The sequence below is a fragment of the Hydractinia symbiolongicarpus genome, chromosome 3 (assembly GCF_029227915.1).
Source record: "Hydractinia symbiolongicarpus strain clone_291-10 chromosome 3, HSymV2.1, whole genome shotgun sequence".
NCBI lineage: Eukaryota > Metazoa > Cnidaria > Hydrozoa > Anthoathecata > Hydractiniidae > Hydractinia > Hydractinia symbiolongicarpus.
The window spans coordinates 23,547,178-23,619,266 of NC_079877.1; the positions used below are offsets into that span (position 1 = coordinate 23,547,178).

Sequence of the window (72,089 nt, forward strand, 5' to 3'; positions counted from 1 at the left end):
TAAGGTAAGAGCCCAAGGAGTCCCGTACAAGATTGTACAAAAAGAGGATAATTCTGATGATATCGAGATGATGCCCTTACTTGAGAATATCCTGGATGAGACGGGGAGATTCATCGAAAAAATTTCATTTGATGTCGACGAAGTACTCATTGAACGTGAAAGAAGGGGGCTCAACCTGGAACTGTTGACCTTACAGGGTAATTTAAAAAACTTGAAAAACAAGATGATTTTTACGACAGCGAGATTGTTAAAGCGTAAGCCAAGATGAAAAGGCTTCAAGCGAAGAAAGATGCTGCAGGTGCATCTGAAGTGGAGTAAAATATCTGGAACAAAGATATTAGGAATGTTGAGAAAGAGATTGAAAATCTGATTGATCAAAAAGGGGCCGTGATGGCAGTGCACAGACTCTTATTCTCTAAAATCTATAGTCAGTTGAAAGTCATTAAGAAAACCCTCACGAAGATTGCTGGAGATGACACGTCCTTCCCCGAAAAACTTAAGATTTTGTTCAAGGAGCAGGAGCTTACGATAGCCAGCATCGTCTCGGCTATTGGGCTACTCATAAGCCCAATCGTGCTAGCTGATACAGTAGGGGGGGAAGTGCTAGAGTTGCTGCAGGTGCTGCATGAAAAGGGTTTGTAGAGAAGCAAAGGCTTGGATAAGGCTTGGATAATTCCTTAAATACCTGGCAGCTAACTTAGGTGCAGCATTGCCCGGGATTATTGGTACCGTAGTCTCGTTTTTTCTTAGAGTGGCCGCGAAAATTGTCAAATATGGAGCTAAGCACCTGTACATAGTAATAGCTGCCGCCGTAGCGTTTGTTGCAGCGTACATTGGAAATAACAAATAACCTCACTTTAGCCATATGTAGGCAATGATGACTCCTACCTTTACTGTGATCAACACTGTTTTTGTATCCTCATATAAATCTGCCTTGTCCCCCATGTTAGTTCAAGGTGTTGTATGCCCTGGCGCATTTTGCATAGTTTGTTCCACCTCCCTGTGTGCTGTTGGCCTGATAGCCTGCCTAGGACGTGTTGTATGCCTAGTGGCATGCTTCACAATTGGCTTGTGCACATCAACCTGGACCCCAACACTGACATTTGCGGGCGCGATCAAGATGTCGTTGTTGTACCCTTATACTTTACCCATACGCAGGTTCATAACAAAAGGCAACATGTACACGTTGGGCAAAACCACGAGGATTTCCGGGCTTCTCGCATACTGCTGCACCTTCTGAAATTGGGTGATATCAATTCCTACATTTTCCTCAAGTCGTATCATACTTTTAAATTTATGCAGTAACATGTGCTTCTGAGGCGTCTCCAGTCCGGGGTAGGCAGGCCTTTGTAGCGCCTTCTATACAATCACATAGACTTTTGTACGCACTATCAAACACATTTCGCTCCTCCACGTAGGCCAAGCAGCACGCATCTCCATCTTTCTGTTCGGCTTTATGAGTTGCTATTTTTTCTTTGACATGAAAAAAGCCCAGAATTTGTTGAATGATTTGTACTCTCCCATGGGAGGTTGTATCTCTTGGGGCACCTGACACCTATTGTGTTGCCCAGTTCTACGGAGCACCAGTAACAGCGTATTTGCTATTGATAATAGCCTCCTTTTACACGAGACCAATCGGGTCGCGTCTTTTACCTAGAAGCCCCACAACTTTTTAAATCTGACCTTTCATCCTCTGAAAAGCACGATTCCACAGCCTTGTCGGGATGTCAGGCCATCAGAAGTACCTTCTTCTTAATTCTAACTTTCTAGACCTTCCTCTGTCGCACATGTCCTGAGTAACAAACCAGTTTGGAAGATAATCGAACATCTGGAAATTCTTTTCGACGGCCTTGTTACACATGTCCTGCGTTTTCAGCTTGTCCGGTACACATCCGGACAGGTTTGATATCCTGCGTCTTGAATTCATCTGGCATGTACACGAATATCTCGGAATCTTTTTCAAAGGCACAACTTAAATTCAAGAATACTGCTCCGATAAGTTTTTATCATTGATTTAATTTTGAATATGGCGCACGAGAATAAAATCTGCAGATTCAGTTGAACGGTTCTTTCTTTCAAATTTTAAGCACTCAAAATGGCAGGTACGCTCCTTAGTAAACCTTAGGTGCGATGAAGTATTTTTAAAGTGGTATTACAGCTGGTTGTAAACAGTGTTGTTATTTTAGCTAAAGTTGTGGTAGAGTTAAATTTTTTGTGCGCTTTACTCAATTAAAGACATTAGGCATAACTTTGTTGTTGGCTCTTATTGCGTCCTCCACCGAGTGTTAAAACACAGGTCGCTCAGTTACTTGCAGCTTACCTGGCTTTGTGACGGCGGGTCTCACTATCTGTTACCTTAAAAGATTTCAACGCACTCTTAAACCTTAAAAGAGTTGAGATTTGTTTTACACAGGCTTAATTTCCTTTTTCCATCTAAAAAATACATTACATTGTAAGTCACTTGAATAATAATTAACAGCACTGCCTAACCATAGCTTTGCTTTCGGTGAATACGTCTAGTGAGACAGATTTAGCGGCAAATGTTGGATTCTTCCACCGTAAGTTCGCCTATGTGGTCGAACTCATCTCCCATGAATTTGTGGACGTCGATGATTCTATTGTTTGTGGATTCTATGCTCGCCAACGAGTAGTTCGGCAAGGACGTAGACTTCTTCATAGCTTGTAAGAATGTAAACGAAATCATGGATCTTTAAGAAGAATTGTGAACGATAAAGTTAAAGCAAGCTTCACTTAGTACATATGATACATACTTCTTACGAAGAAAGAATAAATGTCACTAAATTCACAAAAACACATTTTTAACCTTTCTGACCATTGTCTTGTTCTGCTACGTCGCTGTCTTTTTTTTTCCGAATCATCATCACCTACAATAATTTCGAACTTAAAAAGTGGAATTATTTTTAGATGTACAATGACCACTCCTAGTTTCTACTTTTACGTGAATCCGCTAAATCTTTATTCTCGCCGTCCGCATCGAACAGTGTGCTACTTTAATCTCAAACGTCAGAGTTTTTATTCTCATCGTCACTATGTGATGAAGTGTTACTTTCATCCAAATCCTCAGAGTTTTTATTCTCATCATCAAAATATGAAAAGCTTTTACCTTCATCTAAATCCGTATAGCCTTCATCGTCATTGTTAGCATCTGCTATATTGTCCATCTGAAAAACTAATTATTCAGTCGCATCTTCTTTGATATTTATCCTTCTTCCCAATAGTTAAAATATATTAGTAAAATTCTTTCCATTAGTCTTGCACATAATATATGAGGAAAACTTCATGTAAAAATATGTGAATTTAGAGTCATTTTTTATTACCTGTAACTAAACTTGCCACAAAGACCAGTAACAACAACAAATAAAGGAGCTTCATCTGACATAAAAAGTAAGTTGTAAGTGACATGGTCATTATCGTTAGTTTTCTCATTTAATCACACAAAAAAACCTTGTTCGCTTGATTTCGTTAATGGAAAAAAGAGATTACTATTTATAGAGAAGGTGTCATTTTTATGAGCAAAACACCGTAAAATCTTTTAAATTTGTTAAGTTGAAAGCATGTTTTTAGCTTTTGCCAACAAGTATTTGCTAAATAAGCTAAAACATCTCACTAGGAATATAATACTGTTGACAAGTAAGTACAAATACAACACATTGTAAGTTGTGTGTAATTTAAAATCGAATGGAATGTGCACGTGGCAAACGTAATGTCTGCTACGGGAAAAAAATGCAAAAAGAATTTAAAATGAAGAACTGTAAAGTAATGTAAGAATATAATGCAAAAATTAGCATTTCTTAAAAAATTAGCATTTCTTAAGAATATTATATCTATAATACTTTGATAGATTTATACGGATCTTCTCTTTTCTGTGCAATTTAGGGCTATTTCATGTTAGAGAGAAACTAATTTGCCTCCCCTGAATTTCAATTCCTATAACTGTTGCTTATTAAACATAGGAAATTTTTAGTACAGCGTCACATCTGTTTTATGGTGACTCATTAATTCTTAAAATATCTTTATCAGTATTAATATATTTTTAAGTTTTATGGAGTAATCGTTGCGTTTATATTGTTTTTCTTATTTTACAGTTTATTTTCCATAATTTAAGCAACTTTTGGTTTCGTGAAAAATGTGTACAGACTAACATTACAAGCAAAAAATGCTGCATTTCTTTTGTTTTTGTGCTTCGCATGGGCAAAATCCCATAGATTTTATGAAAACATTTTAACTCCTAGATCTTGTATTATGCGGAATTTTCGTGGCAGAAAGAGTTAAATATCGACATGCAGTTCATTGACCGTAACTCATGATCAATCAACTTTAAGATATTAAGTTAAAAGCCAATATAAAAGGGAAATATATTTTCCCTCTGGAAGTACACTGGCCGATCATGGTCAAGATAGCTGATAGAGAGAAATCCTGATAAAACTCAAAAGAATTGGAAATTTCGAAGGTGTAGACACACAAAAAGTTATGATTAATTTAAAATAGAAGGGTCAAAACACCTATCTCAATTAGAGTTTAATGTAAAAAAAGTAATAATATGCTACACACCAAAAGCTAGTGCAAATAACATTTATCTTCTTTTTTCTGTTTGTATGGAGTTCTAAAGCCATATAAATAAATCATATGTTGAAATATAAAGAAATTGAAAGAGCTGTTAGTAGGTTAATGTAAATCTTTTGTCATGATGTTTTTTGATGCTCTTTTTTTTGAGAAAACGTTGAAAATTTTCCTATCATTATAAAGACACTTTGTTAGAGTTGATACTTGGTTGAAGGTCAAATTTGATAGATTGCGTGCTCGATCTCCTACAACACTGTGACAAGCTGATCATATGTGACAATGGCTGTTCGTAAAGTTTTCCTTAACCATAGCTTTAAAGAACCCACCTATCTGTCACAAAATTCACCCCACCGTAGCAAAGCAGGATATCAATGGACAAAAGTCACAGAGCAAGGCAGTAATTTTAGATCTGCTGTCAACTTTAAATGGATTGTCTGCTTGTAGCGCAAGTTGGTACCAAAACATACACATTTAATGCTTTGTCTTCTTTTCTGATCTTCGCAAGCAACGTAACCGCGTAGTTTAAACCAGTGTATAGAAAACGTCTTCCCGCCTGGATCGGAAGTACAATACGTGTCGGTAAGTTGGCTTCACGCGGTGCGGTTACGGGGTTTTCTTACAACAATTATTCTTTAAATTCGTTAACCTTGTTCTTTTATTAATGCTTGTCAGTGTGGGTGGATAAATAACAGACACGTATGCCTGTATGGAGCTGTATCAAAAATCGTAAAATTTTATGGATATATTGTTCTCTTTGATTTCCTGAAAGACGTAGGAAGGAAAATGAACGCCTCGGAAATCAATAAGTTAAAACACCTGCCGCAAGTCTTAACCCTATTCGGTCCGGAGTTTTTCGAACATACTATGACCGGGGGGCAGATTCCGCCCCCCTCAATAACTTTTCATAGAATTATTCAAATTGAATCGAACTCGGCTCCCTTATAGTACGTCATAAAATGAACAAAATGGCGGCAATAAATTTTTGCTTGCTCAGCATATTTTGTGTAACGTCATTAGAAGCCTGGAGATTGTTAAAAATGCCACTATCTGCTTAAAATTTAATTACTTTTGTTCTAGAGCGAATTTTTACATTCTGTTTAAAGTTTCTGAAAGCTAAATAAAAGTTATTTAAAATATCTTCCGGTTTTTACATAGATCGGATAAAAAATTGCCAAAAATTGCCCGAAAATCGGGTTTTTTTCCATTTTCGAGTAAAATCCGACAAAATTGTGAAATCGGATTAGTCACGTATCCAAATTATTCAAATTGATTTTTCTTGATAAAACAAAGTTGTGTTGCAAGTTTCAAGTTCTAAGGATAATCCTGACAGGAGTTATTATATTTTCCCCAATAAAAGGATTTCATAGAGATTTTTAGGGGTAGTTTCGAGTAATGACCAATGTCAAATCCTCTGAAAGGTAAGGGACCTAAAAATTCAGCATGCAGGTGTCTAGTAAAATAATATTGAAACTCAGTAAGTATCATAGCCATATAACAAAGAAATCAGGAATTATTAATAAAAACCGTCAGGGGGCGGAATCCCCCCCCCCCGGACTGATTAGGGTTAATGTTTTCGGGAATTTCTTTTTCCAATCTCTCTTATCTTTACATAGGAGCTGGAAAAGAGTTTTGACTATTTTTTATGTATATAATTTAACGCTAATGCATAAAATGAAAATTCATTTCATGAAAAGTTGTGAAAATGTCAGTACTAAGGTTATTTTTGTCTTTTTCTAAATTTTCCGTTTCATGATGAAGATGCTTTAATTTATGAAGCAGAAACTAATGGAAATATAGATTATTTTGTTTCAATGGATAATAATAAAAATTTGGTGAGAGATAATGGTATGTATCAGAATTGAACTATACACCAACTTCTTTTGATTATAATATATGCATGATCTATGTATACTTTTTTTCCTTTAGCTAAACTTAATTCTGTGCATGAATGTTTACAAACGTTAAAGAGACTTCTTCCTGCCCTGAAAAAGCGTCATAGAAAGTCATGGTTTCACTCGTCCAGTGATTAAGGATGTAGTGCTATGTAGGGAAGTCCCAAAAGGTGTTTGCAACAAATGTCAGGAGCGAGAAGTAGTTATCAAATGCAACATGTGTTTAGAAAGTTTCCTTTGTTACGTATGTGATGATATTATTCACACATCAAATCCTGTGCATGAGAGATCATTTATAAGGTTATTTAGGTTATTTAGAATTTTTTAATTTTTTTTATGCACATAATTGGTTGTGTGGTGGAATTCACATTTTAATTTATTGCAAAGAATGAAATGAAACAAGTTATTAGATATACACATTTTAAGAGTACGCCAAAATGTCTATAATTCCTGAATTTTTGGCATATTAAAATTATTCATATTTCTGCTCTAACTGTTTTATAACATGTTTATAATTCTAGACAGATTTCCATAAATAAAGTGTTCTAGTTGTTCCAGTTGTGGCAGTAAAATCCTGATAAAAAGATGCAGTAGAGATATGTGTGCAGTGATCACTATGCATGGTACACATCAGTCTTTCTAATTCAATGTATATATTTCTCGCTTAACATGACAGATTGCACACTCTAAAACATTTAAGTCATAAGAAATTTTTTAGAGCAAAACTTCCAGTTATTACCTGCAATTTAAGAAAACTTTGTGTGAATAAAAAGTTGCAACTGGAATCAGAAATTTCTATGAGTAATTAAAGAGACTCCTTATTCAATTTCAGTAAGGTTTGATTTATTCAAGTTTTCACAATTCTGTGAAGATTGCCGAAATATCATGGATCCGTTTGATATTGAGTACCTTCTCAAATGTGGTTACTGGCCTGGAACAGCTCTGTCATCATTAAACTATATCATTGATGAGAATGTATTCATTGTCTGGGATGCTTTTCGAAAACACATGCTAGGAAGTTCTGAAAAATCTTTCTTCATGTATTTATCTGACCTATCAGAAGAAAATGGTCGGGTGAGAAAATTATAACAGTATTGATTACAACATTTATTTACGTATTTCGACTCCTTCGTTTTGTTTTAGTTAAGAGTGGGGAAAATTTCCTTACTATATATGTACAGAGTGGTGTCATTAGCCAAATCACTTTTTCAATGTGTTGCAAAGAGTGAAACTTTTGGTGTTATGAAAGCGATAATAATCAAGGCAAAAACTGGCTTGAGTGTCCATCTTATGAAGTGAGTAAACATAGCTCCCATGTTAATGGCAATGAAAAATTATACATATAAGTCTTCTGGCAGGTAATATGCAGAAAATATTGGTTGTAAATAGTTCTTAAGTTTCTGACATAACTAACTATTCTTAAATGATTTGCAGCATTCTGTATTTACAGAAAGAAAAGACCAACGTTCTACGTGAATGGATGGTTCTCATCTAATGACAAAGTTGAGAAGTACATAAGAAAAATATATGGTGAAAAAAGAGGCACAAATAAGGTAATTTTGGTTCACATTTTCAGTGTTAAGGTTATTTCATGGGCATAAAAATTGATTTCAAAATATTTTTTAAATTTTCTTGGTTCTTATATTGTGATAGATTGAAACTGATTATCATTGTGGTGATTCGAATGCAGCAGAAAATGCGAAAAAGAACAAAAACTCTCTTGACGAAACAGGTATTGAACTGGCTTCGTGTCGTCACAGAATTGCGCAAAAAGCTTTGAACATGGAAGAACTTTTTGGTTACCCGCTGTATTCAATGAAAACATTTATGGCTGAAAAAAATGTGAAGTTCTGTTTTGCTGATGCAAAATGCAAGTTATGGAAATTTGTGAAACAATATGAGCCATCTCTTCCGTCTTTGTTAAGACCAGTCTTATCAGTTATGCATGCGAAGGGTCATGCCCTAAACCGCCAGGTAATTTTTAATAAAAATTTATGTTTTTAATTTACTACTGTTATGTTAAAATATAGTTGGCAGTAACAATGCTATAATGATCAGTTGTGAAGTTAAATTACAAATAATCTGTAAATAGATGTTGTGGAGTGGTAAATGGTAAATTTTTCGAACATACTATGAGCGGGGGGGGGGGGGGGGGGGGGGAGGATTCCGCCCCCCCCCCCCCCCTCAATAACTTTTCATAGGATTGTTCAAATTGAATCAAACTTGGTACACTTGGTACACGTCTTGCGTCAGCACATTTTCTGTGACGTCATCAGAAGCTTGAAAATTGTTAAAAATGCCACTATCTGCTTAAAATATAACTACTTTTGTTCTAGAGCGAATTTTTACATTCTGTTTGAAGTTTCTGAAAGCTAAATAAATTTTTTTTTAACATATCTTCCGGTTTTTACATGGATCCGTTTTTTTCCGATTTTCGGGTAAAATCCGACAAAATCGGGAAATCGGATTAGTCACGTGTCAAAATTATTCAAAATGATTCTTATTCATGAAACAAAGTTGTGTTGCAAGTTTCAAGTTCTAAGGATAATCCTAACAGGAGTTATTATATTTTCCCCATTATAAGGATTTCATAGAGATTTTAGGGGTAGTTTCGAGTAATGGCCAATATCAAAGCCTCTGAAAGGTATGGGACCTAAATATTTAGCATGCAGGTGTCTAATAGATAAATGTTGAAACTCAGTAAGTATCATAGCCATATAAGAAAGCAATCAGGAGTTACTAAAAAAAAACCGTCAGGGGGGGGGGGGGCGGAATCCGCCCCCCCCCCCGGCCGAATAGGGTTAAAGGTAAAAGAAAATAATAGCAATTGTAAACCTAAAATATTCTCGGCCAGACTAAATCTGAATTTTTTCCTGAGCAACTTTGCCAAGATATAAAAAAATGTTACTTTTAACAATATTATATTTTTTTACAGCTGTTTTCACTAATTAATCATATTGTACAATGTTGTTTTAGTACTTATTATATTTAGTGCAAACATGACATAGTCAATGCCGACGATGCTCTTAAAAAACTGAAACAAGACACTGGGTTACATGAAATGGAAAAAGAAGCGGATAGATGGATCAATGACATGAAAGTATCAGCTTCTGGTAACGTACTTTTATATGGCGTAAATCAAGCTGGTCGGTTTCCTTCAGAGAGTTAAACTGAGTTATTTCTTTTAGGGTTCTATTAAATGCAATTAACAGAAAACTAACCTCCTACGAAAAGATTGTTTGTTGTCCTCATTTCTTGTACTTCTTGATGGTTTGCATTCTCCGAAGACCATCAAAAAGGATGTTATTATCAATTCCTTGAGTTTGGGCTGGAAGAAAAGCAACATGAACTTAAAAGGCTTCTAAATATGCCAGCTTGTATAGAATCCATTCTGGAATCATATTCACTGCTTAAAAATGATATATGGAAGCCGATATATCAAAGAGAAATTGATAAAGCTTTCATGGTGAAAGTGTCTTGGGGAATGCAGATCAAAAAATCGCAGGTTAATTGAACATATTTATTGTTAGTTTTATGTACATAAAAGTTAGTGGATTTTTCTATGAAATGGGGAAGCTCTTGTTTATAATAAGAACCCCGGGGCTCTCTATTTAAAGTGACATACTAATTAATATTTAGACACAAGTAAAATATAGTAAGGCATTGAAGGAATAAATCGTTGATTACTGCCGTGTTTATTTAATAGAGAACGTTGAAGAGGTATTTAGATATTGTGAGACTGGAGAATTTCCTTGGATTGGTATCTCATCCAGAGGCAAACCTTCAGGTATTATCTATTAAACTCAATTAAAGTCAATTGACTTTTGGGTAACAATGCCATTATAGCTGGCCTAATCGTACATTTTCACTACTGATTGCCAACTGTGTGCTGAACTGACACACAAAAAAACATGTCGTCTTGTGGAAGAACGTGAATTACTTTCGACAGATATGAAAAGTTGCATGAAGGATTATTATTTAAAAGTCGAGACTTTAAGCAGTCGTATTAAAGACTTTGGTAACTTCTCCTCAGCGATGCTGCCAATTTTGCTTTACTTGCAAAAAACAAAGGACTTCGAACGCCCTCCGTCCATGGACAATTTTTTAAAATACTTCACTCGCATGAGAACTAAGTTTAATTATTTTATCAATTTCTTTATCCGGAAAAACAAACCTCAGCATTAACAAGCATCAATGATGAAGAGGATGCGCATAATTCCGAAAATGTAAAGTTCTTACTCTTTCCACTATTCATTTCGGAAAAGTGTAACGTCAAGTTATCACAATTTTTTTATTATTTAGAGTGAAGCTCTATTTGGCGAATTAATGTTAATGAGAAAGGGTCTACTTTTCTATCAAAATTGTCTTCAAAAGGCTGTGTCCGTCTTTCAAAACTGCATTAATCTTGGTAATGTCAAATCATTACAAAATTCAGAAACCGAAGACAATACAGGCGAATGCGATTCTGAGGACGACCACGCACGCGACAACGATTTTGACATGTTGGATAAAGAAAGTACTTCAGACGTAGAAGAAGTTTATTTTTTGAATAACGAGATCACAGCGAATTTGTACTGGCCGTTGGAATAGAACTTGCGCAAGGCTACAAGAAAGACCCCTTAGTTGTAAAGGAAGATAGTCACACAAAAATATGCATGTGTCCGTTATCTTTGTGTCAAAGTCTTTTAAATAACGCGAACGGGAGTAACGCTTGTGTAGTATTTCTTTAATTATGGACTACATGCTTACTAAAAACCCGACAGTGTTTTCGATTCTTTAAGTAAATTATGATTCGTCTTGTTTTTTGTCTATTTTTTGTGGAGTTATCGAAGTTGGGAATTACTTGTACACAAAAAACTCGATGGAAGGATTTCTCACCATTGTTGATTGGATATTCTGCCTGAATATTTCAATTTAACATTTCAGGAGGAATTTAATTGTAACATGGACGAAAATGATAATTCGTTCCTGAAATACCTAGGACAGATACAAGTTACTGACAGTAATAACCGTTATTGTATAATTATAATAGCCACGGTAAATCCATGTGTTGGACAATAACGAAAGATTTATTGTTTGCTTTTAAGAAGCATTATTTATTAACAGAACGTGATAACGTGTGATTAGAAAAAGCTGATTGTGTTGTAATTTACTGAAACAAGAAGACAACCTAGGCTCAATTTTGCTGGCTATCTTTTATATTTTATAAGTCTAGTATCTCTTTGGGAAAAGCGTAAGTCTTAGATTGTGGCATGTAGCTAGTTATATATTCAATAAGGAAATAAAACCGAAGCTAGCTAGCTAAGTAAAAAACATGTTTTTAACGTCTTTTAAATGTTAACTGAATAATGATTTAATAGCAACCCAATTGATAAGAGTAGGTTTAAAATTGGGTCAAAAATTACGCATCTTGCTCAGCAAACTTCAATCCTTATATCCACGCTAGGATCCCTTTCTTTCCTCCAGCTAGGCACTTTTCCAGTTAAACTGTGGTAACAATTTTCAGAAGCAATATATACTGTGATTAAACAGCAATGTAATGTGTATTTAGCTTAATAAATTCACTACTAATGAACACGATCCAAAGGTCAAGGGATATCGGACCAATCCATTTTTTACTTTTTCTTTTTTTTTTTTTGCATTTCTGTAGCGATAACAATTTCTTCTGTATTCAGTGATAACGACTTGTTCCGTTTCGCACAGACGTTCATATTTCAACAAGGCGTACATGTAATTTCGTAGCCTTTCCGATGCTAGACAACTCGTCTCCATTTTTACGCTTTCGCATTGCACTGCAATGAAATGAACATCAGAGAAATACACATCAGCAATGCTTGCACAAACAAGGCTGTACCGATATAACCATTTCACAAGTTGTTTTACCTGACCAATACTGGTGCTGTACACTCTTTGGAGTTTTTTTTGATGCTGTGTCATTAAGTAAACTGCATAACACTACGGCTTCGTCTTATAGTTCAAGATCGCATCTATCGTACCAAAACAGAGTCCTTATTTTGGCCCCGTAAGTAAGATGTTATGCGTTTCAATTTGTCCCTCATAGGTTTCACATGTTCGGTGAATTGGACAATACATAGTTATAAATAATTAAGTCTTCGATACCCGGGTTCCCGCGAGTCATAAATCCGGAACCACTAATTCTTAAGCTAAGTAATAAAACTTTTGGCACAGTTGTATAATGTCTTAGTACAAACTCAATACAGGCAAAAATAATTGATGACGTCATAGGGATCAAAAATGAAGTCATCTGTATATATAATTTTCCTGTCCTGCTAATACAAAAATTCTGGTCTGCATTATATACACGTTGAAAATTCTAAAAAGAGGTGTTAAAAATGGCGGGAAATTCGAAGAAATTAAAATTTCTTTACAAAAATTTTTTTTTGCCGGAAACAATAATAAAAGTTAGAAAAAATGACCAAATTTCAACATTCAATGGCATGCACAAAAATATATGCCCAATAGAAATTGTCGCAGGCACATTGTGCCCCCACCTTCACCCACCCCCAGGGTATAATAGGGTTAACTTGTTTTACTTACATTTGGATAAGGCTTAATGTTGCTTTCCTGTTGCTTTTTGATTATCTGCTTAAGAACCCCCAATGTATGTGTTTGTTTTTTCAGTTAGGCTGGTATGTACCAATCAAAATCAAATTTTGTTTACATTTGCCTGTCGTCGTGTATATAACATAGCATAAGAAAAGAATCGTAACCTATTGCTGTTTTTTGTAATCCCTGTTTTTGCCCTTTTTGTTTTAAACAACTCACTTGAAAATGATTTTTGTGCACAAAGTGCATTGGTTTTTTGAAGGTTATAGGCCTCGTTTTGCTGAAATAATGATCCTGATAAAAAGATAAGGGTATAGTGTTTAAGATCAAAAGAAAACCAAAAGCAAGGCTGATATTTTCCTTCTCGTAGAAATTTTCTGACACAATTTATTGTATTTTTTTACAGGTTATGTTTTTTATAATTTATTAAGGGAATTTTTTCTCTACAAGTTAAAATTATTTTTCTCTTATGATATGGTTCCACAATATGGAACCACGGCAGCCATACTTCTTTGATCTTGCTGCAAAAATATTGAAAACGCAGGGGTTCGATTTATTTTCATTTGGAATATTATAATTATAATAGCATTCTAATTATTATTATTTTAATATTTAATAATTAACATTTAATGATTTCTTACTATTATAATATTCATTTTATATTTAAAGAAAAAAGTTAGTTATGGTCAAATAAATGCATTATCAATAACCTAACACAAAAATTAAAAGTGTATAAATTCGACTAGTGAGTGATCGATAAGGCCCCACTCCAGTATAAACCCTCTCCCACAAGGCCTATTTTGACATATTATTCCTCACTCCACATTTGAATTCACAATAAGTTCAATATAGTTGATAGGGAGTGAGAAAATACTGCTATAAAAATATTCTTTAAATGGTATTTATTTCGCAGTTTAAGTGTTATTAACACTCGTGATTATACCGTCCAATTCAAAGTTAGGACGCTTTCCTTTTTCTACGACTGGTAAACCAGACGGAAGACAATCCATTTATCTCAGATTCCGAGGAAATGATTGATGCGGATTCTTTATAGACGATTGTACACGACGACAAAGAGGGTGGTAGTGATATTAAGATTGATTAGTGTTTGTTTTTATTACTTTTAGAAAGATATGTTGTGATTATTGACATCGGTGTTTTTATTTTTTGCACATTAGATTTTTGCATAATTTATAAGCCCATCACCTTAACCCCTTTCAAAAAAGTCCCTCCCTCTAAATTGATTTTGAAAAATTGGATCGCGGAAGCTTATTCGATCAATCACGGAAGGTTAATTTAAGATTACCCTCCGTACGCATTGTGACCCGTTTTTTATGCGTACGACCTGTTCTAGCAATTGCAGCATGCTTGGTAAAAGATCTAGCGCGGAAGCGGCCATTTTGAAGGAGATACTTCCCCTAAAAGTAAATCGATACAATTCATTTTACTGTTGTCAAAAGTGTGAAATTAAATTTAAGTATCTAATATAATCAGAATTCGTTTTCTCCTACTCTTGCTTTCTTCTTCTTTTAGATTAATTATTATTAGTCATTTCTAAACTGACATCATCAGAAGACTTATACATTATCTTAGTTTTTGAAGTATTGTGTTAACAGCAAAATAGAAGTCTGCTTGGGCAAGGACAAATTGGAAATCGAATAAATAGCCATTGGATCACAATGCTCTTATATGTTCTCATCTTGCTACATTTTTCACGATCTTTTGGGTGTGTGGAATATATACTAGAACTAAACAAAAACTTTACCCAACCATTCAGGAAGAAGAATTTAAGCTTTTGCGTCATGTAGTTTAAAAATAAGTAAAAATTGCTTTATTACATATTTGTGTACTTCGTATAGATAACACCATCACAGTGCGGGAAATGCTCAATTGTATAATAAAGTGTATATATATCAGTTGGCGGCTGCTCAAGAAGTCATTAATTTACGGCGGGTATATGCAAACAAACAAGTTTCACGCAGTTTGTGGAAATTAAAAAGTTAAATAAGTGACCCTTACTTATCCACTTTGAGGTACCTGAGCGGTTTTCCGCTTAGTAATTTTTAAAACAATGGTATGAAAATTTGACACTTTGTTGACAGTTGTGAAGCGGGTCAAATAAAATAAAGTGATATACATTTGTCAAAGTTATTTTCTACTAGTCACATCTAATATTGAAAAAACATTTCATAAGAAATATGAGGTTCAACTTTGTAAGTAACAACCCGCCTGAAGTTATTAAGAAAACACAGAAAATACAACAAACATACCGTTTTATATTCCTTATTAAACTAGCGTTGTACAAAATTTAAGTGTATTGTAAATATTGAAGATGTCAAAAAAGTAACTAATTAATTCAAAACAGGTAATTAAAGTTTAAATTATAGTTCACCAATTACAACACACGTAGATTAAGTATCGTGTTATCACGATTTACCTAATATCTACAAGTTTTTGCAGTCAGCAAACATGTCATCATGTGAATAAGTTGGAGGGTCCTAGGTAATTAGAAGTATTGAAGCAAACAAGAGAGAGGGCTGAGCATGAATAAATTCATCCTCAGTGCAGTAGGGCGTATGAAAAGAAAGGTAAATACGTCAAATTTTGTTATTATTTTTATGCTCGTTATTTTAATGCCTTTTTGAGTTGAATGTTTTTAGAATTTTTTGTTTTATTTATATTTTGTCCTGAACTTTAAAATTTTAAGTTTTAATTTAACCCTTTTCGGCCTTTGATTAATCTGAGTATTGATTTTTTTTGTTTTATAACGGATTTTCAAACAACTTTATTTACGTGAACTTAACTGGAAACAATGTTAAATAACATTTATTTGGCTGTTAGAAACTTTCAACAGAATTTAATAATTAGTTGCAGAACGTAAGTTACTGAAATACAAGCAGATGGTGGTGTAATTGACAATTTTCGAGCTTCCGATGACGTCACTGTAAAAAGACTGACATAGGCAAAAAAAAATTGCTGTGATTTTCTTGCTTTCATGACCGACTATAAGTGTGTCAAGTTTGACTAAATTTAGACATGTCTGTCAAAACTTACGGAGGAGTGGAAGTAATCCACCTCCCTCTCCCCGGTCTAATATTTTTGAAACACCCCTACTCGAATTGGTTTAATGCAATAAAAATAAGTTCTAGTTGAACTGAAAAAAATTGAGAACTATAACCCTCCACAAAAATGTTAAGACAACGCACTTTTCCTGGAATGTTACGGAGCTGCCAAAATGCCTGATGTCAATGTCTAAGAAAGTAACAATTTTAGGCACGCACAACTTTCTTATTATGCTTTTAACCGATTGTTATTTGTACAACTGCCGTAAGCCTTATGGACTTCCGTTTTTGAAGCTCATTTTACAGGCAACTAATAATTAGCTTTTCGAAAGTTAAACTGCGATTGCAAAATGACAGGTCTGGGTAGCCCAATTCAATATTCTTTCTAAAACATGCGGATCACTTTTTATGATAACCTATTTCTCAGGAGTTACGGTGCTCCAACTGTAGTTCTGTCTTTTAGCGGATATTACATGGTTGACAAAGTGTCAACAAGAGTAGCTAATTTTTTGCTTAACCTTTCAGTTAAGATAATTTTATGTTTACATTTTGCAAATCTAATTACGTCCCATTATTATTACGTGAATTATTAACGCACAATTAATGTTATTAATTAGTTAATCATGCAATTTAAGTACCAAGAGTGCAAATTTTTTTTTCTGAATAGTACTCACCTGTTATAAGACTTTGTTCACAACAATACTTTCTTTTCTAAAAGAAATTAACAAGAAAGACAAAATGTTACAGAGAAGGTGCCATTACGATCTCTTACTTTATGTTCATAAGTACCACAAAATGACGGACCACCTGTATGCTGTATTTTACCTATCTGATACGCATTCTCTTAAGCTTGATCTGCCGCCTCTCGCAGCATTTTAACCAGAAAAAATAATTATGTAGCAGCTAATATAGGTGACTGCAAAAAGAATTACACTGTGTTAAAAAGCTAGCCAGTTTTTTATCAGCTATGTACAACTAAGGAATGTTCTGGCCAGCTATAGTGTTATTCTTTTTACACTTCCCTGCTAGTATGTTTTTATCTTAATCACTTATTGATCTATAAGTGTAAATTTAGAGGGATGTTGTACACCAATTTAGCCGGAAATATATGTAAAATTAGGACCATCTTGCTGCCTGGTAGTTATAGTGCATAAAAGTTTATTAAAATTTCGAAAAAGCATTTTGTTATAGCCACCTTACCTACACTATAAATTTTTTACAGGTCATAGTTTTTTAGAAAAAAACAGGGCTCAAGTGTACTTATGAATAAACGAGTCTGTTGCCTTAAATCATTGTATTTCTTATAACACATTATGGTGTATATATACAACATGATGAAAAGCAAACTATGTACCTAATGTCATCAACCCAATGCAATTTGCAGATGTTTTAAAAAATAAAAAATATCCAATTCCCACGCTCATTTAAGCCGGGAACTTCAGAGATTTTGCTCGCGCAAGAAATTTGTAATTACGTGAGCGAAATTTCAAGATGGTAGTCGCGGCTGCCGCATCAAAGAATTGTTTCTTTTTGATTTGTATGCTTGATTGATTTTGAATAAAAGATCTATTGAATTGTGATTAAAGTATTTTTTTTGGCTTCGGAAAGTTTGACCACATGCTTGGGGATTTCAATCAAGCAGAAACAAGGAAGAAGGAACTTCGCAAGTATGTCGGTGGCTCTTCAGGGAAATATGGAATCATTTTTAAAGTTTCGTTTTGCCCATCCCAGGATAATGCTCAAATAATCGCGTTCAGCAGTTTTTCTGAACAAACTAATTGCATACTCGTATGGAGGAACACTTGGTTAACCTTCTAAAAAAACCGAATCTTACTTACATATTGTTTTTACGAGATGTGTGAGTCTAAAATTTGGGAATTTTCGTGGTCGTGGAAGTCAATCAAAAGTCGAAAAATCAACATGGTGTCATTGGCAATGGATTAATAAACTGATAATTTTCTAGCAACAACTAAAGCTAAGTTGTAAGTATTATACTCATGTTAAATTGTACTAAAAAATGTACTATATACATTCTCGCTGGCTATCTCAGCTAATGGTCTGAATGTTAAAATTACTATGCACTATATACATTCCTCACTGGCTATCTCAGCTAATAGTCTGAATCATTCTTCGATTTGAAGTTCTGCTTTCCGTTTTTAAATCTCAGGAATATAGCTTTTGCATACTGGTGTTACTTTCAAATGGTGTTGTTCCGTAATGACACACACTCTTGATGTTGGTGGTCTCACTATATGTGCTTCTCAACATATTAAACTCAGGGTGAATGCTCTCCCCGCCTTGTTCACCATACAATCCCAAAACGATTTTCCATTTTGAAATAAAATCTACAACATGATTTTCCAGCATGTGTAGTTTTGGTGTAACAGATTCACCTGGGAAAGTTTTCCTCAAGAAACTCATCAAAGTTTTGATAGCTGTATCTGAAACAAAATCTTGAAAAACTGACAGGAATATTTAAAAAAGATTTAAATCCCAAAGCATTAACAAAAAATTGTTCGCTGTTCAAAAATTGTTCATAGCAATAAATTTTCATTTTTAAATTGGATAGCATAACACACACCTGATTGTCACAAGACTGATATTAGGCACCAAGACTTAAAGCATAGCTACCTAATTCCTGTATCTTTGCATTTTCAGGTTTTTACAGAATTCATCAAGTGGTCGCACTTTCAATAGTAATTAAAAAGGAACTTGAAGTTTGTACATAGCTGAATGGATTCTCGGTGTATATCAGTATCACAAAATCCCAAATTCACTACCAAGATAGGGATGCTGTTGAATAATTCCAGTATATTTTTCACCTATTGAAATTTTTTTATGAACAAGAATGAATGTATGAACAAGAAGATTGAAATTCATATAAAAATACTCGAAACACCAATTTACCTTTAACATTTTATGTACGTCTTTACCAATAAAGGATTTTCCCTGGTATGTTTGACGTTCAACGCCTATTTGCTTCAATTTTGTGTCTAATGACTTTATACAAGGCCCTGTGTTTTTCTCCAAAATGTTGTTTTCCTCCAATTCATCAATTTGTGCCAACTTAAATAATAAAGAAGAAAATAATCATCATACTTTATTTGAATTTTCCTCAGTGCGATTTTGTTTCAAATATATTTTAATAATTATCAATGATAATGCATGTTTTATAGTGGGAAAAATTTGTATAGTTACATAATTCAAGTGTAAGATTGAAACCCTGCCCTATGATATGAGAGAATTACCTTTTCTCTCATTTTGTCATTTAAGTGTTTCAGTCTTGGATGATAGATGCTCAGTATCTCCTCTTCTTTTTCAGGTCTTGTTATCAGGTCTTCATAAACAAGATTAATTTTGTTGTGGTAATCTTGAACGAGATATTCCAAGTCGCGTATTTTAATTTGTGTCGCCACATGTGACTCAAAGATTTCATCTGTCATTGTTTTGTTTTTGATTGCGGCACTGCCTGCTATCTTGACATCCAAGAGATAACATTGATCTTCTAGCATATTGAAAAACATGTTCCCAAAGAAATGCGTAGTGATGGTAGTGCTACCTGGAGATAAAAATATGTGAAAGTTATTTTTGCATTTCAACTTCCTTTAGTCACATTGAAATTACTAACTTAATCAAGAGGTATGTTGAACATAGCATCGTCAATAACATTATTGAAGTTTTTTGCGTTACTTATGTTACCGCCAGCATTTCGAAATCTTGTTAGGTCACTTTTCAGTGATTCCAAGATTCGTTTTTTTATTGTTCCTCTTTTTAATGGAGGTGTTTTCATTTTTTTTGATGTTATTTCACAAAAAAGGCAGCAATGACAACCTGTAGAAAATTTAATTGAAATATTGATTGATTGCAACATCATTTAGAATAATTTTTCTTTTTTTTTTGGAAAATTACATACCGCTTGCACCGGTTATTCCATATATCACACACAAAAATTCATAGTCACCAAACATAAATACCCTGATATTTCTTTGTCTAAAAAATATTTAGTATATGCATAATTCACTTTTTCAAATTCATGAATTTACTACCTTTTTAGCATTTGTTTTTAACATTCTACGAAATATATATTGTAGTACATTATAGTATCTTTTATAGTTTTTATGGTTTTTGCAATTTTTGATTACTGTATGAAAATATTTTTTCATTAATACGTCAATTCTGTAACTCACCTGCAGTCTAATGCTTGTAGTAAATCTATTTGATCACTGAATTGCGACAAACCTAGTTTCAAGTTTATCCTAAAGTCTTTTGCCTCAAAATAGCTAAACACAACTGTGTTTCCTCTGTTATTTGGATGAAATGTGTTACAACATTGGTAGGACATTTTAAATGATTTTCCTCCATAGTATCCCCCGATTTTCACATGAATTTCATTTTGATAGGTGCTTCTTTCAACAAACTGAGAATGTCTAAATGAAATTCAGTCCATGTGTGTTACTTGGAATGGTACATGAATACAATTTTTAATGTTGTAAGTTTGAATTGAATGTCAGTCTGATAATTTGATAAGTTTACCATTTTAAAGTTTAATAGCCACAAAAGCAACTTATTACATATTGAAAGTTTTAACTTACTCTGTTAGTGCATCAAGATAATACAGAATATGTGTAACAACATCAATAAGATAACCCCATGGTGCATCCTCAAACGAGAATTTCCCCTTTTTTGTCCTTTGGGAACTGAAAGTTTATCATTTCAACAGCTATATCTTCACCATTCCATTTTTTAGCTATTTGTCATTTGATTGAAAGTCAACGTTTATTTTTAATGATTTTAGCCACCTGTAATTTAACACAAAAAAGGAATACGAAATTTATTGATAAATTTATATAATATGCATTTTTGGCTGTTTATATCACATGACATAATTTGATAATTTTAATTTGCTCACCTTCCCATCTTTTTCAGCTTCTCCCACGGAATTCCAAGATCAACCTTCATTGCTATCAATGTTTCTGCACTTATAACAGAAGGAAAAACATCTGCCTGACTCAAAATTTTCTCATTATCTTCTTCAGTGAAGGATTTTACTAACTTTGAGGTTTGTGTTACCAATGCCTCAGCACCACCAACTGACTTATCAAGCAATAGCAAAATTATGTGCTTATATTGTATTATGGTTGTATGACTTGAAAGTTTCCAGTTCAAATTTTTATGAGTACACTTTTTGATGTATATATGTTATATGAATTCATTTTTTGAAATTATGTTTTGTTTTAAGTTAACCTTATTTACAGTACCGTAAATTTGCAAAAATTAGTCTTAGCCTTAATTTATCAACTCTATGTTTGTGTATGGGTATATATATCTTAACTACCTGAGTAAAATTGTGTTAACCTGTAGTAAGCTTAAGTTGGCCTAAGATGAATTTGTTGCTTTTTTGAACAGTCTTTTTACTTAATTCTGTTTTTTTTTTGCTTTTGGTGTTGATGTGAAGACCAAGGGCTATAAAAAAAGTACATATAATTTTAATCGTTTTTGGGACAAACTAATATGTGATGTTGGATTGAAATAATGTTATTCTTACTCTTGATCCACCAGTCATAAACTCAATGCCATTATTTGGTAATATTGACTGTGACATTTTTGTTTGGATCACATGGAGAGCAGCTTATTCAAATTCTGTCGGGATATCATTTTCCTTGTTTATTTTAAAAACATCACTCAATAGTGGCGAGTTTTGCCCGACACACATGCTGAGATGATTTTCTTTGCAATATTCCTTATGTTTGAAAACTTCACCACATTTTTCGCAATCAATTTTCAAATTACCTAATAAATGGGATATGGTTTGAGAGTGTGTACCGAATTCTGGAGTCACCAAAGTTGAGCAAACGGGACATATGGTACTCTCGGGAGGGCGACCCGCCACTGTTGGTATAAAGCATTTGAAGCAAAAAAGCTGTGGGACATTTAGTCAAAAGCACAGGCTTCTGCATTAAACTTTCACATAACTGGCATATGCATAAATAAAGGTTATCATTGAATTTTTCTTTGAAGTTTTGCTTCATCAACACGACTGTTTCACCTAACATTTCATTAATTTCTGATGTCTCATATCTGGTCCAGTGTGAATTTGAGACACTATAACGTCCTGTGGACATCCTTTTTCTAGGTTTTCCCCCTTTTTTTCGTTTTATTTCGTTTTCACATACATTGCAATTTTGCTCAGTATGCTCTGACCATTTAAACAACTCAAAGTTACTTGTGCTTTTTCTATAGTCCAATTGTCCAAGTCTAGAATAGCACTTCATGCAGATTTTGGTTGGGTGGAGCGCCTCAGTGTCTTTTTCAATGTTTCTGAACAAATGTTCCTGCATTCTTCTACTGACCTTAGGGTTTGAGACCTTGAACGTATTGTTCTTATTTTTCGGGAGAAGAAATCCACATATTCGACATAGTTTGTCCAATTCACACATGTGTTCAGCAGCCATGTTTTTATGGAACGTTTGGCTAGCGGCTGTACTGCGTTTAGACAAAATATGAGCTCTACGTTTCTCCTAATGTTTAGCTGAGAAAATATGTAAGTAGAATGAAATTTTAAATTATGTGGCTTTATAGGAATATATACCATGTTGCTGGAAAATTTTTTATTTTTTATAACTTTAACGTGCAAAATAGGGAAATTCACTGATATCTCGTCGGTTATAGTTTCGTTATTTCCGTAACCACAACAATGGCTATGGCTGCAATTTTTGTTGTTTCTACGAGACGGCCTAGGATTTTTACAATTTATGTTTTCCAATTTTTGCGCATGCGCGTTGCTGAATTTCACAGCCACGGGCTATGTTGAATGAGCGTGTGCTAACGAATTGAGTATAGCTATATATATCAACCACAATGGTTAAAACTCTGAACAGCTAAGTAGTCACCAGTAGATTCTAGTATAAATTATAAAATAAACACCAGAAATAATAAAAACCTACAACGTGAATGGGTTTCAAAAAAACTTTCTTTTTTGAAACACGCTCATAATTATCCCACTTGGCGAATCACCATGAGAAATAATGAATATAAACAAACTATGCAGGCAAAACTAATATTGTTTTCATGTTAGTATGTATATTTCAGCTGCGTATCTTACGAAATAGTAATGGAAAGGGAAAAAAGCTTATGGTTTTGAAAATAAGCAAACATGACCGAACAACACGTCACGTAACACAAAGTGGATAAGTAATGGTGCCCTTATTCAACTTCTAAATTTTCACAAAATTGCGCAAAAATTGTTTGTTTGCATATACCTGCCGTAAATTATTAACTTTTTCCGCTACCTACATCTAGTGTATATATACTTTTTCATACGGTTTTTCTCGCACTGCCATTGTCTATTCTAAAAAAAATGTAAATGCTAAATTTTATTTTCTACAGAGAGACGAGTGCATTTTTTTTTTCTTAAATTATACGATGCAGAAAGCTTACATTCCTTCCTTATTGGTTAACTACAGTCGCTGTTTAGGTCTTGTACATCTCACTTACGGAAAGGCTTGTAAGTGAGAACATAAAAAAGCTTCAACGTGCCTTGCTTAATCAAACTTCAGTTTTGCTGTCAACATGACATTTAAGTCTTGTGATCTCTGTTTAGCCACGATTAGGATTAATCTTAAACAAAAAACAGAAACGGGAAGCAACTCCTGAGAATCTACCGCAACTTATAGATAATTTTTATTCTTCTTGACAACAATATGATGAGTGATAGGGGCTTAATTTCAGGCGTTGATCTAGCTAATTGCCTTAGCATGTTGTTGTGCTTTGCGTCAGGATCTAATATGAAAATCGGACAAACAGCAGATGTCTTTGGAGCCGCCCTTAGGTGGATTATAAGACTGTCACTATGTTCGAAAAAAAATCTGTAAGGATTGTTTATAGGTATTGCTATATATATATACACAAACATGGTTTGTGGTTATAGTTGTTACCATTCCTTACTTTGTTAGGAGCAACAACACTACGCATACAGCAATACCGTCTGTTTTTCTGTTTTGATTTAATTTTTGTTTTGATTCCAGCAATCCCGCCTAGTCAAGATTATATGTTCAAAGGGATTAGACGAGGTAATAATCCCTTTGCCGCTTTCCTAATTCTTTTTTTTGGAGTAACTGATTACGGTAATAATAATTAAGAGTTATCTTAATCTGTATCATAACAGGCGCTGTCTGTCGGCCGAATCCAAGGGATGTTAAGTCACAGAGTTAAAATTAAAAAAAAAAATGCGATGTATTATTGTCGACTTTGCTGCGACGTGTGAATTTGTACGGGCAAAGATTAGTGTAAATTATCTGTCTGTCTGTGAGCCAATATATATAATAATACGGAGAGTGTGTCTGCCTGTGTGTCTGTAACAGCCAAAGTGAGTGTGTTTATTTTCCATTGATGTAGCCGAAAAAATTATGTTTCAAATTTCAAATTTTCTAACGTTCCGGCGCGACGTCAATCCATTTAGACTGACGTCAATTTGTTTAAGAAGATTGGTTAAGCCATTGCATTGCACTTTAAATTTTGAGGCCAAATAACTTGGAAACGAGGTCGTGACGACAATGATTTTTTGCCGCGTGGGTAACTAGGGTCCACCTGGGACCAATTTGGGTTAGTTTTCCAAACCTGGGTCGCCGATTCCGTTTCAAAATGAATAAGTTGATTACGTTATCAAAAAACCTTCAAATGGTAATATCTGTGCAATCGTTTGTCAAAAGCACATGATCATATACATTTTCTTGATTAGCGTTTTAGAATCTATGCGATTACGGAGTTTCATACCGCGCAGGTCTGGGCGCTAGAGAAGCGCTTTGTAGGGACAAATTTTTGGCTTGTTTTTATTTGTCTCGATAGCCCAAATAATTTTCACGGTCAGTTTTTCACAACTATTCTGGTTAGTGCTGCGAAAAGAGGCAGAAATGCACAATCCTTCCTGACGTTTCTTCAACTAATTTTTTACTTTAACCGACGTTTTGCTTTTTGATAACACGTTTAAATGGTGTTTCTAACCCTCTTTGTGGCATATTGACATGGGTAAGATGTTGGAATCGAAGAAAACTTAAATTACTGACTTTTATAGAGAGGCAAGAGAAGACATATTGTTGATGTTGGGTTTTGGGGTTAGCTTCTTGAAGTTGCAAGCTACATATACCATACATTTTGTGTTGTAAGGAATAAAGTAATGGTTAAAAAGAAATACTATTCTGTCATTATCAGTGCACTTTGTCAAGAAGAAGTAAAAATTACAGCTACAATTCCGGTCAAAAATAATGGCAGTAAACCCTTTCTATCAGTGTAGCAAGAGCAAGATAAGTACAAAGCCCCCTTTCCCCCAGTATCAATGTTCAAAAGTTGTGCTAACACGTTTCCAAACATTGATAATGGGGGAGAGGGGATAGGAAAGGATTATACTGCACTTTTTGTAGCTTACTGCCAATACATTTTGACCGGAATTGTGGCTTTAGAAAGACTTAAAAAGGAAGTTTTTTTACAGTAAGCTATAGCTAGCTAGCTATATTTGGATCTGCAAGTTTGACATGGATTAACGTGGAAGAGCATTTAATAAAGTATTTATTTGCAAAGTATAGCTAACTAGTTATATAAAAAAGTGCACAGATGAAATCGACTGAAAATAAAATGCACACTTCAATGATATAATGTCTGGCTTTGACTTTTCGTTAGAAATTATTGTATATAAATGTTACATAACTAGCTAGGAAGGGATATATACATAATAGCATGTTACACTGTATTAATGTGTTCTTAATTTTGGTAAAATGCAAGAATAAATTTAGGCAAGGTCCACTTTTACAATTTTGTAATAGCTATAGTAATTTTGGTACATTGACATAAGAAAAATTTGGCAACCGAAAATATTTGACGAAAACAGTTAAAGTCACTAAATTTGTTTAAAAAGTTATTTTCCATTAAATTTGTTTATTTTAACCACATTATGTTATTTTTGTTATTATGTTACTATTATGTTATTATGTTACTTCGCAGCGGTCGAAACTTTGTACTTTACAGATTAAAATTATTCCAATGCAAAATTGAGGCGTAGCAATTTTTAAGGCTAAGTTGGTGTTTGAACTGCACTGTTAAGTTGAGTGATATTAGAAATGAGTTTTTATGATCCTATTTTTAGCATCTGGACACTTACCCACTTATATAACTGATTACTGTATGAATAAGGCTATCATATATATGAGTGATCCAGTGTGACCCCTGGCTAACAAAAACTACAAGGAGACAGGTACAGCCAGCTTTTTGACAATTTGTAACTTGTTTTATAAAAAATGTAGGTAGCTCCGCCCTGGTTAGTTAAATAAAGTTTCTAGCAAACACAATAAAAGAAATTTTGGAATTGTTTTTAATATTATAGCTAGCTAGGTATCTGTTTAATGAGCATGACACTATTAGTTTAGAAAAAAACCCATTGTTTTCTTTACTGTGTTTAATGAGCTACATTATTTTGGCTGTACTAGTAGCTATATAAATCTTGAATGACATGCTAGCAATCCCTCTTTGATCAGCACTGTGATATTTTTAAAACAATATTAAAACTTGTGATGTAAGTAACTACCAAATTAAGGTTTCTTTTTTTTTTTAAATGCCAACTTTTCATTATCAGTGTGTAGCTACCCCACAACTTGAAGCAATTAAATTAATAACCAAGTTTAGGTCTTGAACCTTCATAATACACAGTCTTATGTCAATACTGAGTATCCTTCCTTTAAATAATTGTAAAATCAATATATCGCACCAGTTAAAAAAGTAAAAATACAAAGGAATAAGTGAATAATTCTATTCGTACAGCATGTTTTTCTTTGCAAATGCCTTACGCTCTGCGGAGGATATAAGAATTTGTCCCTACAAGCGCTTCGCTAGTGCCCAGACCTGCGCGGTATGAAACTCCGCAATAAAGGAAACAGGTATACAGAATTCTAAAAAAAATGTTTTAGATTTTGACGGGTCATTTCTAACCTCAGCAAAATTTTTAAACCCTTATATCTCATTATTCGTTCATCAAAAGCACATGATCAAATACATTTTCTTGATCAGCGCTTTAAGCTTTACACAATAGAGGCAACGTGAAATCAAGCTTTTTTGTGGATAGGTTGTTGACGTCATCAAAATTCAAATAACGCTTCTTTTTCATTTTTATTCTGCCTCAGTGGATTTTTCCGCGGGCTTTATCGACTAGTTTAATATAATACTATACCAAAGCTCGTCGATAGGCAGAAATAATTGATTCAAATTCATTAAGCGATTTATTTAGGATTAAGTTTATGATGTTTTTTAAAACCAGCTCAAAAGTTTACGTGGTCGAAGGGAGTTTGGTGCAGTTTTAGTGGGTAGAAAAAGATAAATACTTCATTACAACACCCAACTATAAAATCTAATGCAAGTTGAAACTAAATTAATTGAAGAATAATGGTTACTGCGAGAGTAGGGTTATTATAAATTCACCAGTTTGTTAGCCTTCAAAGCACTGCAAAGATGATGGACCGAGTGTGACTTAAATCGGTGACCTGCCACTGGCTAGGGAATTTTTACTGACTCCGCTAAATGTTTGATCTTACTGCGTAATGCTGCATACCAGGCAAGGATACTTTTTTGTTACGATACACCACGAGTGTGAGACGTATTTCATCCTTACGACGTAAAATTCTTTTCACATGTACGCATTTTAATGTGTTGCACACGTAATTTTTTAATCTTTATTAGGAACCTGTTAATTTTTAGTATTAACATTAAGGAACTGGAAGGAAGATGATTTGAACGAGGTTTCAGGAATACTCGTGAGTATTTCCATATCAGACTTTTTAAATATTTTTCATCTTATCTGATAATCTAAACTAAAGCTGTTATGGGTTTTGCAATAACAGCGTCTATTAGTTTATTATGGAAATCTTTACTAAGTGACATTTAAAACAATCTTCTTTGAAACATTCCCCCCTCCTTACTGCTGCTTGCAAAAGTTTTGCATTACCGGTTTCTTATATGATAATCTAAACTAAAGCTGTTATAGATTTTGCAATAAAAACGTCCATTAGTTTATTTTGGAAATCTTTACTAAGCGACATTTAAAACAATCTTTTTGGACACCCCCCATCCCTTACTGCTGCTTGCAAAAGTTTTACATTACCGGTTAAAAAAAGTTTCCAAAGTTTTGATTGCTTAAAGGTTGCAAATTTTTTTACTCAGTAAAATTATAGACACTATATAATTATAGAGGCATGTTTCTCAGAACTTTAGATTTATGAATTTGTTTTTTTATTTATAAATATAGCATGGCTAAATTAGCGTGTAAATTTTCAGCTCAATTTCATAACGGGGGTCTTTTGTTCAAGGTCAAAATCTTCTTAATTATTCTCAACGCGCACTCTGGTTTAAAGCAGAGGTCGTGTTAATCTATTTAAATAAACCGCTGTGAAAAGCTTTAGTTTATGACTGAGAAGAAGGGTTTAGAGAAACGTGCAGCACATGAATGAAAGATTATTCAGTGTCTATTTCCTCCTTGCATAAAACTCAGTTTTTTATGGACTAAATTTTCCAGCATGGTCTAGGTCAACAGATTCTTGACAGAATAAACAAAGAAAGATATATAAAACAATTTTTATGCAAATTAGTGTAATATTAAATGAATAAACTCTTCTTTTTAATATAACAATCTTACGTCAGGAGCATAAAATAGAAATGCCTAACCTTAAAATGATTTTTATGAAAACGTTCCGGTTTTGTATGCCCGGAAAAATTATTATTATGTGGAGGGTGGAATTAATGCCTCCGAGAGACTGGTTTTGCTTGAGTAAATTTTTTAAAAAAAATAGAACCTCTAGATTGCCGGAAAAACGGGTTTAAACCTGGGTTTAAAAATGTTTTCGATTCATCATAATTTCTTATACAAAAATCGTTATAGTATGTCAATTTAAAAAACGGCTAGAAATTTGTTTCAGTACTCTTCTCTTTTCTCTCAATTTTATTACCTATTACGTAGCGCTCCACCAACACGATTTAACTGCATTTCAACGCAAATCAAAACATTCTCAGTCTTTGTCCATACTCCGTTTACTCGTCATTGTTCTTATTTTATAGAAGATTGAATTATATTAGCTAAGGAATTTTTTTATAGAGCAGAACAAGCCGGTCCATCTGGTCTTGAAGCAGACTTTGATATCACAACTTGGTATTCAGCAACAAAGTCACAGCAGTTAAATCTTTTATAATGTGCCATTTGGTTAAAAAGAGCAAGTGGCACTCGAGGCTAGAGAAAAAACCGCGATTTTGCGTTGTCCTAAGGAATGCAATTATAAAACATCGTCTACAGTGAAACATTTAAACCATTCAACAAAAATTGGTTGTTGGTACATTGCATGGGCGTACCAGGCAATTGCACGCAGTTTTAAGGAGTAATGAAAGTTGACGGTTTAAAATGATGCATCGGCTATATGTAATGTGTTTGTTACATAAAGGTTTTGCTGTGGCAGTTTAATTCCAAATCTCTTGATCATGGGATCCGCCCGCTAATAAACAAAATATTAAAACGTTCAAATAGAAATAACTTAATTGGTATTGCAGCTCCTGTATTGATGCAGCCTGACATAACAATTTCTCAGACAAGTTATATGGGAAAGTATTTTTTGACCAAATAGCATGCCTAATAACTACTGCAGTCATGTAAAAAAAATCGCGTTTGCTTTTTATTTCAGGTATAAAATAACTAAAAAATATTTTTTGAGCCATTGCTTGGTTTGTGTGCTAAAAATACTACCAATTTTTCATTTATTTACGCTGTCAGAAAGATCAATTATTTGGACAACTTACTATCTTCAGGAAATACTTTGTAATATAAATATTTCTATAGCAAAGTTAATTCACCATGGGAAATATTGTTTTTACAATGCTATAAAAACAAATGAAAACATCGCTAGACAGTCAAAGTAAAATCCGTAGCAGACAGGTAAGAAAACAATTACCGGTTTTACAAGCAATTTCTGATAACTTCGTTGTTAAACAATTTTGTTTAAATTTTTATTTAGAATGAAAGGTCTTGTCGTTATCACAGTATTTGTGTTAGCTTATGTGTCTTATATCGAAGCATGCAGTGGTTGCTTATCCTATAAGCAGTGTCTTTATTATTATGGCATCCAAAAGAAGGTACTTGAGGAACAAATCTCAAAACGCTCATGCGGTAACTTTTTAAAAACGTTGCAAATCGCACAGTGACTGCTGTGCTGAAAAAAATAAGTTTGGCAGATCTCTTCGATGCTTGACCCAATGTGACGAAGGTGGTTGTAATTCCTTCAAACAGTGTCTTTTTTATTCTGGCATCCAAAAGAGAGACTCTTTTAGACATCTGTTTCCTTATGAGTCATATAAATAAATCATTGCACATCAAACAGTATTCACGACTTAAGAATGATTATTTCAAGTTTATGTATCCCATCATGCACGATAGAAACAGGAACAAAACCGTTGCAATGTTTTCATTTTTCTTATATATTGTAGTTGTGTAATTTGTCCGTATTTGTTTACGTAATTCATTTTTCTACTAGTACTTCTAATTTGATTCATCTTTCACAAAAAGTACATTTCCAATATTTTGTCTTCTGTGTGACACCATGGTGTTCAGCCATTATTGTTCTAGCGTGACATTAAAGCAACGGTGCATTAAAATCTGTTTTGAGAAAACATAACCAGATTAATAATTGGTAACCGCCATTTTCTCCTGTAATCACAACGTATATTATATATCTTGCATTATTCGTATTTTTGCCTTATTTAACATTCATTTAACAATGATTTTATAGTTGCGTTTACAATTAGTTAATTCTACTGAGTTTGCTAAGGCTCTACCCTGTAACCTCTAAATCGTGTAGTAAGATACACCTGTCTATTGGCACGAATATAGCATTTACTTTAAAATTGCCGCTGCTTCATTAGCATTACAAGCATTAAAACAGGTTCACTAGAAAGGCAGAGTCATTTTTTTTAACGCGTGGAATTAAACGTCGGCGCTACGAAACGCTCAGATTCGTTAAGGAGCGACCCGCCATTTTGGGCGCCACAAATTCGCTTAAAATTTCTTAAAAAAAGTTTGTAAAAACATGCTGCTTCGTCATTCAGGATACTTATTTTAGTAACAGTGACCATGGTTCCCACGTTTTCCCCTGCTTCACTTCCTACTTTACTATGTAGACAGACTTTAAAGTGAGGAGTCAAAGCACTAAATTTCCAATTATGCATTAGAAAAAAGTTTAAAAAGTGCCGCTTTTGTAACAATTAACAAGTAACAGTGTTGTGTCAAATCCCTTAAACATGGTCTACTTCTGCAACAACGAAAATCTAGATGGAATATATAATTCGTAGAAAATCTTAAAAACTTGAAAACATGTAAAAGGCTGTGGTTTTGTCGTGAAAATATAACTTTAGAAGAGCAAAGTTTGTTATGTACTTGCTGCAAGTATTTTGCACGAGTTAAACGTCACGTGACGCACCGTTTGTTGGCCAATCACTATTTCAAAACGAAAACTAAATAAAAAAACGACAAAACAAGAAAACCATGTTCAAAAGTGCACGTTTAATCAAGATTTACGGTTCGTTAGTATTGTTAGGAAAGAAAAAAATGACAAGTGTTTTTTGACTTTGAAATCGTGATAAGTTACTACTCCCATAGAGAGGCATTACTAAAATTTGATGTTCGAAATACAGGAGTTCATAATTTCAGATAACCATTGTTTTAGAAAGATCTTTCTTTTGTTACGATGTTCTTATTGAAAATGAAATAGGAAGTAAACGGTTATGAAATAAAAATGCTCTGACCATGAATAAAAGTGAAATTATTTTTTTGTGAAAAATTTTGAAAAGGAAAGGTTACAATGCCTTCACATTTGTTTTAGGTATAATTACTGCCTATATACTATATATTCATGCCATTAGACTATGAAAATGAAGAAAATGAAGAATATACATAAGAATATACACAATGCACACGGTCAAAGCCTTATTAAATTCACTCCGTTTAATTCCTTTTTTTAAATACAGAGAATGAGCAAACGAATTAAACTGTGAAAAAGGTGTATTAACTTTTAGGTTTTATACTGTCAATGCTGTGAACTTGGCATAGCAATTTTAAAGTACGGGTAAAAAGCTTTATTATTTGGAACATTTTGTGCCAAATATGACGCGCTTAAGAGACTTTACTTTCATTCGTGCAATGACATAACTTTAGCGTCTGGTTGTCAATCTTATATAACTAAATATGTAACTATATGGAGAAGCTAAAGTATTATTTTACAGAGTATTGTCTTTTTTTGAAATGCATATTTTATTGGCTGGAAAGTGAATGTATCAAAATAAAGTACAAATGGCTGCAACGACCTTTTTACATAATCTTTTGTTTGTTAAGAAGCTATAAAATTTGATAAAAACTCTAAAATTTATTGATTCAATGGGACAACGACATTTATATTTTGCCCACAATCAACTTTGTTTTAATTTAACCTTTTTTTCCCAATTTTTCTACGACAACTTATTCAGCAAAATGGAGTTTCCGAGTAATTTCTGAAGGGGTGAAGGGGACAACAGGGTGTTTCCGGGACAAAATTCAAGTCCATAAAGTGAGTTTTAATTAGTTGAAAATGTGTGAAGCTAATATAGAAACAAGAAGTCCGACTAAACCCCTCTATGATTTCGATAGTTGCTGCTCCAAAACTGAAAAAAGTCACTCGACCTGAAGAGTTGGTTGCCATTGACACACTTCAGTATATAAAAAAAATAAAAAAAATGAAAAATAAAATAATATTTTTTCAGGAGTAAAACGTTATAGTTAAGGTTTGACTATAACCCAATCATCATCCTGCCCGCCACAAAACAGAGTTACAAGCTTTAATTTTTTTTCGCAAAGAATTTTGCGCCTATACTTATCTGTTATTGCTATGACAGGGTAACAACCGATAATTAACATTCTTTTCATCTAAGGTTGCGGGAATGTTATATTTTAAAAAGTATATTACAACCGAAATGTTGTATCACCATGTGTGCTAGACAGTGTTTTCCACATACTGTATATCTTTACTACAACGCCACATCCGATGTGCGGGACGGTTTACCTAGACTTACGCGCTCAACCTTGCGTTAAACGATTAATTACTTAAATTAATACCCGTCATCTGTCTGTCTCAGTGCAAAATGATAATGCAAGTAGAAAACAGACACGAAATGCGGCATAGAAAGGCCAGACTGTGGATTTTTCGGCAAGACAACATTTCACTTAGCTGCACGCCGTGGATTATTGCTTACCTCGAGTAGATAAATCTTGATATTCACAAACAATCCTGTAATATCTGCTTATTATTTCATGTACAAAGGCAAGACAGAATGCATCAAGTAACCACATGGGAATTTGTACGACCTGGAACGGCTGATGACCAGTCTCTTTAATAATAGCCGTATTTTGTCAAATGCGATATATTTTTATCCACTTCGGGTAAAATTAAGGGACGAGCAAACCCGTTGTTCCACGGGCTAAGCACTAGTCTCTATATAACAACCGTTGCCTGTCTCCGTGTTTAAAATGGTTACGCCACATATTTATCTGAAACATTCTTGTGTGTAATTTTATCATTTCATGTGTACCAGCGGAAAAATAAATCGCTGAGAGACATATGTGCAGTGGTCCAGAGAACCTATGGAACTGTTTATGGGTACAAATTTTTAAAATAGCATCCAGTGATAGGTAAGCTACGTTTACATGACAAAGCTAGCATACATGTGGTAGGAATATATTTTTAACAAAAAACGATCGTCAAGCATGATTTAAGATATACTGTGTGGTACTTTAACAACAATTTGTAGATTTGAAAAGCTGCATTTGTTATTTAAATATAAATTAAACCAGCCATCTGCTAAAAATTCAATGATGTAGTGTATCACTTTGTAATCCAATTGCACTTTGTAATCGAATATTGGTGCACTTTGTAATCAAATATTGGTGCACTTTGTAACCCAACGCAATTTGTAACCGACTTTGTTGCGCTTTGTAATCTTTAATCTATCCTATTTTTATCATTTGATGTCGCACTTTATTATATCTCAACCTGTCGGATATTGTAATCCTTTTTAACTTCTTCCAAACGAATTTAACTACGTTTTCTTTAAATATTTTTAATCATATGAAACGGGTAAATATTGAGAATTTCACGCATATAAAGCGAAAGGTTCTACTCAGTTGAGATGCATGTCATGAATGTTCAATTTACCTGAATATGTGAGTCCTGGTCATCTATGTATTTTTTGAGATCCCAGGTCTTGATATAGATTAATTTTGCAATAATCCTTTAGAAGCTTTTGCCGACTTTCACGCGTGCTAAAAGTTTACTGTTTGTTAAATCATCCTTGTAAAACTACAGTGTCTATATTATAATACCCGTATACGTCTGTCCGTCTGTCTGTCACGCAAAATGGTAGCTTAGCTGCGCAGGTAGCTAGACGCACGCAATGCGGTATAAAAAGGACGGGCGAACCCGTGGATTTTTCCACGGGCTAACGACAATTCTCTCTAAATAGCGATCACAGTTGGTGCATGAACAAGGTGTCCGATAATTAGAGGTGTCCGCCTTTTGGAAAGTTTTGCATTGTAAGCTCAAAATCTTAAGAAAATGCGATTTTGCATACAAAGATGTGAAACTTAAAAAACTAGCGCGTACCGTGCCAGACTTAGACATGAAGAAAGAAGAGGACAACTAAATGAGAGTTTGAACAGAAAGTGGTCAGTGTCCCCCAATCAGAGTTGTCCGCCTTTTAGAGTGTCCGCTAATTGGAGAGAATGCTATAGACTATTAGTGCACATACCTTGCTTAGCAGACAAGGCTGCAACTTCCGTATATAGTCTAGATTGTATGTCTGAAGCTTTCTCCATATATAGGATTGTTTTTTCTGCTTTTTCAATTTTTAAGGTATAATATTATATCTTTTAACATCTTGCAAAAAGCTTTATATATTAATTTAGCGTGTTTGAAGGGTTCATATCATACTTTACTACTATTATGCGCAATAATAATAAAAAATATACGGTTAGAATTACAAGTTCCAGCTTCTTGCCTCTTCTTAAAAACACATGCTTAGCATAAAACAGAAGCAGTGAAAGTGATGAAACTAGGGCGAGAAAAGCGGACTGCAGCGGTAGAGAGCGCCAATCACAGACCTCCAACACCATACGTACTCTACTTCTTAGCTACATTCGGTCCCCTGTTGACTACGGTACACCAGTAGTCAATTAAATAATAAATATATGAAATAAAAAAATTGTGATGTAAACCTATGTAAAGTTCTCGTCCATATGTTTACACGTTTCCAACTACTGCTGCTCTTCGACACGGGCGTCCAAAATCCTTGTTTGTATTTGGATTTGAATGATCTTTGTACAGGTCCCGATGTCTTTGTCGCATTGCCGTTCTTTAAAATAAGCGAAAGTTCCCCTGGCAATACTCTCTTGACCAACCACGCGTATATCGATCACATCAATTCCTTGCTTTCCACGGGGTGTGTTGTTGTCTCCTTGTCTGTCTGGTTAAAACAAAGTCCCATTTAACTAAACAATAATTACTTTCACAAAAGCGATGTTTACGTTAGAGATAGTGTTGACGTAATTTTTTCAAATACGAATCATAAAATCTTCCCGATATGCCGTGAAATAATATCCGCATATGCTTTGTTTTCATAGAAAAGTTGTTTGGGAGAAACAAAAGGGTATATCTGTATGACAATCATTAACGTCACGAGAAATAATGTACCGCACATCAAATAGAAAGGTATCCAAGAGTCGCATAATTCATCATCGCTTACATAAAGTAGAGCTCTTTGATTGATTGAGTGCTCGATCTTGCATAACACTATCGCTAGCTCATATCATATGTGACCAGGGCCTTTCGTATGGTTTTCTTTTCTTTGGGACCGCAATTTTTGATACCGTTATAAAGTTTCCTTAATTTTTTGTTATTTCCCATAGGGGTGACTTGCCGTGCTTTTAACGACAATTTAATGGATACTGTTGTTTGCACTTGTGGGTCACCATACTGTTGCTTTAAAATACGTACTGCTTTCATATAGTTTTTATTAGATAATTTCAACCACTGATAATGCAAAAGTACGAGAAATTGTGCGCATTAGTTAACACCTCGTTACTGTTGATTATAGCATTGAAATGGTTCCCAACGAAATACAAATTTACCAAATCTCTATTAAAGGATTGGATCCTACTAGAATGTTCTTATAATTTAACACAGCAAGTGTTTCCCTAATCTTCGGTATAGTTCTTAATAGGTTTTTGAAAATTCTACTTCGTCGTTAAATCCCTAATCTCACTCTCGGCATGTAAAAATTTAACAAAAGCAGCGCTATAAATGGGTTTCAAAGGAGCGCGTAAATGAAAGAAATTTCAAATGGCATTTCATATGACATCGCTTTAATGTATTTCCTTCTCTTTTTAAACCTCCTTGGTCCAATACGTTAGACGGCTATGGACGTTTTTCTTGGTGTTTGTTTATAAAATATTAATTTTTTCTTGCGATAATTTCTTGTTACATAGTGTTTCTCAACACATTCATAATAACATTTCACGTGATTTTTAACTCATGAGTAATACTTGTAGAAGCTCATAACAAATTTTAGCTCTTGTAAAGTTATATTTTTTATGACAAATCCACAACTTTTTTTTTTTCAATTTTTTCGCGAAGAATTTCTACCAGTTCCATATTCTGTCCATAACTAGAGTTAAATTGATTTATCGCTGAAGTAGCTTGTGTCTTTAAAAGAATCGAAACTGGTCATGTTGCACATATTTATTACCTACTTTTATTACTGAGACGTTGACAGAAGACTCCAAAGAAGTTGGAAGAAGTGCTTCCAAACTGAGAATAACGTTTAAACGTGATTTCCTAGACTTATTAGGCACATTTTGTCATGGGTAGTGATAAAAATTTTATCCAAATTCTGGAATTGTGCTACGATTATTTTATTAGTATTGAGAAAAACAAACTGATTCTTACAAAAGCGGTATTTCTTTACTGCGGCAAAATCTCCAAATTAGTGTTTCAATTCCTCACGTTGAAGGATGTGTACATAGGGAAGATAGAGTTTCACGAAATACAAGCAATTGAAACAGTCGGATCCATTTCCCCTCTTACTAAAATGAACAACGGGGTGGCAAAATACATGTTTTTATAACCTTATTTTTAAAAAAAAATTAAGCGCATTTTAAGCCCTCAATATGACAGCAACGCTCCTTAACGAACCTGAGTTGTGATAACGTTTTAAAAACGGTACTACATATGGGCAAAACTGTTCACCTGTACTAAGAAGGCTGTTTGCAGTGGCTTTATTGAAAATGACGTTGTAATCAAGTCTTGTTACAAAGAGTATTTCACGCTTCAATACCGAGAATGCGTCGTCAACCCGGTGTTAAGATTAATCTTGAAATTTTCACGAAAACTTATATCATATAATAAAATAAAATTGACCTATTGTTTTTTCTATGATTAGTTAAGAACGGGTTGTAAACAGTGTTTTTATTTAGCTGAAGTTGTGGTAAAGTTATGTGTCGGAAAATATATTACACCGGAAACACTAAGATGCTGTCCGCGCTTTACTCCATTGACGACATACTGCATACCTGTACTAAAGCGCTACACCTGGATATGTGACTTAGTTGTTGGCTCTTATTAAGTCCTAGGCTGAGTATTCAATGGCAGGTCCCACTCACTGGTGGGGTCGAGTCACTTTACAAAGGGGGATTTCCAATCTTTTACTTCAACAGCGCAAAAATAAAAGTTGTGTTAGACAGGTTTATTTTGCATTCTACATCTGAGAAATACAACACCTTTTTAATCCCGTGATACATAACTCACAGCACTGCCTACCCATAGATTCGCTTTCGATGAATTCGTCGAGTGGGACAAATTTGGCGGCGATGGTGGATTCGTCCTCCGTACATTCGTCGATGCGGTCGCCTGTGAACTCGATGATGTCGATAGCCTCGTCGTCTGTGTATTCTTCGACGTGGGTATGCTCGTCGACGAGCAATTCGCCGACGACGATGACTTCTTCGGCGTTTGTAAGAATGTAGACGAAACCATGGATCTATAAAAGGAATTGTCAACGACAAACTCAAAGCGAGCATTACCTAGTCCATATTACAGATACGTTTTATGAAGAAAGAATAAATGTTACTAAATAAAAGAAAACAAATTTTTAACCTTTTTGACCATTATCCTGTTCTACTACGTCGCTGTCCTCTTCTTCCGCATCATCGTCACCTGCAATAGTTCAAAGGTTTAATAGTGAAGTTATGCTTAGTTACAATATGTCCACTCATAGATTATTTCTTTACCTGAATGCACTAAATCTTCACTTTCGTAATCCGCATCGGATAATGTGTTACTTTTATCCGAATCCTCAGAGTTTTCATTCTCATCATCAGTATATGATGAGCTGTCTCTTTCATCTGAATCATCAGAGCCTTCATTTTCATCGATAATATCTGCTACATTGTCCGTCTGAGAAAATATTTCTTTAGGTGCATCTTCCTTAACATTTATTCCTCTTCCTGAAACGCAAATGACGTAAAAACATAAAGTATTAATTCAATAACTGAAAGTTTTCTGCATCATCTTTTTAGCGTGACCGCGTAGTAAGTTATAGAAATCCTGTGTTTAATATCTATAGAAACTTTCGTTATACACGTGTAACGTGAAATGAAGACTTTATTTTGTGTTACCTGTGACTAGAGTTGACACAAATCCCACCACCAACAAGAAATAAAACTGCTTCATCTAACATAGAGATAAAGTTGTAAGTGACATGATCATTATTATAAGTATTCTAATCTACTCAAAAAAACTAACCTTTTTAGCCTGATTTCTTTGATGTCAAAGTTCAGCTTGTCTTTTTCTGGCATGGAGACCTTTTATAGAGAACTTTTGATGGTTTAATTATTATAAGCAACACACCGTAAAATCTTTTAAATTAGATCAGTTATATGAAAGTTTTATATAACTAGGGAGTTTACTGCCGAGATAATAAATTCGTTGTCGGATTTGAATATCAGTAGTTAACCCCCGGTTATAAGGTATAGTTGGAATTATTTAATGACAACGAAAAATAATTGGCTGTGTAAAACCTGTTCCATGAAATATGATCTAATTAAGATCCAGCTAGGACAACCAAAACAAAAACATGTTAATTCGCAGGTGCAAAGTATTGCTACATTAAAAATGAATAGTGTGAAACTAGAATAAATTCATAAAAGAAAGTAGGCCCTTGTGAAACAGCAATTTTTCTTTTAGAACTACGGAACACGTCTCACAGTTTCATTGCAACAGGTCAAAACTTAAGCAATTAGAAGCTATCATCTTAATTGAAGTCAGAAATATTTTTCTGCGCCATGTTGTTAATTTTAGCTTGAATGGGTGGAATAACAATTGCTTTTTGTAAAGAAATTTGATCTACTACTGACAAAAAGAAAGAGTAGATTAGACGTGATTAAATGCCCACATCAACACTCGATATTACGAAAGAATTACATCATCAAAGTTACGTTTAATCTACTGGAATATGTTTTGAATCTGGTTTAGATTATAGAACAAACAACCTGTTATAAATAAACGGCTTTTCTCTTAAGACATCTGGTACATCATGACTTGTCATTGCTTTGGGTTCTGTTTTTTCGACTGTTAATTCATTGTTGTAGAAAAAGTTTGACCATAAACATATGCGCTATGAAACATGATTATTAATACTTTCACATATATAGTACACGACCATTATAGTTTCTTAGAAAGAAAATGTTAACACGAAAACAAAGCGTGTTTTAGATGCGCCACTTAGATTTACCGTCATCTCAATCAAGCGTCTGCCCAAATTCTTAATTTTAGCGATCTGAGATCTGATTTAAGCGTTTACAACATGTTTTCAAGTTTAAATGTCATACTGTACAAATTGCTGAAAATAGTTGTGCTTATTCGACTTTAGGACCTATCAATGCAATTATTGGGGCAAAAAGTTTTACCTGCATGTTTTGCTTTTAGTGGAAGCAGTTAAAAATGTTGTTTTTGTGGTCCCCTGTACAAGCACTTTTAAACTAGACTTAAATCCTGCAATATCCTTTCTTATTCATCTTTTAAGTGAACAACGAACATTATCACACACATGGTAAAAAAATATTACAAAACAGAATGCTTTACTTTAGGTTCATGATAATTTACATTTAAGAAGGGCGAGGTTTTGAATATTACCTGTGGTATTTGCAACATTGGAAATATCTTAAGCTTTGACGCAACGGCAAGCAAATTAGGAGCGGAATGTGGACATATTTGTTTTCATGCAAGAATACTCAAACGTTTTTAAGACCTGCACGCTTTGCCAGTAGTAGTGTGCATTGTTTGTTTTTTAATCTGGGAACATATTTGAATATATTTGGGGAACTAGACAATCACAGTATAGTCATACTTAAGTTGGAAGCATTTGTTTAGGCTTATGAAACTAAATATTCACAAAGAAGGTAAAAAATTTTACCAGGAAAGTAATAAAACTATTGACAAGGAAGTACAAACACATTTATAACCGTCTGTATGATATAAAGTCGAGTGGAATGTGCACGTGGCATAAGGAATGTCTGCTGCAGTAAAAAAATTATGAAAAAGCATAAAATCAAGATCTGCTATGGACTATTTACTGCTTAGAGAGAACCTGATTCGCCTTACCTTGATCTTCAATTTAAACAGCTGTTGCTTTTTAAACATAAAGCTTATACAATTCTCACCAGGACCTTAAGCATCAAGACGGTTTCAAATTGCTGATCTCAGTATTTTCGTTAATTGCCTCAATCTATAAGGGGGGGGGGGGGGGGGCACTTCTTGCGCTTTTTTGCCAATTTCAGTTAGCTTAAGATTGAGAGAAATTTGGCTTAACCTGAAAAATTTTTTGTGATAATTGGTTATCCTGAAAACACCTTTTGCATAATTTCCAAAAGACCTCTCACGCATTAAAGGCAAGTAAAAGTTAGAAAAAGTAGCCACATTTGAAGGTGTACTGATAGACACATAAAACTTATGATTACTTACTATTAGGAGGAACAAAACATGAATTTCAAACAGAGTTAAATGTAAGAAAGGTAATGACATGCTACACATCCCTAGTATAAACAACATTTATCTTTATTTTCAAATTTTTTGGAGTCTTAAACCCATATGTCATGTGTTGAAATCATTGAATTTTGGTGTTGTTAGAACGTAAGTCTTTCTCGCAATGTTTTTGATCTCTTTTTTCGTTGAGAGACCGTTATGCAATTTTTTTTCATTTTCAAATATTTTAAAGCATCACACTTACTAGGGTAAAAGTCAAGTTTCTTTATATGTGTATATCTGTATAAACACTATACATATGTTTATATCTATAAAAATTGGCGGGAGGGAGGGGGGGGGGGCATGCAACAAATTCAGCCAGGCGGAAATGTGTGCTGAGAGCTTTTCCAAATGTCAAAAGAAGCTATCAACAATATATTTTGTAAAATTTATTAGGTTAGGGAAACAATTGTAGATTGTTCTCAAAACGGATATTGAGTTGTTATTTAGATATAGTACATATTACATTATTTACATGGATTAAAGTTAAAAAAAATATATTAAAATGATAAGCTTTTCCACTTGGACAATACTTAATAGCTAAAATTAATTCACTCATTTCTATGTAACAACTGAAAATATCCAGGTGTGGACGTAGTAATGTGATTAAGTTAGTGCATAAATTTCTCGAGGTTTAAATCATCGCTACAGTGTTGATAACAGCAGAAAAGGGATTATGCTTTAAGGGATAACACTTACCTTCTCTTATTAATGATAATTCAAGGTCAAATTCATCAATGTCACAATATATAAAAAATATGCAGATGCGGTAAAGGACATCTGGATTCATTTATATCATGCAAAAAAAGTTAGAAGGAAACAAGGACTTAGCAATGTTGCTGCTAAATACAACAGCACTAAAGCCTTACAATCCTTTCTTGTGTGAACTTTCGCTAAGAGTACGGCCTCAGGATTGCCACATCTAACTCTAACCTTAATAAACTGATTGCTTATGTTTACATGGATAACAAATAATACCAAATTATCGCTTAAATATTACTAAAGTAATGTTCTGGGCCGTGTGCATGATTCCTAAGAACAAATTATTATGCATTTGAAGATCTGTCCAGCCAGAAAATTAGTCAAAGATAATAATATATAGAACATACTGTATTATTGACGTCACGTGTTAATTCTAAAAACAGTGTATATGTGTGCTTCATTAAATAAAGTTGCAGTAGTGCACGTCAAAGTTTTCGCTATTGAATGTGCTATGATGCCCACGTGACATTTTGCACTAAAATCAAACATTCTATCTAAGACATGACAAGTGCGAAAATGGCGATCCATCATTTTTGCCACCTTTTCCAATGGTCCTATCACTCTTATTCTTTTTATTTTGTTTGTTTACGAGTAAAGTGTTATTATATAAATTTTAGTTCAGCTGAGACGAGCGGAACAGTTTAGTTCCACTGGTTCGGCAACTGTTTTTAATTTCATCAGAATTATGTTTCACTTGATTAAATTTCATTTAAAATATTAAGTAGCTACTAGAAAAAATAGTATTAATTTGTTTATTTTTGTGTCTACCTTTTGTATGAGTAAGATTATTGATTTCTTCCACATTTGGGAAATTTGCATTGAAAAGGAAAAACCCTAACTTATTTTATCATTTTTGTTGCATTTACCCCAAAAAAGGAAGTAAATTATTGTCTTAATAATAATTAATAAATTAAATTAAGTAATAATAATTACCAAATTAAAACTTTTGTTGAAGAGAACTGTATTCCACGCTTTAGCGTTTTTGTTTTTGTTGAGAATTTCACAAAGTGCAGATTTCCTGTAAGAGAATAATGTTGTTGAAAACTTTCAACGGATTCCCAAATCCTTATTGTGAAAGATTTCCTGGGTAAAGACAACATATAACATGGAAAATGAACAAACTTTGTTCACTTGGAGTTTTTTCATAGAAACTGTTCTGTTTTGTCTAAACTTTTGGGACCGTATGCAATTTTGATTTAAAAATTACTCCATGATTAACGTTCGTTAACATTTTTGATTGAACATTTTGGTACAGCGCAACACGGTTCATAACAAAAAAGTCAATTTTGTATTGTCAACCATTTGCTTTCTGCAATTTATATAATTAATTGTAAAATAAAATAAAATGCGACTGAAATGATAGAATTTCTTGATTTAAATTTAATATTTTCCAAACTATGACTTTTTTTTGACTGTTTAGAAGCTTATAGGGGAAGAAAATGCTTAAAATGCGTACAGAACTCATTGTCATTGATTACTGCTCACTTTAGCAAGTCGGCTTTTAAGCCATTTTAAACTAAAATGTCGAAAGTTTTCAACATAAGCACTTAAGATGTACATACTTGGGATACCCTACTTCCCTAATGCTATTACCGGTCTTATAACTGTCGATTTTGTAAAATTCTATTCATCAGATTTTGCAGCTTGCAAGCTGTTGCGTTGTTATGTTATGTTTAATACGTCCTGTTTATTACGTTAATTAAAACAGATTGTTGCGAGCAAAATAAGAACGAAAAAAGCACAGTATGGAACTGTTGAATTGATATTAAACTCGTTATCAGAGCACATGTGCGTGATTGGCGCACTTGCCTACAGTAGCATTTCCATGCACTTAATTAGCCAGGATCTTATATGCGTTATTTTGTATAAAAGTAATAACTCAGAAAATTTTGATATTTCGTGACAACTAATTTGTTACTCTCAAAAGCATAACAACACATTATGTACAAAAACTTTATGAAAGTAACTTAAAGAGTTAATGAGATTTTTTATCTAGCTCCGACAAAAGAAACACTAAGTTTCATACCTGTAAAAATAAAAAACTTGCTAAACGAATTAGCCACTTTCCAAGGTACAGCTAACCACTTTCTCCACAAATTCCAAACAGGACAATATCAATTAAACGGCAAAAATGTGAAATTGACACTTTTAGAGTTTTCTATTTTTCAGAGTGTAAGTGCGTTCTTAATTGACTCTATGAATAAATCGAATGCTTATTAACCCTATTCGGTCAGGGGTTCTTCGAACATACTATGACCGGGGGGGGGGGGGGGGGAAACCGCCCCCCTCAATAACTTTCTATAGGGTTGTTTAAATTGAATCAAACTTGGCACGCTTATAGTTCGTCATAAAAGGAAGGAAATGGCAGACATAAGTTTTTGCTTGCGTCAGCACATTTTCTGTGACGTCATCAGAAGCTAGAAATTTGTTAAAAATGCCACTATCTGCTTAAAATTTAACTACCTTTGTTTCAGAGCGAATTTTTGCATTCCGTTTGAAGTTTCTGAAAACTAAATAAAAGTTATTTAACATATTTCCCGGTTTTTACGTGGATCGCATTAAAAATTGCCAAAAATAGCCCGATTTTCCGATTTTCGGTAAAATCCGACAAAATTGGGAAATCGGATTAATCACGTGTCCAAATTATGCAAAATGATTCTTCTTAACAAAACAAAGTTGTGTTGCAAGTTTCAAGTTCTAAGGATAATCCTAACAGAAGTTATTAAACTCCCCCATTATAAGGATTTCATAGAAATTTGTAGGGGTAGTTTCGAGTAATGGCCAATATCAAAGCCTTTGAAAGGTATAGGACCTAACAATTTGACATGAAGGTGTCTAATAGATAAGTATTGAAACTCAGTAAGTTTCATAGCCATATAACATAGTAATAAGGAGTTATTAAAAAAAACCGCCAGGGGGGGCGCGGAATCGCCCTCCCCCCCCGGACCGAATAGGGTTAAGTTATTTTGTACTGCCGGATATATTTATTTTTCTATTTTAAAGATACAAAACACTTGTGACACTTGGGAAATGCAGAAACTATAATTGGCTTACATTCAGGTGACCTACAAACCAGAACTACTATGACCTAGGAAGGATAGAAATAGAGAAGGAGACATTTTTTAAATTTATATTGTACTAGTGTCGTCCTCTTATGTGATACATTGTGAAATGCGAAAGTTCAGTTCTTGCAAATAATAAATTCGGAATTTGGAACACGGCACGTTCATTGGTTTTTAATAAATAATTAACATCACGCTTTGATTGGTTATTGAATTTTACTTAATCTTCTGCAAACCTGGCCTTATGAATTGCCTTATGAATTAGGGAAAAGTGTTAAGAAGACATCAACAAACACTCTCGCAAATATTTTAGTATTATTGCTGAAAAAAATTTACATATTACTGGTCGATGATGCGCGCCTTCGGTCTTGGAATGTTTTGAGGAATGCACGAAAATTTAACCGTTTGGAACGAAACCCATAAACGATGGTATCAAAAAAGGAGTTGGACATTGTTATTAGGTATACCCAAGGATCTATGAATGCTGCACGAAAATCGGAATCTCGAAAAACATACAAACTAAGATAAGAGTTAATGCCACCTGGTAAAAAGCAAGCCAAATAAACCAACAGTGTCATTAACGCAACGTTCGCGGCTTTTTTATTACGTAGATTGCTTCTACTTTGACCAGTTCGAAGATAAACATGAATTTTCAGCTGGCATATCCCCATGAATATCACAACACTACAACCGTAAGCTATCGCCGTGAGTTTGTAGCTTTCATGGTAAAAGGAGCGATCAACCAAGTAAGAAACAGTTGCAAAAGTAATGTTAACCAACCAACATACAAGCAACAAATTCCCCAGAGTATTTTTTTGTTTTCTTGCCACATATGTCAATGGCTTTGTCACGGCTAAATACAATTCCAAAGTGATTGCGCCTATTGCTGTCATCGACGTAATGCCAAACAGATAGCTTATAAACATTTGAGCCCAAAGAATGTTAGGAGATGATATTTTATTTATATAACCCGTCATTAAAGTTACATACATAGGTAGTGAAACCAAACCAAATATTAGATCAGACATGGAGAGCATAACATACAAGTCACTAAGGAGTGATTTCCCGGTATTTGTCTTTGCCACTGCACATATAAAGAGGATATTTATTCCAATAATAAATAACGAGCCTATTAAGCTAGCACTTGTTGCAGTTATAAGATTTATTTGAGCAATCTCATTTAATACCATCACACCGCCATTCTCCAATGTTACATTTTCCGTAAAATTTCCTGCCATTATTACTGGAATGATTAAAATATCTGTACGTTGGGTGTTTTGAAGTGTCTAATTCGTTTGACTGACCAACTTAAAAGTAAGAATGATAAATCAAATTTTATTAATTTCAAATTAATGAATTTTTTAAAATATTTATTGTTAATAAATTAATTGTAAATTTGTAAAAAGAAAAAAATAATAAATTATTGTAAACACAAACTAATAGCTACATTAAATTAATATGAAATTTACAAAAAACTATTATATCCGACTTTTAGTTTTATTGCTATAAGTATTATTATTTCCATAATAAAATAATCTATGAGATTAAATTTGAAAACAACATGAGGTACGAGTTGGCAAAGGCGACTGGAACACCTGCAAACACATTCTATTTAAATAACAAATTCCACCTACTTTCACAAATTTCGGGTTCTATCAAAGCTTTGAAAATAAATTTTCAGAAAAAATTGTTGTTTTGCTTTATCGATAAGTGTTTCCGCAAATTCCTGCATGAATAGGATCGAAATTCTGCAAATGAACTCCAAAGATGACTCCACTTTTAGTTATTCTTTTTCTTCTCAATCGCGCTACAAAAGAAACTAAATAAAGGGTAGGGTATTCTTCCATTTCGACAAGCTAAGATCGCTTTCATAGCATTTTCAAGTCTATCGACCATGTTCTCGTTCAATGATAAAATTCCTAACGAACTAAATCCCGCTGTCAATTAATATCGCTTTCATAACAATTTCAAGTCTATCGACCATGTTCTCGTTCAATGATAAAATTCCTAACGAACTAAATCCCGCTGTCAATTAAGATCGCCTTCATAGCAATTTCAAGTCTATCGACCATGTTCCCGATTAATGATAAAATTCCTAACGAACTAAATCCCGCTGTCAATTAATATCGCTTTCATAACAATTTCAAGTCTATCGACCATGTTCTCGTTCAATGATAAAATTCCTAACGAACTAAATCCTGCTGTCAATTAAGATCGCTTTCATAGCAATTTCAAGTCTATCGACCATGTTCTCGTTCAATGATAAAATTCCTAACGAACTAAATCCCGCTGTCAATTAATATCGCTTTCATAACAATTTCAAGTCTATCGACCATGTTCTCGTTCAATGATAAAATTCCTAACGAACTAAATCTCGCTGTCAATTAAGATCGCCTTCATAGCAATTTCAAGTCTATCGACCATGTTCCCGATTAATGATAAAATTCCTAACGAACTAAATCCCGCTGTCAATTAAGATCGCTTTCATAACAATTTCAAGTCTATCGACCATGTTTTCGTTTAATGATAAAATTCCTAACGAACTAAATCCTGCTGTCAATTAAGATCGCTTTCATAACAACTTCAAGTCTATCGACCATGTTCTCGTTCAATGATAAAATTCCTAACGCACTAAAGTAAGTAAGTCCAACACCAGGGCCATTAAAAGGCATATTATCACATGCAGCAGGAGATCTGCTTTTGATGATTTTTACTTCTTACACACGGGGGAGAAACAACATTCACCAGAGGTCAAAAAACTTTTTTGTAGTAAAAGTTAATTCCCCATTAACCAATAACATCAGATCAGCTCTTTTATACTTATTTGATAAACCAAAATTATTTATTATTTTATCACACTAATATTGTTTCATTATTTACTCACACTAATATAGTTTCATTTATTTAGAAAATGAGTGCTGTTTTGTTAGAAACGTTGCACAATATAAGTACAAAGTCGAACATTCCGTGTTTTGATATAACGAATTTTATGCAAGATTGTAACCTCGTCCACATTTTTTGGTGACTAATGCTATCGTAGTTATAGTTGGAGGAAGGCTAACAAAATCCTTAACGAACAATATGAAGAATGTTTACGGTGAATAACTACTGATTATGACTCAATTTGTGCGGCTAGTAAATGTAACTAGATTCAGTTCTTTAGATGTTAAGGATGACGGCTCCTGTTGCATGCCTGAATTCCTTACATCGTTTCTATATAAGGTATTATTTGTTCATCTTGGATCTATTTTTATACCAACAGATATCTCTTTAGACATTATGTAGTCCATGGAATTTCAAAAGAAAAACATTCGTAGCCTGTTGATTTTTGGTCGTTATAGGCTGATGCTACAGCTCCTTTCCTCTTGTCAATAATGTAAAAACACGAAAACATGTGTCCAGTTAGAAAGTTAATGTTTGCTACATATTTATAATTTTCTAGTATGTGAAACTCTTCTAACACATCTGTTTTTAAAAACTCAGAGTAAAATTCCTAAATATGTCGGAAAATTTTATCTCATTACAATGCGGACAAAAGGTACGGAAGCTCATGTCTGCCATTTAATGTTGAGCCGTAGAATAAGATTTCTACTGTTCAGTAGTCACAATTCTACTGCGCCGTAGAAGCTGTGCCTACTGCGCAGTAGATGTGTTTTCACTGCGCAGTAATCAACGTTCTACTGCGTAGTAAGGCTGTGTTTACCGCGCAGTAAGCATCAAAGAACAATACTTAGTACACCTACACTTCGCAGTAGAAGTATGTCTACAGCGCAGTAGAAATATGTCTACTGCGCAGTAGAAATATGTGTACTGCGCAGTAGAAATATGTCTACTGCGCAGTAGAAATATGTGTACCGCGCAGTAGAAATATGTCTACAGCGCAGTAGAAATATATCTACCGCGCATTAGAACATGTCCTACTGCGCAGGAGAATTATGAATACTGCACAGTAGAATCACGACTACTGTGCAGTAATCATAGTTCTACTGTGCAGTAGGACATGTTCTACTACGCAGTAGAATTCGGTCTACTGTACAGTTAGACATTGAATACTGCGGAATAGATTATCAACTATTGTGTAGCATAATATGGGTCCTTAAGTTATTTTTTTCACAAAACTTTTCAGTTGTTTCATAGTGAATGTCAAGATTTTCAAAACGCAAGTGCGCATATTTTGTGAAATCTATAGTTTGTTATGTGTTTCCGTTTATCATATCTTAATTTGATCGCTTCTTAGCTTCTTTTAGTTTGACTTTCGTCGTGCTCTTTCATTTCAGAGATGGATATTGAAAGAGACACTTTCTGTTAATTTTATCACCACGTAAATGTATATCACCACAACTTGACGATATGTCACTGCCACGTAACAATATGTGATTGTCATGTAACAAAATATCATCACCACGTAAGAAAAATTTGCTTGAAAAACACAAATGCACACTTGAATTGCATTGTTTGCTATAATTGAAAACACTTTTGACAGTTCTAGCATTCCATACATGAGAACGCTCATTGGATTTCAAACTTTTTTTTAAATAATCTTATATTTTTCTTAGCGTAAACTCACGTTTCAAAAATCCCATAAAAGGACATAAATCAAAGCCCCACACGATGCTGCGCAGTAGTTGAAGTTCTACTGCGCAGCAGAAACTTTCCTACTGCGCTGTGGATCAAATTTTACTGCGCAGTAGATCTGTAACTACAACGCAATAGATTTTTGACTACTGCGCAGTAGAGCTATGGCTAGTGCGCAAGAAAATTGTTTTTACAGCGCAGTGTTGAACTAATATAAACAATTAATTAAATGGTATTTATTTGTCATGTTGAGGTATTAACAGCACTTGTGGTTATAACATCCAATTCAAAGTTATGGCGTTTTTCTGGTAAACAAGACGGAATAGAACCCATTTATTCCAGATGCCGACGAAATGGTTCATGCGACTCACTTAAAGACGATTGTAGAGGAAGACGAAGAAGGCGATAGTAATATTGAGATCGATTAGTATTTGTTTTTCTTTCTTGTAGAAAGATATGTTGTGTTTATTAAATTCGTTGTTTCTATTTTCGCACACTGGATTTTTCATTAATTTGATAAGTCTACCCTCTCCTGAAAGTAAATCGATATAATTCATTGAATTGTTGTCGAAAAATTATTTTAAAGGTCTAATATAATCACAGGATTCGTGCTTTTCTACTTTTGCTTTCTTCTTCCTTAAGATTAATTATAGTCATAACTAAACTGACATTATCAAAAGACTTCTACTTTATTTCAGTTTTTGAGGTATTGTGTTCAGAGCAAAATGAAAGTCACATTGAGCAAGGTCAAATTGGAAATCGAATAAGTAGTCATTAAATCATTGAATCTTTTACTACCAACAACATGTCTGAAATACTTTTTTAACCTTCCTATAGTTCCTCATCTACATATATCAAGAAAGTTTGGGTGAATCAAATATACGAGAACTAAGCAAGGACTTTACTTAACCTACTAGGAAGTAAAAATTAAGCCTTTTGTATCGTACAAATAAAAATAAGACAAAATTGCTTAATTACTCGTTTCTCGGTAGAAATTAAAAAATAGAGAGCATGTATTTCGTGTAGATTAGACAATCAATGGATATTGAAAGAGGCTTATTGTTAAAAAAGATCATTAGCGAAAAACCGCTCACGTACCTCAAAGTGAATAATTAGTGGTGCTTTTATTTAACTTTTAAATTTCCACACATTGGTAGAAAATTTTTTGCTTGCATATAACTGCTGTAACTAAATGACTTCTTGAGTTGTAGACAACTAGTGTCCATACACTGTATCATATGGTTTTCTGGCGAACCTATTGGCTAATCTACACGAAATATTAATGCTTTTGTTTTTTCTGCGGAGAAAAGGGTTATTTTTTTATTTATTTTTAATAAAGTTTATATTATTTCTTATTTCGGTGAGTGACGTCGTTTTTTAGTTATCGTATATTTAACTCGCCGAGAGGCTTGTGAACAATCGAAAACATAAGAAGGCTCCAAAAATATTTCCGACTATTTTCTCGGCGCTGTGCTAACATCGTAGTACAAATTTCATTGATATTGACATTTATTGATATTGACATTATCAAACGCAAAAATAAAGTATAAGTCTTGTGGTAATATCAACTTAGCTATGACTTTTTTTAGTCTTAAAAAAAAATCAAAAAAAGAGGAAAAATCTCCTGTGAATCTATCCCAACTTACAGATAATTTTAAAAATTTTTTTTAAAAAAACAACAATACGTTGAGTGATTGTGGTTTACTTTCAGCTAAGTAGCTAAACAAGGTTTTCATATGTTTAGGACGTAGTAGGAGATTAGAAAACCAATATAGACGTGTTGATGATAGCTAGCTTTAGATATTTTAGCTTAGTATTTTGTTTACATTTAGCTATTTGGTAGCTAGCTAAACTTTTGCATAGTAAAATTTGCAAATTTAGAGAGGCTTAGAAACGACTTTCAATACTTGATTAGAAAAGACTTTCAATACTTGTTTGAAATCAGATTCACAAAAATAAATCCCAAAAATACATATATTTCTTGGGACTTTATGTTCAAAAATTTAGGATAGAATTGCTAAACTTGGAGAAAGGAGGATCTAGTGTCTCTAAGAAATCCCTGAATTTCATAACTACCTTCACCGTGTTAACCGTAACTTTACAAAAAATAGTTCTCGTAAAAAGTATTTCTAAAATTAGTTCGCACAAAAATTAATTCCCTTAAAGTACCCCTTAATAGTTCTGCTCTTTTACATAACAAAATGTTCAGCAGCTTTTGTAATCTATCTAAAACCTAAGATTACTGAATATCCATGAAGCAAGACGTGGACTATTATATGCATCGTAAAAGCTTTGGTCTTTATTATAAGCTTCATTTCTAATTAATTTATAACCCATAATTCCACTAAAGGTTTATCATGATAACAGAGAAGTATATACTTCAAAGCATCCTGTTATAATGTGAAGCTGTCTACACATATCCAGAAAATTATTCTGCGCTTCTCATCTCTTTACTCCTTTGTATTCTTTCCATAGGATTCAGAACGCTACTAAAATTAAAACTCTTTCCACAAACTAGATATGAAATCTAAATAATGAACTATCTTAGTTCAGGAATTAAAATTTCTATCCAGCTAGCTAAACTATAATAAAGTACGATGTAACTTTCATATAAAACAAGCACAACTTTTTTTCCAACCTTTCATCATCATCATCATCATTCTCGGCTTAACGTCTCTTTTCCATGCTATCATGGCTTGGACGGGGTATATTAATGACTCCCTTCCAATCTGCTCTAGACTGTGTAAGCTCTAAACTCAATTCCACTGTATCAAGCCTGTCCTTATAACCTCCTGCCGGTCTGCCTCTAGGCTTTGCCCCAGGAACTATCAAGTCTCTACACTTTCTTACCCAATTATCCTCCTGTATTCTTTCTAGATGATCCAGCCAATTCAATCTTTTTATCTGGATAATATCTTTTATATTTATACATATATACATATACATATATACATATACATATATACATATACATATACATACATATACATTTATATACATACATATACATTTATATATATATATACATATACATTTATATATATATACATTGGATTGGTACTTTTAAAGCTACCTAGCTGTAGCGATATTACATTAATATTAACGTATTTATTGGTAATTCGTTTTGGCAAGATTTTGTGACAACTCTATTTCAATATTTACAAAAAACAAAAAACTAACTGTCTTGGCGACAAACAACAAGTTAGTGCAGTCACAATTCATGCGCTCGGTTGATACAACCTCATTTTCGCATAGCACCATACAATGCCGCTGACACTTTTTCATGACTATCACGAATTATATTGTCCAGGAACAATTCATGTTTATCATGAATTATTAGGACGAGGAGAGGTTGTTAAAATACATAGAGTTCGTAGTTTTAGTTAACCATTGTTAGAAAAGTTTTTTTGTTACGATACTCTGATTGAATACTGCGAAACGGAAGTAAACTATTATGAATTAATTAGCAAGAGTAAATAAATTGAATTATATTTTCATATCTGAGTTTTTGGTCTTAATGCAGATTTATTTTTCAATAAATTTTCAGACGCTTTTGCTGACTTTACACGTGTTAAAAGTTCACTGTATGTTAAATCATCCTTATAATTGTTGGAAATAATCTCGGTTTGTGCTTTGTTTTTGTAAAACAGTCGCTCAGAGAGGAAAAAAAGGTATATCCCACAACACTGTCGCAAGCTGGTCATATGTGACGATGGCTGTTTGTAAAGTTTTCCTTAAATAAAGCTTTATAAAGCCTACCTATCTGTCACACAATTCACCCAAACGCAGGTAAAATGATTTTCTGTTTTGCCTTTTCTAACAAAAAATCCTTTACATGTTTTAACTAACAAAAATGGGCAGTTGTTTTTATATGTGGCGCCAACTTCACAAATGGATTGCTCTGCTTGTAACGCAAGTTAGTACGAAAACATACACATTTAATACTTTTTCTTCTTTTCCGATCTTTGCAAGCAACCCGCGTAGTCTAAACCAGTGTCTAGAAAACTTCTTGCCGCCTGTATTCGAAGTATAATACGTGTCCGTAAGTTCGTTTCCCGCGGTGCTAATGCTTGTCAGTGCAGGAGGATAAATAACAGACGCGTATACCTGTCTGAAGCAGTCCGAAAAAGCGTGGAATTTTATAAATAGATTGTTCTCTTTGAATTCTTCAAAGAAGTGTGGAAGAAAATGAATGCCTCAGAAATCATTAAGCTAACAACACTTGCCATAGAGCTTTAATGTTCTCGGGAATTTCTTCGTTCCAATCTCTTTTATCTTTACATAGGAGCTGGAAGAGAGTTTTGACTCGCCTAATGACAAGTCATCAGTCTGATAAGATCACACAATGATACAGCATGATGCAGCTAGTCACAGTATGTTTTTTGTCATGAGAAATATTTCGCTTTCTTTAAGAACATGTCGTAGTCACACACAAATTCGCCACACTGAATATCCCAGTATATATCCATTACTTTGTTGTCGACAAACGGTTGATTTTTCATTTGTGCTTGAGCAAATGTTGTGTCTTCTTTGTTGTCAACATCACTATGTTCATTATCCTTAATGCAAGATTGTAATGACGGATTGTTAGATTTCTATTTCCTTATGATATCTTGCGCTTTATGGTAATACGTCCCACCTCTTCAAAGCTATAACATCCACTCACGGAATCGTAATCAAGCAAAAGAAACAAACAACTCCCGTAGGCGGATAAATGATTACTCGATCCAAATCATCAAACAAAAGCAACGGACCACCGCGATGTTCTCGAGCTACTTCAATGTTTAAAAAGGCCTGCATTATATCGGATATTGTAAAAATGTTGTTTAATAGACACCAAAAAACATGTCAAATATCTTTGCTTGTAAGTTTCGGACAGCACATAAGCAATTGTTTAACAATGGAGAATTTGCAGCACATCGTGCGTCGCAGACAGCACGAACCATCGTTCCTTATCCTCGTGAATAAATGACAGTCTTTTTAACAATCATTTTAAGCGATATGTTGCAATATCAAAATTGCCTGAAAAGCATGAACCAGCGTCCTATATCCTCTTGAATAAATGACAGTGTAATGCGGCACGTAAAATGTGGACCCAGTTATCCTTGCAGTTTCATCAACAGGCACTTTCTGGATAATACCGTGTTCAGGTAGTAAATAAAAATACCGTTGTACTCCTTTTTTTAACTTTGCAATTGAAATCACTCTTTGCGAGGTTTCCACTCTCGCACATGGCTGAAAACTAAGTTTCTTTTCAGATTCTATACGGCAATGCTTTGCAGGTGTGACTTCTCATGCGTAGTGAGTTAGTATTTCAGGCGATTCTCGCAAGGGTTCTTCCTCGATCGTCAGTTGGCCTTGGCGTCGAAAACATGGCGGACGAAGAAATCAGAAAGTTTGTCGAAGCAGCACTTACGAAGCATCAGATGGCAACTTTAGTAGCTGCTGCTACCGCTGCAGAAACAATTGCCAAAGGCGCGAAAAGAAGGTAGAAGCTACTACAGAAGAACAACGAAACTTACAGTCAACTAATATAAAAGGGCGAGGTAACCATAAACAGATGGAATTTTGCACCATACTGCGTACTACATTAGACAGAGCGCAGGAGAGCATCGCTGAAAATTAAGTTAATGCCACTAAAGAACAGCTTGAAGAAGGTAAAAAGTTAATACGGAAACGTGACAAACTTATAAGGTTAGCGGATAGGGAAGATTGGCAAGCTGTTAACGAGTATGAGAGCGATGATTTAGCCTCTAATTCTGAGGACGAACGCGCCATAAACAGAGCAATAAGAACAGCAAATGCTAAAAAGGAAAAAAACTAAAAATCAAAGTTACGATATAAGCCTGCGGAAACTTGCAGGAGATACTTTAATTATCACAGTCAAAATACTACGTTTGTTCCAAACGTACGAAATCTCACATTTACATGGTGTTACCCGCGATAATGTTGGATTTGTCAAAAGCAAGGACATATTTCGACGCATTGTCCTACCAAAAATCTTTGAACTTACCTAACATCCACAGTAGCGACAGAAGATAGAATTTTTTTGAAAAATTGCAGACAGTTCGATTTGTGTTAAAGCTTTAATGTTAACGTTTATTTTAATTTTCTCGTTGTAGACAGTCAAAATTGGGAATTTGAGTCTGGTAGTACAAATGACATCTCCGTAGCTGGAACTTAAAAAAGAACGAAAAATTTTGGGCAGACGAATTAGAATGTTCTCCATATGTTTTGGGCATCATAAAAAACGGTTATCATTTACCATTTAAAAGAAAGCCGTCAAATGTTTTGGTTGAAAACAACACTTCCAGTTTGAGACACAAAACTATTGTCGAGGACAGTATTGAGGAGCTTCTATTGCAAGGTTGTATCGAGGAAGTCAAAACTATGCCATACTGATGCAACCCGCTCACTGTAGCCGAAGGAAAAAAGTTAAGGCTTGTTTTAGACTTCAGATATGTGAATAATATTATTGAATTTCCGAATTTTAAATACGAAGACCTTGAAGTTGTGTCACAGCATTTAGAGAAGGATTTTTATTTTTCAACCTTCGATCTCAAAAATGGTTATCACCACATAGCATACAAGAACAGGATAGGAAATTTCTTGGTTTTATATGGACATACGACAATTGGTTAACACAGTTTTACCACTTTCTGATTCTGCCATTCGGCCTGGCTAGCACTTGTTATGTATTCACAAACGTTTTGAAACCTTCGATTAAAAAATGGAGAAAAAGAGGTACTAAAATCACATTGTATTTAGACGACGGTAGCTATTCTATGTGCACAATCATATTCTTTAAATAACATTTCAAGCCGGTCTTGTTTAAAACGATCTATGTAATGCAGGATTTATACTTAAGTTTAAAAAGTCGAATTTAGAACCAGCGCAAATTGGAAATTGGCTAGGATTTAATATCGACATAACAAAAACGGAATTTTCCGTATCAAAACAGAAAATTATAAAACTTTTACATCTGCTATCTACTGCTGCTAATTCCAAGTCGGTGAGCGCAAAATAAATTTAAAGAATTGCTGGTTTCTTGATCTCTATGTCAATTGCAATAGGCTCGTTGAATAGTCTCTTTACTAGACAAATGTACGCATTCATTGAGTCCAGAATAAATTGGTACTCCTCGATGGATATAAGTGAACCTCTTAGAAAACAGTTGTTATTTTGGCCAGTAAATTTAGAAAAATCAAACGGATTTAGAATCAGGGCTATTAGTGACGCTAGTAGCAACGGGTATGGCGGTTACATAGTAGAAAGGCTAGATAAAATATTAGCAAGGGGCAGCTTCACTACCCCAGAAAAACAAAAATTTTCTACATACGGAGAATTGTGCCATTGGGAAGGAAACTTGCGAACGAACACGTTAAATGATTTTCGGACAATGTCAACGTCGCCCGAATAATCGAAGTTGGTATCACTAAGGAACATTTGCAAATTTGGCTATTGATATTTGGAATTTTCCTTTGTTCCAAGATAAAATTATTCGCCTCGTGGATCCCTGACCAACAAAACTCTACAGCCGATTTTCTTTCCAAAATTAATGATACAAATAATTGGATCACAGACACAGAGTCATTTCTTTTCATACAAAAAGATTTCGCAAAACTTACAGTAGATCGATGTGCTGACGACCTAAACAAAAAGTATGATAGGTTCAATTCAAAGTATTTTTGTTTCGGCTCAGAAAGTGTTAACGCAATTTCTTGCGATTGGTCAAGAGAATTTAATTGGTTTTGTCAACCTATTATTATGGTTTGTTATACTTTAAAACACGCGAAATTTTGCAGAGCTGATGGTGTATTATTGGTCCATTTGTGGACATCGTCTTTTTATTGGCCATCGTTATCTTCCGACGGGGAATTCTTTGATTCGTTTGTAAAGTCGTTTATACTACTGGACTCATTTTTCATTAATAACACAGGTTGTAAATCTGTTTTTAACGGTTTTGCTATTTTTTTTATGCAATGGCAATGTTACTTCGATTCCCATTAGATATCATGAACAAACTTAATTATAGCGATCAATTGACTGTTTTCAGGACAATGCCACACCGGGCATCATGAGTCATCAAAACTTATATTGTTTTGGATACCTCGCCGCACAGGGCTTGGGTAAAACTTGATGAAAGAATTATTTCGATATCTCGCCGCACAGAGCTTGAGGATAAAAATGAGAGATTTGTTTGTTATCTCAACACACAGGGATTGAGCAGTGAAATGTTTATGATATCTCGCTGCACAGTGCTTGAGAAGTGGAATTTATATGATATATAGCAGAACAAGGTTCGGCGAATAATTTGTTCACGATATCCCACTACCTGCGACTTGACGACTACAGACGAAAAACTTTATTTATTTATTTATTTTTTATTTTTTGTCAATAATTTCACGATACCTCAAATGACATAGCTAAAAGACTTGTAATAGGTGCTTTGCGTGCTCAGTAAAATTTGCGAGCTTATAGTTTGAGAACATTACTACAAACTTTTTTCTATAACTTCTGCGATGTAATGTAGAATTCAGTTTATGGTGATTACGCAAACTTTTTATTAATTAATCAACTAGTTGTTCTTTTTTTTTTGACGGATCACCTCAACATTGGCATCTCGGAGAAACTATACTCTCTTAAGGACGAGTCTTTTCAACAAATACCTGCTAACCTACCCGTTCTTTTTTTAATGCAGCCGTTGCTCCAGGGACAATAAGTAAGTATCGTAGGGCATGGCATAGGTGGGTGAAATGGACCAGTAACTATCTATAAGTTTTACATTGTTTGGCTGACCCGTTCTTCGTTTTCATCTCTCTAAGAGACTTTGTCGCAGAAAAGAGTTCTGTCAGTACAGTCATTTCGGTTTTTTGTGGAAATCGATGGGGAGACCTACATACAGGTCTCTAATCGCCTATAGACAGCCCGATTGTAGCATTTAAAAGAGCTAAACGGCTACTTTCAAAAAATAGTACAAATCGCAAAGAACCATTAACTGCAGAAAGATTAAGACACTGGTGACTACCTATGACAAATCCGAAAATTTGATGCATCAAGATTCATAATTTTCTTTATTTTTGGCTTTGCGGGTTTCTTTCGTATAAGTGAACTCCTGAGCATTCGACTGAAACACAGAATTAGAAAAGGACTCTGCCCAAATTTTCATTGAAAAGTCAAAAACAGATCAGTTGAGAGATGGGTCTTTATTGCACAAACTGGCAGCACTGCTTGTCCATTATATTGGCTATACAAATACTTTAAAGTGTCAAAAATTTCAGATTCAGAGTGCTTTTTGATCTGCAGGTTAGCAAAGACCAAAAATGGTCATATCACGATAGAGAATAAAGCAATTTCATACAGTGCTGCTCAAAACATTCGTGAAACACCTAAGCAAATCATTTCATAATTGTTACCCAATATGGATTTCACTCTTTAAGATCAGGGAGAGCTTCCGCAGCTGCTAACTATGGAGTTACCGAGCGCTTGATGGGGAGGCACGGTCGCTGGTTCCCTAGCAGCACTTTCAAAGACAGATTCATAAAAGATAGCAAAGAGGAACCTTTGGACATTTATCTGAATTTTCGATCGTCATTTGGCCTTAGCGTTGCAAACTTTTGGTAACAGTGTTTAATGTTTTTCATATCTTTTATTTTATCATGTACCATCAAAACTTCCAGTTTATAACAAAAATCGTAGAAAACAGACTACGCGGAAATATATTGTAAGATGCACGGCATTTCAAATGGTCATCTTCACGTGTTTCTTTTCTCTAGAAGAAAAGCTATAAAGCTCCTATGTTTGGCTCCATGGGCTAGAGAAGATTTTTCATCCAGTTGCTGATCGTCATGCCGTCCATCATAGTTGTGTGTGTTGTATATGTGCTAGTGTATTGTATATGTGCTTTGCCAAGCCAACGAGGAAATGAGGCAAGAATACCAACATCACCATATTGAGTTGTTACTTATTCTTAATCACCCATTGCTGGTGAGAAGTGAAAAGAATTATCAATCCTTTTAAACACTTTTTTGCAATATCAAAATTGCCTAAAAATATTTCATGGTTTTGTTACATAAGGCTTCCAAGTATACTAGATGTTTCTTAGATATGGATTCATTTATAATTTTCTGACTTACCAACTAACTCAATTTCCCAAAATCTATCCAACTAGGTTCTTATTTCCATGTCGACCCTATCAATTATACGAACTGCATTGCACTTCATGGAATAAATATTTAAATGACAAAGTAAATTAAATTGCAAAGATAAACCACTTACAGCTGACAAAATCTAAGTCAAGGATGATTCTATGTTTTGCAATATTAAAATTGCCTGAAAATATTTCATAGTTTTGTTACATAAGGCTTACAAGTACACTAGATGTTTCTTAGATATTGATGCATTCATAATTTTCTGACATACCAACTAACTCAATTTCCCAAAATCTATCCAACTAGGTTCTTAATTCCATGTCAACCGTATCAAATATACGAACTGCATTGCACTTCATGGAATAAGTATTTAAATGACAAAGTAAATTAAATTGCAAAGATAAAACACTTACAGCTGACAAAATCTAACTCAAGGAAGATTCTATGTCACTAGGATATTCAGAACGACGAACCAATCAACCCAACACAAATGTCCACCATCATCATAACACTAAACGCATTGTCTGCTAATTCTAGATTGGTTAAACGCTGGTAAGTACTGAATGTTTTTTATATGTTTTGGATGTTCTGTAAGTGCAAGTTCATCAGACATTTTTACTCTTGTAAAGTTGTAATTGCACAATAAAATCCACAACTTGTTTCACAATTTAAAGTTTTTCGCTATCGTTCGGAAATATTTTACACCAATAGGAGATTACTTATACCGAAATTACGATAAGTGCTGTGGGAAAAATGGTATTTAGACTATACGTATTGCCTTCAGCCCGGTGGTAACATTATTTTTTAAATATTCACAAAAATTAACATCGCAAAATAAAATAATATTGAGCGATTCTTTTTGCTACCATGGTTCAACAAAGGGTTGTAAACAGTGATTTTATTTTAGCAAAGGTTGTTTCAAAGTTTTAAATGTTTTCAAAGTTTCAAATGTTTTAAAAAGTATATCACACCCAAAATACTATAATATTCTATGCGCTCTACCCGAGTTTACAACATTCTGAATGCTTGTGCAAGAGCGCTACATCATCAAAAATGACACAGTTTTTGGCTCTTATTAAATCTTCCGCTGAATAATTAAACACACGTCCCACCTAGTTGTGGCTTAACCCATCGTTTCGACGGCGGATACTTGCTAAGAATTAAAAAAAACAGGTCCAGGGCATAAATTTAGATTTGTGTCAGACAGGTTTACTTCGCATTATACATCTGGAAATAGAGCACATTGTTAATCACTTAATTAATAATTAACAGCAATATCTAACCATAGATTCGCTCTCGTCGATTGGGATAGAATTGACGGCCATGGTGGTTTCTTCCGCCGTAAATTCCTTGATTTGGTTGTCTATGATTTCGTCGATGTTGATAACCTCCTCGTCTGTGGATTTTTCGACGTGGGTATGCTCGTCCATGGCTAATTCGCTGATGACAGTGACTTTTCTGGAGTTTGTGAGAATATAGACGAAGCCATGGATCTACGAGAAAATTTGTAAACGACAAAGAAGGCGTCACTTGTACATAAGAGTTAATAATCAAAAAAAGGAGCATTTTTTAACCTTTTTGACCGTTATACTGTTGTGCAACGTCGTTGTCCTCTTCTTCGGAATCATCGTCATCTATAAAATTTGTTGAAGTTTAAGTAGCAAAATTAATTTTAGTCGCACTGTGTCCACTCCTAGATTTTACTTTTACCCGAATCTGCTGACTCTTCAACCTCATTATTCGCATCAGATAAAGTGTTACTTTCATTCGAATCTTTAGAATATTCATTTTCGTTATCCGCATCGGATAAGACGTTACTTTCATCCGAATCCTTAGAGTTCTCATTTTCATAGTTACCATCTGCTACATACTACATACTACAACTAATTCTTCAATAGCATCTCCTTTAATGTTTATCCCTCTTCCTGAAACTTAAATTAAATTAATGTATTAATTAAGTCAATGAAAGTTCTCTCCATCATTTTACTAGTATGAGCGTGTAGTGTTTTTTATGGAAATCTTGCGTGTAACATATTAGGGATACTTTATTTAAATAATTGTAACGGGGAATAAAGACTTTACTTTGTGTTACCTGTGAGCAGAGTTGCCACAAACGCACCACCAGCAACAAATTAAACAACTTCATCTAACATAAAAAGTAAGTTGTATGTGACATGATCGTTATCGTCATATAGCCAAATCTAATCAAACAAACTTACCTGGTTTAAGGTGCGATTTATTTTTCTGGCTAAATAGAGGCCTTTTATAGGCGACTTTTGAAGGTTCAATTATTATGAGTCACCAGAAAGTTTTATATAGTTTTATTGGAATTGAATATTTCAAAATATTGTAAAATATTGAGTTATTGCAACCCCAGGTTAAGTTATAGTTAAAATTGTTTGATGACAACGAAAAATAATTAGCTGTGTAACACCTGTTCAATAAAGTAAGATCTAATTAAGTTCTTGCTAGGTCAAACAAAATAGAAACTTTTTAATTAGCAAGTTAGTGTCCGTTGTGGAGTTTCACAACGCATTACAACATTAAAATTGGATCAGTGTCAAACTAAAATCAATCCTTCTAAAATAATTATTCTTTTAGTATAATGGAACACGTGTCATGGTTTCACAAAATCAGATTAGACAAGATTAAATGCCTACACCCAACAGCCGACATGAGAGCACGAAAACTTAATCAAAGAATTAAGTTTAATTTACCCTACCACCCTTTCAATTAAGTGCATACCATAAATGTCCTAATTTTAGCGCCCCAAGAGTTTGTTTAAGCGTTTACTGCATGTTACAAAGTTTAAATATCGAACTGTATAATTTTATGAAATAAATTATATTTAGTTATCTATCAATGCAAATATTAAGGCGGGCAGTTATTAACATTCATGGTTTCCGCCGACATTTAGTGATGTCAGGTACAATAGTTCTCATTGTGTCCCCTGTTCATACATATTTTAACTAGATTTGAATAATTTAGCAGCTATCACTTAAGGGAAGGTAAAACAGTATCACGAAAAAGGTGGAAAAATTTACCAGTTCTTCTAATTTATTTTCATGATGCTTTACATTAAAAATAGGTATCATTTGAACGTGGTAGTAGCAATAGCAGAAATATCTTAGGACTGACTTTTGACACAACCACTACCACAGTAGAATCATAGTTTGGACATACTTGTTTCAATGCATGGAATCTCTGACTTGTTCCGAAACAGTAGCCCTTTTTCCGCGGTAGTTTGTACTAAAACGAAACACGCACCCTCTGGAGAAGACAACTACTTTATCTTTATGTTAAAGACTTGTTAAGTAACCATTTGGGAACATATCTGAATATGTTTGAGGAAATAGACAATTATAGTTTAGTGATGCATCAGTTTCAAGCATTTGTTTAGGTTTATGTAAACATATATTTACTAAAAATGGTCAAAAATGTTAACAGGAATATAATACTGTTGACAAGAAAGTACAAAAGCAACGCATATAAGCCTTTGCGTGGAATGTGCACGTGACATAAGTAATGTCTACTGCGGAATAAGATCAGAAAAAAAAATGAAATGAAGAACTGAATAACATTTGCAAGTATTTTTTTTACACTTTTCTTATGCACTAGATTAAAGAACAAGTGTTTTTCTAAGAATGCGTGTGTCTGTACAAAATCTCTTTTTTAGATTTGAATGGATTAAAAAGCAACATGTAAGAAGTTAAGCTAGGGAGAGTTATGTACTTCGAGCATTTTTAAATGTAGTAATTTAAAATATATTTGATAAAATTTGTCAAGATAGAAAATACAAATTAAACTTTGTACATAAAGGTTATAGAGTTGTTTCTTTAATGTAGTTATGTTTTGTATTTCTCAGTTACATACTTTCAAATTTTTTTTAAACTTTTTACAGTAAATAAAATTAATTAACCGATTGATATATCATAAGTAATCATATGTAGGTGAGGATGCACTAATGTGATTAAGCTAATGCAAATCTCGAGGTCAGAGCTGTCGGTAGATCGTTGTAAACACCAGAAAAGGGATTGTATTTTAACCTTACCTTCCATTAATAAAAAAAATCTAGGTCAAATAAATCAATTTCATTTTAAGTTTTAGCAAACGTAATGCAGTTTATGTGGTACAATGCACAAAAATCACATCATTTTAATTGTACCTGCTTTTGTAGGAAGAGCAGACATTTAAGTAAACAAAAGAAGCACACGATGGATGTAAAAAAGAAACAGTGATGACGTTCTTATTGTACACAAAATTGGTGCCTACAACTATAAGGCAACGTGTTACAGACAATCCACATGTAGGAACAATTATCAATACTACTTTTAGAGTTCTATAATTCTGTCTACTACAACTACTGCTGTGATTCTTCATGCAGGAATATGTGTGCCACTGGCATATGATTAAACTTAGATAACTAGTAAAAGTCATCTGATTGCATTTAAAACATGCAAATAATGTTGGAATGACATAAATAGTTAGGACTGGTAATAATATTGTCGGTAAATACACAATCAAAAAAACGTTGCACCATATTCTTTTTTTGTGCGAACTGTATGTGGGAATGGCCTAAGGATCGACACATCCCCTCTAAATTTTGATTGTTAATACTGACATGGATGACACAGAATACAAAATTACCGCTAAAAAATTCATGACGAAACATTTAGCGCGGATATACACTAGTCCAGACAGTAAATGAGTCTATGGTCAAATCACTCTCAGTTGTTTTATTTTGTCCGCTTACAAAAATATAGTATTATTACATAAATTTAGTTCAGCTGATTCGGACAGCTATTTTCTATTTAATTTGAACTTTTAGATAAAGTTTAATTTAATGGAGACATAATCTCCTTTGAATTAAATTTTAAAATCTAAAAATCAACCACCAGAAAAAAATGGTATGAATTAGTAACAAATATTCTAGGTATACTTTTATATCAACTCATTATAGGATTCCTGCTGCGTCCACCACAAACTAGGAAGGAATTTTTGAATCTGTGATAATTGCTTTGCAAAATTAAAAGTTTGTGTGTTAAGTGTGGTTATTCTTATTCCATTTTTTTCTCTTCCTGTTAAACTGCTCGCAGCTTCACTGTAAAATACCAGTTTATTCTTACAGGGTCTTCTTGGTATTTTTACAAGAGATGTTGACACTTTTTTCTACCGTATCACATTATTTATGGTGAATTTCACAATATTTTTTATCTCAGATGTGAAGGGAAAACATTATTCAAGGAATAAATTTATAATCTACAACATGATTTGAGACGCTATCTGAAAAATTATTCACTTTGGTACGTTATTGTTCTAAATTATGTGGAAGAAAAAAATTTGTTGAAAAGCTTTAATTAATTTTTGTAGTATTTAATACCTATTGACGATTAAAATTTTATTAGTGATAAGCTAACGAAAGGCTCCAAACAGGTTAAAAGAGGTATTTCCACTGAAAGCAACGCTTAAGCGTGATTTTTTAGCTTTATTAGGTACTTTTTTCATGTTGATTATAGAAATGTCACATTTTATCCAAATTCAAGAATTTTTCCACGATTACATTTGCATTATTAGTATGTGCGAAATTAGTATTAGGAAAAAAACAACATATTTTTAGAAAAGCGGCACTCTTTGAAGTTGCTTAAAACGGTATAATATTGAAATTCGAGTCTTGGTACCTCATTTTGAACGATTTTTACATAGTTAAGACAAAGTTTTACGAATTCTAAGCAATAAAAATCGTTACTTCCATTGTCGCTCACATTATAATGCCGATGGTAAAAAATATTTTTTACAAGGTTTTTTGAAAAACATTGTGTGGGAATTTTAAGCAGTCAAAATGGCAGGTACGCTCCTTAGTAAACCTTAGCTGCCATGAAGTATTTTTAAATTGGTTTTACGGCGGACTGTAAATAGTGTTGTTCGTTTAGCTAAAGTTGTGGTAAAGTCATGTTTAGAATTTTATGTGCGCTTTACTCAATTAATGAAATACTGCATAACTGTGCTCTCGCGCGCTTCAGCTGGATAAGTGACACAGTTGCTGGCTTTTATTAAGTCCTCCGCCGATTGTTCAATCGCAGGTCGCTCAGTTACTTGCAGTTTACTTGCCGTTGTGAGGGCAGGTCTCACTATCTGTTACTTTAAGAGATTTCAATGCACTCTTAAACCTTGTTGAGAGTTTCACACGCTTATTTTCCTTTTTCTATCTCAAAAGTACAACACATTGTTAATCACTTGAATAATAATTAACAGCACTGCCTAACCATAGCTTCGCTTTCTGTGAATTCGTCGAGTGGGACAAATTTAGCGGCAATGGTGGAATCTTCCACCGTAAGTTCCTCTATGCGGTCCAACTCATCGTCCATGAATTTTTTGACGTCGATAACTCTATTGTTTGTGAATTCTTTGACGTGGGTATGCTCACCGACGAGTATTTCGGCGAAAACGCAGACTTATTCGACGTTTGTAAGAATGTAGACGAAACCATGAATCTATGAAAAGAATTGTCAACGACAAACTTAAAGGGAGCTTCAGTTAGTAGATATCGTACACGCTTTTTAAGAATAATCAACTAGTGTTACTAAATGAACAAAAGCACATTCTTAACCTTTTCTATCATTATCTTGTTCTGCTACGTCGCTGTCTTTTTCTTTTGTGTAATCGTCATCTACAATAATTCAAACGTTAAATAGATGTGCAATGTCCATTCCTAGATTTTACTTTCACCTGAATCCGCTGAATCTTCATTCTTGTCACCCGCATCGCATAATGTGTTACTTACATGTGAAACCTCAGAGCTTCTATTCTTATCATCAGAATATTAAAACCTGTTAACTTCATCTAAATATTCATGGCCTTCATCTTCATTGTTAGCATCTGCTGTATTGTCCATCTGAGAAACTAATTCTTTAATTAAAATTTCTTAAATACTTATCCCTTTTCCTGATACTTTCCATCATCTCACTAGCGTGACCGTGTAATAAGTTATGGACGTCTTGTGTATAATATATCAGGAAAACTTCATGTAAACATGTGTAATGTAAAATAGAGACATTATTATGTATTACCTGTAAATAGACTTGCGGCAAAGACCAACAACAACAACAAATAAAGCAGCTTCATCTAACATAAAAAGTAAACTAACCTTCTTCGCCTGATTTCGTTGACTGAATAGTTCAGCTAGTGTTTTTCAGTCTAAGCAAGGACTATTTATAGAGGAATTTCGAAGGTGTAACTTTTATGAGTAAAACATTGTAAAAATGTTTAAATTAGTTATGTGGAAAGCATTTGTTTAGGTTTTTTCAAACAAATATTTGCTAGTTGAGTGGAATGTGCACATGGCATAAGTAATCTCTGATGCAGAGATAAGGGAATGTATGTTCTAGCACAGGTGCACATCGCGCAAACGAGCACGCACAGTCCAACACCACAAATGCCATACCATCCAACACAAGTCACCATCATGCGGTACTTAGTCATATATATCAAGGTAGCACGCCCCCAGTCCAACACAACAAACCCCATCATGATGTGCTTAGTCATGCAGACAGAGATCATGCTGTGCTTACTCATACAGTTCAAAGAAGGCAGCACGAGGTAATGTCTCTAAAGACTGCCGGCATTATTCAAAATCAACGCAGGCGAAACAACGCCCACGTGACAAGCTGTGCTAGTTTTTGAGCAAACATAAAATGCACCGAAAATGTAAAAATCCATACAATAAAGCGATGAATACACACACCGTAAAAGAATCACGTGATATCGCGCAAAGCCTTGGGTTGACCGGTTACTACAAACTACGCAAGGCTGACCTGGTTGTTTTGTTGGAGAATGTACCACAGAGGCCTTCTAAGAGGGCTGGACAACAACAACAGTTAGGTCAGTGACTTTTGTGCCAACACCGGAGGCCATGGATGTATTTGAAAAACAGGAAATGTAAAAAAATCATTCTATTGTAAAAACTAAGATGAGATGATGACACAACTGCTTAGTGGACGCTGTCTTCAACACTATAACAGAGAGAGTCAAGAGAACGTACGTGGCCTTCAAGCGTAAAGTGATGAATGTCTATGATAGTGCGACTAATATCATCGCAATGCCTACGCTTCTTGATGAAGTAGAAAAAGAGGTTGAAGAACACTACCTCAAGAATATTAAAAATCTATATGATCAGCCAGGGCAAGATTTTACGCTTCAAGCACACAAGCACGCCCTGTACAAGATATATCGAAGTCATTCCTGTTGTAGAAAAGAGTGACGTCGAAGAACATATAGGGATGGTGCTACCCTACGTAAACATTTTGATTGAAGATCAGGTAAGAGATATGGAGTCGGCAAAGGTACAAGTGGTCCCTGTGGATCATGTGAGAAAAGAGTAATGTGTTAGCCGCGGAGGACCCTGAAGAAGCTGAGTATGTCAGGGTAAAGAAACCCTTCAATGGTAATATCTATTAAATTTCCCAGGGTAGCGACGTGGATGATGTACTGGATAAAATGTTTGCTCAAATCAAAACAAACGTAGAACATCCGGCGTTACCTCACAGTGGATTTACGATCCAAAGAATCCTTCACTTGGAGATAGATTTCCATAAACTACGGCTAACGAGGGGGTCCTCGTTCATAGAACTAGCCAAATTGATATCATCGAAAAAGGCCGTGGTTAACCCAAAGAATGAAGATGAAGCATGTTTTAAGTGGGTTGTTGTAGCATACCTACACCATACAGACATTGGAAGGGACTTGAGTCGAACAACTCCGATTCAGCGCTACATAACTCTCTACAATTGGGAGGGTATATAGTTCTCGACAACCATTAAGGATATATTCAAGTTCGAGAAGAACAACACGGACATTGCGGCAAACGTGTTGTATGTCACGGGTAAGAAGATCAACATCCTACAGCAATCCGAGCACAACGTCAAGTGTAACAGGCAAGTTCATCTGCTGCTTGTCAAAAATGGTGACAAGCAGCAGATAAACTTGCAGATGAAGATCCACTACACAGCCGTCAAGAGTCTATTGCGAGTGAAACTTCAAAGAATACAAAGTTAATGTATTTCTGCTTGAACTGCTTGGATGCCTGCCTTTAACTACCTTTAACAAGATTGAATCAAGAGACAAGCATCATGGGTACTGCAAAGACCACGATGTATATGGATGGTCAGATACAATTCAACGTACCTTCAGCTATATACGCAGACTTTGAGAGCCTACTAATACAAGTAAAAGATGTTAGGGGTATGAAGACGAAAAAGATGAAGAAGCACGTACTATCGGCTGGTGCACCTATAGTACATTTGCATATGGGGATGTACCGGATCCCCCAGCAATGTATCGTATTAAGGATTGCGTAACGAAGTTCGTGAACCACTTGGAAGAAGAAGTGAAGCGGTTATATAAGACCTACTCACAACAACTGATGGTGGAACTAACAGAGGTGTTGAAAAGGGAACACAAGGAGGCCACACACTGCCACATCTGTATGAAACTCTTTAGCGACGAGGATAACCGTAAGATTTGGAAACATTGTCACAATACAGGGTTGCATACAGGTGCGACGAACAACAGCTCTAACCTCAAATACCTACCAAGATACCTAGCCATATACCTGTTACCTACCATAATCTAAGTGGGTACGATGCGCACCTGTTTATCTACAAATTGGGTGAATAATATAACACCCAGGATTCTTAACGTAAAAATGAAGGTACCACTTGCAGGGTGCGGCGATGGTAAGGTCTACCAGAGTATAGAATTCAGATTTATTGAAATTTGCAAGCAACCTCACTGACGAACAATTCAAAAATCTCCGCTGTTTTTTCAACAAGGATGATATATTTCAACTCACGCCCAGGAAGGGTGTAAATCCTTACGAGTACATTGATGGATGGCAACGATTTAAAGAGTTGGAGCTACCTCCCAAGGAAGTATTCAACAGGAAACTGAATATGAAGGGTATCGGCGACTATGCTTAAGCAAAGAGCGTATGGTATTGCATCACCCTAGAGGGTGATGACATAACCATGGGTGACTACCACGATTGGAGAAGAATAAACTGTGCATGTTATAAATTTTACCATAATTTACCGAAATATGAAATGAGTTGGATAGATGTCTACCTGTTGCCATGTCTCATGGCATTATTTCTTGATTATCTTTGATATTGATAGTTTATAGCTTTTTCCTTTATATCTTTTAGATCCAATCATTCTAAATATTGCGAGAAAAATTAAATAAAAAGTAATAACAGAACGACTTTTGTCAATGATTGGATCTTGCAATTCACGTGATTGGATGTGAGTGTTTTGTATCATTGAACGCCATAACTGTTCTATCCTTCCCAATCCCGGAATGTGGCTTCAGGACAGACGACGTAGACGTTATCGTTTCTGTTGTTATATTGAACATACATTCTCGCATGCATGTTGCAAACCCTGTACATGGTCGTGCTGCACCGGCAGTAAGTCCACCAAAACTTGAACGTCCAAAAATTCACATGAACGCTACCTCAGAAGATTAGAATGCATTCTCCAGGCGCTGGGAGACCTATCGTACCGTTTTTCCATACCTGCCATAGCTACTTCTAACCAGCTCCTTGAGTGCAAAGATGAACAGCTTGGTAATATTGTACTTAGAGCTAAACCTAACTTCTGTACCCACGCAATTGGTGAAGCCCTTTGCAACATTGAAGAAGCTAGCTGTGATTCCTATTGCACTAGGTGTCGTACGATCTGAACTCAAAAGGTCAAAGTGCAAAACATTATACACGCATAGCAACAGTACAGACGTATGTCTATTCGACCTCTTTTTAAATAACTTATTTTTTATGATGAATTTGCTACTTTTTCATATATACAATCTGAAAAAGAAACATTTTTAGTTACATTTGGATACCCAGTATTATTTTCATCATGATTTTAGATAATGTTTTTGTGCTCAGTGATCATAAATTTTATCACCAACAATAGCTCGACTTTATTGTAAGTCACTAAATTCGAAGATCGACAGCCCATTTGTAACCCCCTTAGTGATCGTAAACCATAGAAATAGTGTGTAACTAACAGGTATAAAAACTGTCTATGAGCGTAAATTTTCGTGAAGTGTTCTTAATAGCGAACTGCTATAATAATAGGATACATTTCGACTTGGAAATTTGTACTGCAAATCATTATGAGAGATGAGAGTTCTTTCTAATTTTCAAGGTGTTTGAGTTAGCGCCTCCTTTTACTTCAGTTATAGGTTCTAAATTGCCCCCTGCGTCCTTACTCCAGAGGGCAGCTTATAAACAAACTAAACCAAGTTAGGATTTTATTTAAGAGAAACACTTATTTGAGAGTGGATACTTCAAGTTGGCAAGAACTATGAATTGATTATAAAAATAAACTTATTTGCTCTGTATCAAAATACAAAAGAAGGCATTTGATGTTCGCAATACAATTAATCATTGTTTTAGAAAAGTTTCTTTTGTTACGATGTTCTCATTGAAAAGAAATAGGAAGTAAACAGTTATGAAAAAAGAATTTTCTGACCATGAATAAAAGTGAAATAATTTTTTTGTGAAAAATTTTGAAAAGGAAAGGTTACAATGCCTTCACATTTGTTTTAGGTATAATTACTGCCTATATACTATATATTCATGCCATTAGACTAATTATTTCTTCAGAAAATGAAGAATATACATAATGCACACGGTCAAAGCCTTATTAAATTCACCCCGTTTACTTCATTTTTTAAATACAGAGAATGAGAATTTCACGCATATAAAGCGAAAGGTTTTACTCAGTTGATATGCATGTCATGAATGTTCAATTTACCTGAACATACACGAGTAAAACCATTAAAATATATTTTCATATGTGAGTCCTGGTCATCTATCTATTTTCTTGATATACCAGGTCTTAATAAAGATTAATCTTCCAATAATCCTTTAGAAGCTTTTGCCGAGTTTACCGATTGTTAAATCATCCTTAGAAATCTACAGCATTCTCTCTAATTAGCGGACACCGTTGGTGCATGAAAAAGATGTCCGCTAATTAAAGGTGTCCGTTCTTTGGAAAGTTTTGGAATGTAAGCCCAAAATTTTAAGAAAATGAGATTTTGTATTTAAAAAACTAGCAGGTACCGTGCCAGACTTAGACATGAGAAAAGAAGAGGACAACTAAATTGAATGTAATATAATTTTTTTTTTAAAATAGCAAACAATTGATTGATTTGCAAAGAAAATTGAGGCCGTAAAAACCGACAATTCCTGTAAAGTTTCAAA

The 72,089-nt window shown here is 34.2% G+C and overlaps 2 protein-coding genes across 2 annotated transcripts; both read right to left on the reverse strand.

Moving 5' to 3' along the window:
• Positions 1-21,734: 21,734 nt before the first annotated feature.
• Positions 21,735-22,557, reverse strand: LOC130636963 (uncharacterized). The gene is made up of 2 exons (XM_057446816.1): positions 21,945-22,557; positions 21,735-21,895 (listed from the first exon to the last, which is right to left on the reverse strand). The coding sequence occupies exons 1-2, from the start codon at positions 22,555-22,557 to the stop codon at positions 21,735-21,737; spliced, it is 774 nt and encodes a 257-aa protein (XP_057302799.1).
• A 22,876-nt stretch (positions 22,558-45,433) lies between these two features.
• LOC130636964 (mas-related G-protein coupled receptor member X2-like) lies at positions 45,434-46,339 on the reverse strand. Its single transcript, XM_057446817.1, has one exon. The coding sequence runs from the start codon at positions 46,337-46,339 to the stop codon at positions 45,434-45,436; it is 906 nt and encodes a 301-aa protein (XP_057302800.1).
• Between the last annotated feature and the right edge of the window lie 25,750 nt (positions 46,340-72,089).

Excerpts from the sequence above, each read along its gene's own strand:
- LOC130636964 (XM_057446817.1), bottom strand. The coding sequence starts at position 46,339 with ATGGCAGGAAATTTTACGGAAAATGTAACATTGGAGAATGGCGGTGTG.
- LOC130636963 (XM_057446816.1), bottom strand. The coding sequence starts at position 22,557 with ATGGCTGCTGAACACATGTGTGAATTGGACAAACTATGTCGAATATGT. Across the intron at positions 21,896-21,944 it reads GTCCCGTTTGCTCAACTTTG|GTAATTTGAAAATTGATTGC; the intron begins GTGACTCCAGAA and ends CCCATTTATTAG.